The 72,089-nt window shown below is 41.0% G+C and overlaps 3 protein-coding genes across 3 annotated transcripts; 1 reads left to right on the forward strand and 2 right to left on the reverse strand.

Annotated features, from left to right (window-relative positions):
- Positions 1–2,016: 2,016 nt before the first annotated feature.
- On the reverse strand, positions 2,017–15,093 carry fah (fumarylacetoacetate hydrolase (fumarylacetoacetase)). The gene is made up of 14 exons (XM_041044151.1): positions 14,946–15,093; positions 14,220–14,330; positions 13,580–13,701; positions 13,133–13,182; positions 12,487–12,577; positions 11,145–11,242; positions 10,963–11,015; positions 10,683–10,782; positions 5,573–5,703; positions 5,132–5,207; positions 4,220–4,266; positions 3,641–3,742; positions 3,174–3,291; positions 2,017–2,385 (listed from the first exon to the last, which is right to left on the reverse strand). The coding sequence occupies exons 1-14, from the start codon at positions 15,024–15,026 to the stop codon at positions 2,312–2,314; spliced, it is 1,254 nt and encodes a 417-aa protein (XP_040900085.1). The 5' UTR covers positions 15,027–15,093; the 3' UTR covers positions 2,017–2,311.
- Positions 15,094–17,178: 2,085 nt separating this feature from the next.
- zfand6 (zinc finger, AN1-type domain 6) lies at positions 17,179–22,665 on the reverse strand. The gene is made up of 6 exons (XM_041035935.1): positions 22,565–22,665; positions 20,535–20,694; positions 20,054–20,186; positions 19,686–19,768; positions 18,569–18,673; positions 17,179–17,966 (listed from the first exon to the last, which is right to left on the reverse strand). The coding sequence occupies exons 2-6, from the start codon at positions 20,683–20,685 to the stop codon at positions 17,818–17,820; spliced, it is 621 nt and encodes a 206-aa protein (XP_040891869.1). The 5' UTR covers positions 20,686–20,694; positions 22,565–22,665; the 3' UTR covers positions 17,179–17,817.
- A 1,369-nt stretch (positions 22,666–24,034) lies between these two features.
- Positions 24,035–31,948, forward strand: mthfs (5,10-methenyltetrahydrofolate synthetase (5-formyltetrahydrofolate cyclo-ligase)). Its single transcript, XM_041039223.1, has 3 exons — positions 24,035–24,333; positions 25,969–26,233; positions 30,634–31,948. The coding sequence occupies exons 1-3, from the start codon at positions 24,223–24,225 to the stop codon at positions 30,858–30,860; spliced, it is 603 nt and encodes a 200-aa protein (XP_040895157.1). The 5' UTR covers positions 24,035–24,222; the 3' UTR covers positions 30,861–31,948.
- Positions 31,949–72,089: the final 40,141 nt, after the last annotated feature.

Here is a 72,089-nt window from a genome sequence, read left to right on the forward strand (position 1 = left end):
AGATCATCTGCTCAGTCAGGGATTTTGGGTCTAAAGCGTTGAGATGAGATGAGACTGTCTGAGTGTGACTGCGCTCTGTCAAGCTGTGGAAGGAACGGTAAAACTCTTCTGCAGTACATGTCATTCTATTAAACACAGCGCACTGGGTGAGTGTGTGCCTATAGAGAAATCAAAATGTCATAGTAAGTGAAAATTCTCATCTTCTGCCCCTTAAAGGGACGAGGACATATTTAACTGTAGTTTAGGGCGAGACAATCTTAAACAGCGTTACAAACTCACCTGTGTGATAAAATGTAGCTTACTTAAATGTCAGTAAGTGACAGAGCATACAGAAGGAGGAGACTACTTGAGCCTAAAGTTAGAGGGCCATGCACCTTCTCATTCAAGTGGAGTTACATTCAGTAACTACCTAGACCTCTGAAGGCCAGCAACTCACTGTGTGAGAAAAAAAACAAAAAACTATCCTAGTACCACATACCAACCCCCAAGAACACATACCAGCCACCGACTCCTCTGCAGTGTTAGTCTCCCTCAGACCCTTCGTCTCCCTCAGTGCCTTAGGGCTCCAAACACAGAATGAGACAAGAAACCAGTCTGAATGTACAAAGGTGATAGTGACCTGGATGACCAAAGACCAGGATGTAGCCAAGCAGATATTGTTCACTGACACATCCCTGAACAGGTAAGTTCTGAATGCAGCCAAGAATAAAGACCACTGGCATCTAATGGGCACGGTGAGTCGACAGGAAAACAAAAAACACAAACACAGTGATATTAAAAATGAAAGACTTCATTATAAATCAGGAGCCAACACACATAAAACATCAATAACACTGATGTGGTACAGCAGTAACACAGTGACGTGGTGTAGGAGGATCCCTCTGCTGGATGAATATTGCAGAGGATTTCAATAACAAGGTCACTACAACTCTACAGAGCTCTGAGACGACGCAGGCTGAATCTGAGAAAAGCACATCAATTATTAACTAAAGCTGGAAACACATGCTTTTAAGAGGAAGATGTGTGTGTGTGTGTGTGTGTATGTACTTATCTTTCTCTCATTGTGAGGACCAGTTTGAGTTATAGACCTTACAGAGTGAGACCATTTTGGCTGATCCTCATTTTCTGACACACCATCAAATGGCTGTTTGAGGGTTAAAGACTTGGTTTTAGGGTTGAGGTTAGAATAAGGTTTAGGTTAGGGTTAAGGTTAGGAGCTAGGGAAGGCATCATATCAAAGAGCATCCTCTTAAAGATAGCAGTACAAGTTTCTGTGTGTGTGTGTGTGTGTGTGTGTGTCACAGAGAGAGACAGAGGATTAGTTGAAGTCATCAGGGCTTGATATCAGCACTGATCTCCCATTTTGATTTAATTCTTGATGATCCTGTGATTGGATAAATACCAATGCACCTCTATGAATTTATCCTGGGAACTTAAACCTCTCTTACATTTAACAGGTGAGCAACACTGTTGTTTCCTTGAGTATAAAATTGTCTAAAGTGTATGTTGTTAGGATAATTTGTAAACACGTTTCCCACTGAAAAAACTGTTGATCAAGGATTTGTGGGATTATATATATATATATACCATATACCATATATACCATCCCTGTTGTCGCTGTTGTGTGCATATATATATATATGCACACAGCTAGTGTTAGCGACAACAGGGACAGGCTGAATGAAGCAGAATCCACACTGTTAAGCCAAGTTCTTTGGTTTCAGATCTCATAGCCAGAGATGATGTCTCTTCAACAAACACAAACTGAGAGCTCAGATCACAGCGTCTATTTAAGTCTGTCCCTCTCATAGGTCTACAGTTTGCTACGAGTCTGCCAGAGTCAGCTAATCATCCTGTGTCATGACAGTCCTGTAAACTGTGGCATTTCCACAGACTTTAACTATTCACATCACAGTTTACAAGGTTTTTGTGAGGTCAACTCTTATTTGATGTCCACAGAGTAACCTAACTGTAATCAAAGAAACCGAATCGAACCACTGTGTGTGTGTGTATATATATATATATATATATATATATACCAGTATAGTAACCACTGTATATATTTTGCAGATGTACATGTTTACTGAGAAATGATGCAAATGCAAATATCTCAGGATTTTAAAAATGGATTTTGGACCAATCATTTAAAAATTGTGATTAAATGGATTTTTTTTTTTTTTTTTTTTTTTTTCCAGCCCAGGTTATTTTCGTTCATGGATCAAAGCAGGGTGAGATCCTGTAGGTGTGTGGGTTTGTGCCTTCCAGTATTTATGCTCCACAAAACGATGACCACAGTAACAATATGTGTGTCTCAGTGTACAGCTGGTAGGATGGTTCCCATGCAGGGTCCAAAGCCCACCCTGTATCCATCTCCTTGACAGTAACCTAGACAGGGGAAGGGATGGGACATTATTATCATTGTAAACATATCATGGACATTATTGTAAGTACAGTCAAATAAGGTGAGACAATCGGAAATCACATAAGTCATGAGAAACAGTGTCTGATTTTCAGCCAAGAAGGGAGGAACATGGAGAACTGCAGCTTCCAAAAGACAGACAGTGTTTTGGAAGGAGTGGTGGTGTTTTGGGGCATTATAGGTCTTTGTTAATGAGTTCACAGAAAACTAGATGACAAGAAATGAGGGGATGGATAAAATGGACTAAGGTTCCCACTCAGAATGAAACCAGGGATTTGTCTATAATCTGCTTTTCATGGTAAATATTGGATAGTTTTATCTCCTCAGGGCTTGAAAAATGAATGATTTATTAAAATGAAATACTCAGAGGGGTTTTTTGGCAACATGGTGGTGGACGTCTGCAAGTGGCCACAAATGGTCATGAATAGGCACGACTTAATTTTAAAGTAGTAGTAAAGAATTTCACTTTTTTTTATGCACAAAGCTGAGGTTACTCATCATGAGGGGAACTGCACAGCCAGTGAAAACAGCTTTATAAGGTTTTCTGTGGCTCACCAGAGAAAATAATCCCAGATAATGTCATAGTGGTGTCTTGGTTTTGCTACATAATAGTGTAGACTTTACACCAAAAATATCAACAGTGACATAAAAACTTGCTGCACAACCTGCTTTTTAAAAAATTCCTGTTTTAAAACTACGACTCTGTATGTTTCCAGTGAATCATCCAGCTGCTGTGCAGAAGGTTCAGTCTAACCTGTGATGGTGACTTCATCTCCGTCCTTCAGGAAGGTTCTGGTTTCTCCTCCTCCCAGATCGATGCTCTTAGATCCCCTCCATGACAGCTCCAGCATGGAGCCAAAACTCTCTGGGTCCTGTTGGGACACAGTACATACAGTATGAGCATTGTGCATTAAAATATTTATACTGCACGTGTGTACAGTATATGTGACAGAGATTTAGAAAACATTGAGCAGAAACTGGTTCAGTTGTTGCAGAGAAATTTAAAAACTCTGTGCAAATAATATACTTGATTACTGCATCTTAGAAAGTTGAAGCTACAAAGTGATGTACAAACTCTTGAGCATACCTTTATAAAATCATGATGCCTTAGGTCTGTCTACACCACATCCAACAGAATAGATCTTCATATTCACAGTTACACAAAAATCTCTTAATTTGTATTCATCAAGCACTGAGCATGTGGTACATGCAGACACTCACAGGCCCACTGATGGTACCAGAAGCCAGCAGGTCTCCTGGTCTCATGTTGCAGCCATTGACTGCATGATGGGTGAGCTGCTGCTTCATGGTCCAGTACATGTACTAGAGACAGGGAGATAAAATTTATGAGTCAATAGAGACGGGCTACGTGACTTGATACAGGTTCATCATTTAGATAAAGGTAGGCACTGGGTCAGTGGATTATTTTGGACAAACTTCTGTCCATAGAAGAGAGTTGCCAGTGTTGTCCTGCAAGTGTCAGATTGGCCTGTCCCTCCACAGGGACACCTTCACTATGTGTCTCATTCAACTGACCAGCTGACATGGACCTGAATCTTCTCATCATGTTACCACTAATCACACCAGCGGCCAACGGGTGTGTGAAGATGAAGATGACATTTAGTACCACAAACAACTCTGTGCAGCAGAAATGTACAGGCTGTTCTTTGTCTCAGGCCTCCAACACACTCTTTTCCTCACAGACACCAAAAAGAAAACAATCCCCTGAACGCTGTATTATTCACTATACACATGATGTGGCCCAGAGAGGGGATCTGGATCTGCACAGAAGATTCTTACCTTAAAGTTTGACTTGCAGATGGTTGCTGGCTCTGCCATGTTCTGTCCTGAAAGAGCAAACAGACAATGACCGCATAACATATTACACTGCTCCTGGCATAAAGCAGTGAGTTATAGTCAAAGCTGAATTAAGGCTTTGTACACTATGACATGAACAGCATCATTCAGCTGTGGTGGAAAGTAACTAGGTATATTTACTCAACTGCTGTAACGTCAGTACAGTCATGAATTTGTACCTTACTGAGTATTTCCATTTGCGGGTTCTTCTACTCCAAAACATGTCAGAGGGAAATATTGTACTTTTTATTCCACTACATTTACAGTAACAGTGACAGGGACACTGCTGCTCCATAGTGATCTTTTTGAATTTCCTAATGACACCTAAGTATCATGTTGAGTGCAGGACTTTTAATTTAAGTGTTTACATGTTTGTGTTGCTACTTTACTTCAGAAAAAGAATAGGTCTCATTAATTAAGTTAATTCTTAATTAACTCTGAATAATCCTCCAACAGTTGATTCTAACAGTGATCACTATGAGACCAGCTGTGAATATTATAAGCCATGAATGTTTGTTCTTTACAGTAGGAGCCCACCCTAAAATACTGCATCTTAAAACTACAGAGTTATAAAGTTTGCGTGTAGGGAACATGGAAAACCCTCAGAGGCTCTGGTGGAAAGAACAGGTGGTAAAATATTAAGCAACATGGAAGAGAGAGGGATGGAGAAAGTGATGCAGAGAGAGAATGGGGTGAGAGGGAGACATAAAAAGAATTTAATGGCTACTCATTACCATGGATCACCTCAGGGCTTCCACTGCTAAGCAGTGTGTGTGTGTGGGAATGTGTGTTTAACTGCATAAGTACACAGGGAAACCATTACAGTTGATTTGATGAGCACTTTGTGTGCATTACCTTTTAGTGACACAAACAGGTTAATGTTGAAAGTGTAAGCATCTCGGTGCTGGAGGTAGGGGAGGGGCTCTGGATCCTGCACAAACAGGAGAGACAGAAACAAAATGAACACCAACAAAACCAGGGGCCACAGGAGGCTCTAATGTTCGCTACACACACCAACCCAGACTGAGAGAGACACAACAGCTTGTCGATCATTAAATCCACAACACCACTGTTTGTCCTAAAGGTGTCGTCAGAGGAAACGTGTTATTTATGTCACAGCCAATGCAAAGATCAAAAGTAAGCTGCATCAGTAGATGGGGTGAGCAGCTGCTCAAAGTGGTCCTACATCCTGGTCTGGTGACTCAGCACAGAGTTTAATTTGGTGACTTGGATTTCAGTATCACTACCAGACACCTCTCTTTATTGGTGTAAGCAGGGGCCCGCCCTTGTACTAACCTGGACTGCGTTGGGCTCTACAAACGGCAACAGTGCCTCCATGGAGACGACCCAGGGAGAGATGGTTGTCCCAAAGTTCTTCCCCAAGAAAGGACCCAGAGGAACATACTCCCACGCCTGAATGTCCCTGGCTGAGATCAAACACAGGAATTACAGCATAAGTAGGCAGGTTATAGTAACCGACCACTGTCAGACAGCAGCAGCAGTGAATCCAGTATGGTATCACAGAAATAACACAAAGGAGACCAGGAATAGAGGGGACCTGAACCTTTCTGCTATGAAAGGTAAACATGATAGTGTTGGATATTTTCATGTTCCTCCATTCTTCTGATTCATTGTGGAAACCAGCTCCTTCATCCTGAATAATCTGCTGTTACTGTCGCTCAGCTTCATTCAGAAACTGCCATCTTTTCCTTTCAGTCTCATGACATTACTTTCTTTGTTTTTACTACATTAAGCTCTTGTGTAATTTCTGTTCATTCTCTTGTATAAACTCATTTCATTCATCAGAATTATATAATTCTGCTCTGTGGACAATAATAACTCCTACATATCACACTGTGGTTGATCCAAGTCAGTGAATGGGAAAAATAGCTTTATTCTTCTTTTCTAGCTGATGCGTAAAAACTCCTGAATAGGATGCAAAGTCATTAACTGAAACAAGGTCTGATGCAGACTTGTGGTTCTTGGCTGGACCACATCTTGGCAGTGTTCACTGCATCAGAGCATCTGAGTGACAACAAATGCACATTAAGCCAACTGAGTATGTGAGCTCTGGGCTCAGAGCAGCTTCAGGTGCCAGGACCACTATATACCTGCTGTCAGGTCTAGTTTGAATTAAAATCAATTAATAAAGAAAGGCCGGGTCACTGTATGTATGGCCAGAGGAAAAAAAAAAAACAGCTGAAGATGTGATGAGATGAGACTTGTGGGTAGCTGGACTGTGACTTGTAATAATCAGCAGAACAGTTGCAGATCAAAGTGCAGAGTTTGGAGGTGAACTGATGCTCTGCTCCTCTCTCCTCTCCTCACCTCACCTCACCTCACCTCACCTCACCTCACTGTTGCAACTGTAGCACAAAGACAGATAATTTCTCAAAACAAAGAGCAGTTCATCAATCACAGTCTTTCTGCTCAATGAGCCATGCAAGCACCATCTGTGCTGCCACAAACAGGCCGGCACTGAAAACCCACTCCCAGGAACACACATGTAAAAGTAACACTTACATTTACATATTTATGTATGTTTAATGAGTAAAAATATGTATAAATCATATGTTTCTTTAGAAAATTAACTTAAGCCATTTAATAAATGATGTGGTGTTAAAAAAAAAAGTGGAGCATGAAATAGAAAATTGAAACACTAGAGTACAAGTACCTAAAAATTCAGTACTTGAGTAAATGTACTTAGCTACACTCCACCATTCTGAGATTTCTCAGCTCAGGAGTTAAATGAAATTCTTGGATACCAGTATCTTCCTACACCTCTGAGCTCCCATAGGTCTCCTCCACTGTTAAGCTAATGAAGCAACAGTGAGATAATCTTCAGCTGTAGCAGATTTAATGCTAAGTCTTCTCACTATCTTCGTCTTTGCTCACACACGGTTCACTGGCCGAGCCTTCCCCTCACCCACTGTGAGTCTTTAAGAAATGACTCCTCACTTAAACCCCTGAGCACCACTGAGAACAGAGGGGAAGAGGAAGAAAGCAGGAGGGGGGGGGGGGGGGGGGGGGGGGGGGGGGCATTTAGCATGTAGTTGTACAGTAGAAATTTTGGATGGCAAATATTCCGAGAGAGTCTGTGGTGAGCTCTGCACAGATCTCCTGAGGGTTTAAGCAGGAGAGTACAAAAAGTTAACTTTCAAGCTGCACATTCAGCACAAATGTCACAGACTGAAAAATCTCTAACACTGTACTGCAGTGAGAAACAAAGCAATGCAAACTGGGACCTACTGTACAGACATACCTGTGCACTAGCATGATGGACTGTCTTTGAAATATTCAGTGTGGACACTGTGTCACAAAGTGAGCAGACACATTTCAAAGGTTTTTCTGAAGTTGTTGTACTACCTGTGCTTTTCTAATCTATGTCTCCTTCATTTCTTTGCAGCTAATGGATTTGTAATATGTATGTAAAGAATTATAGTAGCCTAACACAACTCAAAATATTGTGTCTTTAAAATCATGAGTGACACAAAGTTGCTCTTGTTGGAGAAGGGAAGAGATGAACACAATGTTCCAGTCACAGATCTGAAGACACTCCTTGATGACTTTGAGAAATTAATGAATTTACACTCTGAATTTACATGTACATAAAAGTAATAAAGTGAGACTACATTAACAACAGTGACTGTGGCCACAAATTGTAATGATATGATAATGGCAAATTTAATTTCCCTTTGTTTCCTCAAATTCTCTGGAGTCAGTTTCTCTGGCAACGTCATCGTTAGACAACCTGACCGAGATCACGTGGCACAAAAGCAAAACCCCAAGAGCAGCAGTGGATTGTGAGGGGTTCTTGGTGCAGTGTCCACAGCTTGAACAGTAAATCACATGACTAACACTGTCCTGAAAAGACCTGTTTCCATACACAGACATAAGAAAAGAAGCAGCTATATAAAACAATGAAAACATTTTATGAGCGCCACAAACTTCCTGACATCAACCTCTGTATTATCAGACTTTAATCCAATAGGTCCAATAAAATTTTAAAAGTTTCCACGGGTTGTGTTGGGTGTTGTGTTTCATTGCAGAGGTGTTCAGTGCACGTCTGCCTACATCTCCATCAATGAACCTTTAAACTGAACTGACTGTAGTGAATCAGCAGCTGTGGAGCTCCTCACTGGAGACTGAGTGCACGGCTGTCAGCTCAGCTGTGATACACAGCAGGTTACCTCCTTGTCAAAGAGATATTAAAGGATGTGAAAGCCACAGAAACAATTATAACCTGATCACACTGTCATAAATAATAAACTGCTGAGCTATCAGTCTCATCAGTATCTGTATTATTATTATCTGCAGTGCTTGTGTAGGCTAATTTCATACTGAACTTAATGTAACAGACTGGCAACAGACTGATCGTACCAGTGAAGCAGCAGTCTGAATCAGTCATGGTCACAAGAACGGCAGTGCCTTCCCTTACTAAGCTTGTCCCTTACTGCTTGCCTTAGAAAAATAATGTGACTGAACTACAGCAGGACTACAAATCTTTGAACTGAACTGATTTCAAACAGAAAAGTGATTCAGCATTTCATCTTCTATTTTATTGTCCTTGAATTCAGGTTTTCCCCTGTAAGTGAGTAAATGTACACAGTCTTTGTAAACACTGGAAAAACAAATCATGTATGTGAGTGGAGCTGAAAGTGTAGACTCAGTCTTTAATGAGAATGCCACTGTTGTATTCCTCCTCACACTTCACTCTGTCGCGGGCCATAAAGCAGCAATAGCTGCTGCGCTTTATACACGCAGGGCTAATGTGGTCTCTGCCAAAGGACTAATAAAAGAAAATAAAAAACTAGTTGTATTGAAATGCCGCTCACTGTACTCTGTAAACGACCTCCTAAATCATCATGCGGCCAGGCTGTGGCCGGACACAGAAGTTTCAGACAGATATCACAGTACACAGAGCGGCAACATTCAGCTCAGCAACAGGAAGGATGAGCTGACAGTTAACAGTGAAGACAGTAAATTGAAAAAAAATAATTCACATGAGCCATATTTTTTGTATTTGGGTATTTTGAAGTGGACATTTGTTTTTTTTTTTTTGGTCTAGCTTGCACTGTGAGACTTTATTAATTTTATTTTTAATTCAACCTCGACCAAACGTCTGAGTATCAGTCCTCCGGGTATTTGAGATGTGTCTGCCCTCTCACTGTGCCTTGTGCCTTGACGTCTTCCTGCCCTCAGATGGACAGGAAGACGTCTCTCTAACGTCACACTTCACACACACACACACCCTGTTCCTCACAGACTGTTGATGAATTATGCAGGTGGATTGAGAGTGATGTTTTCTGAGAGGCCCCAAGGCAAAATGAGAAACTGTTTAATTCCACTAGAATTTTTTCACCGATTGGATAGAAATGATTCCAATTACAGAATGTTTAACGACGGCTATTGTAACGACATGTTTCATCCAGTATCTCCCCACACACAATTCTGACAGTTTTAAATCAATAATTATGTCCTACATTATGGGTCCTGGGGCTGTATCTAATTAAGTGGGGATCCGTGAGGTTGACTGTGTGTCTGCTTAAGGGCCATAACATTAAAACCCATGAGAACCTCTGACATGTGCAGTGAGAGAGCTCTTTAGTTATCTCCATCCTCTCATACATAAACAATCTAATAACATTACCTAACACTGCAAAATGCATGCACCACATATATGTACGATATCTATAAGATCCTTTTTTTTTTAATCAGACATACATGTTTATGCTGCACATGCCCAACATTTTGGATTTGCTTATTCTAATGTGCAATAATTAATATGTTGTTGTAATGCTGGTTTTTATTTACTGTTAGAGACTTAGGAAACTGTTTGGCAGGTTACAGTATCACTGAGCCTGGAGTAATGGAGGGATATTAGAGGGAATGGCAGTCAGAGAGCAGCAGCAGCAGCAGCACCATGCACATCCTCTCCAGGGATTTCCAGCTGAATCAATAATACATATTCCCACTCATGTTTTGACGAGGACTGCTTCTGCCATTTAATCTGAAACCATTTCCATCTGCCTAAATCTGAGGTGACTGCACCAACATGTTTAATGCAGAGTTAAATTAAGGAACACGTGTGCTTCTAAGCGAAACGTCACTGCTGATTAGTGATTTGGCAGCAGAGCATCAGCTTCATCACAGCACACAGAGCCAGTGCAGCACTTTTACTTTCCATGGAAGTCTTTCTAAAGAAATAAATAAAGTGCTGATGTTTAGAAACAAATTAATTTAGGGGCCCATGACAGCCATGATTATATGAACTGTCATGGGCCCCTAAATTAATTTGTTTTTATTACATTTTACAGGAATTATAAATGAGTAGAAAACCCTAAAACTATCCACATGCACATACAGTAAAGATGATGTGTGTGACGTGCCGTGCAGAGGCTCTTACCACTCCAGTCATTCATGAGTACCATGCCAAAGATGTGTTCATGGGCTTTCTCGATGGGAATGGGCTCCCCCAACTTATTCCCTCCTCCAACAAAGAAGGCCTGATCAGGGAGAAGAAGCAGTTTTACATAACAGCAATGAAATACTGATGTATGCCATGTGTGTGCTTTATTGTATATCATGCAGACTGACGGAAGGCAACAGAGAAGGCCAACTCAGTTCTTTCTCCCAGACGAGCTATTTCAATATCTATTCAAACATGAAATAAACAGTGTAATCACCATCTCCAGCTCAATGTCCAACTGCTTAGACGAGCCAAACACAGGAGGTTTTGCTAACAAGGAAAAAGCAAACATGGTTATAATCAGCTGTAGGCTTTGTGTAACTTAAAGCACGTTGTGGATCAACATCTGTTCAAATAGTCACATCTTGGGATTTCACTTCACATTTGTAAGGATCTTACTCTGGTCAGGTCTCATCTGGCCTGAGGGGCGGCGGATAGGGGTCCCAGAAACAACCACTGATGAAGCTCTGCCGTGGTATCCCACTGGAAGCCTCAGCCTGCATAACAGGAATGGGAAACAGTCATGTCATTATATGTCTCAGTACTGCCCAGGTGATCTCTGGGAAATGAAGTACAGAGACGATACAGCAATGAGAGTTGCTAGATGGGAACTTAATGAAGGAAGTAAACAATTACATCTCTGTCAGTTTTTTTTTAATCACTCTCTACCCGATGCTCCCGGCAGTTACATTAATACTTCTCATCAACCACCACTGAGTTTATGTGAATCTCTAGTGGTGATCATGCAATTACATATATAAATAGATATCGGTAGCCCTGAGGCTAGAGATGCAAGCCTGACAATGAAAGACTTAATCATCTGATGGCTGGTAGGAAAAATGATTTTCTCCTCCAGAAATACTACTGTGAGTGTATTTTTGGCCACTTGGAAGCAGAAACAAGTTGTGAACAGAACAGTGACATTTCATCATCTTTTGAGCTGATATAGCAAATGTGTTTGCTAAATTAATCTCATTTCATTTGGAACTGGATCTCTGTCCATCTGAGTCTTTCTCTTTTAGCTCTGTATTTGGTCTCTACCGAGTCCTGTGGGAAACATCCGGCTCTTAAGCAGATGCCCTCTAATGGTGTCTGCCTGCTGTTTGGTGAGGAGCAGGTAGTGTGCAGCGAGTTTACCATTTCAATCAATAATATCAGTTTCCTCTTAATATCTGCCAAAATGTGCACAGTTTAAAATGTTGGACTTTTGCATTACCAGTGACAGTTTCACAAAAGATATTATAAAGATATATTATTATTTGGGTCTTTTTGGTAACTCAATATACAGTGCTTATCTGTGATGCACAGATTGGTGTGGTCCAACTGAAACTTGACATGAATCTGACAGCCAGGAAGAACAGCCTGCCAATCACCTGCTTAACCAAAGTGCATCGTGTCAGACTCAGGGGGAGACAGACAGAGATGACCCAGCCGCCTTAGCATTCCTCCCACGAGGGGTCCTGGAATAAATGAAGGCTGTCTGTGCTGAGTGACTGAGGCGTGCTGCAGGATGCTCCCAGGGCCCTGCTGCAGTGTTTAAATGCACACTGACGCTCTGAGGCCCAAATCAATTAGAGAAACCTTGCAATGTCCCTCTGTGTATCACTGTTTGCAGGAAGCCTTGTACAATTTGTTTCAGGCTGTTTCTCGGTACTGGGATTGTATCAAGGATTCTCAGTAAGCTTTTCGTTATTCCATCAGCAGCTGTTAGTGTCTGTTGCTTGTCTGATTGATAGTTTACCAGTTTGGCATCAGAGCGTTCTCCTTTCCCCGGAACATAATGCCAACGTTGGTGGCGTGATCTCTGGAGGAGTAGAAGTCGGTGTAATCACCTGTGAAAAACACAGAGGAGAGTTTATATGAGGAACCACTGCCTGCTCTGTTTTTTGTTTTTTTTTTAAGTGAAGTCTATCAGCACTAACCTGACTGAATCAAAGTAAGTGAAATGTGAAATGTGGTTAAACAGTGCCCCCTTGTGCCTCAAATCCACTTCACTATGAGAATGCTATTTACTTCCTTAGCTACTTAGCAGAAGAACCGATAAACTATCACAGTGAGGAGAACAAAACCAGGATTTAGAAAAAATGTGGGGTATTGTTCCCCTGTCTAAATTGACATTAACGCAGTGTAACGCAGAAACAATCTCTGTCAAAAGGTGAGACAAGTCTTGAACTGAAAGACTGGTGACACTGACTCAAACAAATGCATTATTCAAGAAAGAGTGATGGGACATCAGTTTTAGAGATGATGCCAAGGGGGGGGGGGGGGGGGGGGATCCTGTTTCTGGGTCAGTGTAGCCCTGTGCTCTCCTGAGGGGACAGCCTTTGATGCAACAAACAGCTCTGATAACAGGGGTTTTAAACCCTCAGAAGACAGGAGAGGCTCACCGATGTCTGCGGGAAGGTGCATGGTAGCTGCACTCTGATGGACAAATGCTCTGCAGAGACAAAGGCAAAGAGACATCTGATGAAATGAAACTGTCCCATGAAAGGCCTAGCATCAGCCAGCAAGTAAAGAAGGCTAAAAACCTTTAGGAAATTTGAAATATACAGCTCAGCTTTCACTCTACAAGAAATTATTTTCCAGAACATTTCACGGACATTTCCACTGACTTTATGTCTAGAATATTTATTTTGTGTGGCTCACAGGGCATCATGCATTGCTTGAAACTTTCAAGTTTATACGTGGTCCTTGTGACCACCCTCTAATCTGTCCTTAGCAGCTGATGAAAATGACCTGCTGTCATCCCACTGATTAGGGCGTGACCAGACCATAAACACACAAAGCAGCACACAGCTTGATGAAGACTACTTAGACTGCATCCACAGACAGACCTGCTTCGTAGGCTGATGTCATCTCTCAGTGTGCTCTCATTGGCTGACAGCAACACCTGTAAGGTCCTCCTGGCTTCTCTCCAGGCCTCATAACCAAGAGCCATGAAAGCATTCAGTGTGGGCTTGTAAGGAGACACAGACATCAGTTTAACATCAAACAGCCCTTCCTACGATAAGCTTTTGGTAAACACAACATGGGTAGTGGGCTAGACCTCAAACCATATCCTAACAATATACACATTGTCTTTTGCAGGTGTCTAGAGGTTACTATTGTTTTGAGACACATGGATACATGTGCACACTACTTCAGTAAAATAACAGAACCCACAGAGCACCTTTAATCCTTTCACCATGAACATATTAAACACTGGATAAGGTGTCGAACATGGCAGCCCATTCATTCAAATGAATGCTGCTCACCCAGCGCATGTTGAATGTCTCTCTTGCCTTGTAAATTCAGTACATATGAAAGGGGAGGGTTTGTAATCTGGTTCAACTTATCTGACCTGCACACAGGTTTAAGACCAAGACAACATTACGTATCTCTGTTGCAACAATGTTGCACAGGGCCTCAGACTCATGTCACACTGAAAAGGTAACTGTTATTGTGTCTCTTCTCTGATTTCTCTTAGTAACTTACCTGGTCAAAGACATCCTGATGTTTGGACATCACAGGTCCTTGAAACAAAGACTTTATCACACCGAGGTCCAGTATCTGGTCTCCAATGGCAACACCAATACGATGTTTAAGCTGGGGAAATAAAATACACGCAGACATAAAGATCCACACTAACATTTTTGTTTCAATGCATCTATCAACTTGTTATTAATATGTTCTTTCAAGTTTTCAGTGTTTACTCCAGAAGGCCACACTCTGAAAGGTTTGTAACAGAGCAGGTTTCCCTTCAATAATAGCAAATATTTGTTGTTTTCGAAAGAGTATTTTTTCATTTGCAGTAACACAATGTCCTCTCTTTAATAATCTTCATTTTGTTGTATTCTGTAAATACTGTCCGATTGCATGTGAGATTTGTACTGGCTTTAGTATTTTCAGGGTTTCAGGATGAGAGTGAAAAGATTCAGGATCCATAGCACACTTATAGCTGCCATACACACTTCAGCACTCTTCACACATGTCCCTCAGTACACTTCAGTACACTTCATGACTGTGACCATGAAGAGAAAGTTCCTTAAAAAGATCAACTTTTTCCTTTTTGGTTCAAAAATATCTAAAGGTTTTATTTTGAAAATCATGACCAGAAGTCCTCAGTGTGTCTGTCTTGACAAAACTCCACTGACTGTGTCAATGAGAAGTTGTGTTTCATCTGTTTGCACACCCAGCAGAACAAAAGCAAGCTGCACTTACATTATCAGGAGTGGAGAATATTCCATATGGGAGGTTGTGGAAGGAGAAATCAGAAGTTGCATCTACTTTTATAAAAGACATCTTCTCTCTTTCAGTATATTCCACTCAATCTGACTGAGTTACTGAGCGACTGAACAGCAGCAGTAAGAGCTTCCAGATGTTTAACTTTGGACAGGCCCGCCTCCCACTGCAGGACCAATCACATGCTGCCTGGAGTATCCACCCTAATCCAGACCTCTGGTAGTTAATGCAATCCAGCCTGGATAATGACTAAGCAAAATCATAGTCCAGGCACTGCTCAGTCCCATCAGGTAAAAGTTAAAAGAAAAGGGTAGATTCTAAAATACTTAATGTAGCTTTCAGTGGGGGATATATATATATATATATTAATATATATAAGGCATTCCAGCATGAAGGGAAGAAGTTTAAAAATAGGAGAGAAGTATAATCTGGTATAATATGAGAGAAAAATCAATATTTTAAAAAAGAGCAGCAGAGAGACTTTAACAGACTGAGTCAATATCAGATATGGACAAAACACTGACAGAATCTGGGACTGAAAATAAATGTGCATCTAATGTAGCTTAACCAATGTAAATGATGGCACTCAGTTTAAAAGGTGTGAGGAATGACATAAGAAATGATGAAACAAAACATTTTTACTTTTTGGAAATATCACAGCATTGTTATCACTGGCAGCAACTTTTATTTTCTATATTATATTACACCAGGAGTTAGTCTGATACCTGTCCATGACTGTGACTTTAGACTGAACATCGTGTAGGAGTCCAAATATCTTAGAACGGTTTCAGGCCAAATATTTCAAACCAAATATTTCCATAAAATGGTTTGAAAGAGCTGACCTCAACCTCACAGAAACGTGTTGCTCCATGATTCCTGACAGGAGTCAATCTACAGGCACACAAAGGATCTAGCAGTTCTACTGTATTGTACTGTATTGTATTGTACTGGAGTACTTTCAAATTAAAAGTCCCACATTTCTACCTGAAAGTAGCTTCTGTTATTAAATTTGAGGTCATGTAAAAACACATTAGTCCATAATTCCTGGAGGGGACTGATGCATTTCAAGGACTGCTCTGACTTATATTAGGGGAAACTGAATTTTGTTTCTATTGTTTATCAGGAGCTTTTAGCAAAAATGTGTAGGTTGTTATAATAACATCACAAAGATGTCAATGTCATTTTTCTTCTTTTATCAGTGGGAGAGTTTTAGAACCCATTTGTTAAGCTTGTTTCCCTCCATTGACAGATTATAGCTGAGTAGGACACCAAACAAAAACATGTTCAAGGCTCCCCACCCCTCTTACATATGAGCCAGATTCTCAGATTGCATGTGGTTGTGTTATTTGTGGTTATTTTGTGTTTCTTTCAGTGGTGTTTTCAGGTAAACCACAACTCCGAAGGTGCAGTTTTCATATTTCTGAAACTGCTGATCTCCTGGAATTTTCACACACAAAAGTCTCTAGAATTTAAAAAAATCATTGAGTGAAGCAGCAGCTCTGAGGGCTGAAACACCTTGATGATGTGAAAGGTCAGAGAAGAATGGTCAGACTGGTTGGAGCTGACAGAAAGACTACGCTAACTCAGACAACCACTCTGTACAACTGTGGTGAACAGAGAAGCTGGTGCATCCCAGTCAAGAGCTGGTCTTACATGTGCTTGCATCTAAAAGGAAATGACCTATTGTTAATTAAGCTTATTCATACGCTGATTCATATTTATACTTATATTTTTAGAATGGCTAAAGTTTCGCCTGTGGGGGATTTTGCAGTGATGTATTACACATGTCTAAACAGATACGCTCCTATTTAAATCAGCCTATACAGGCTGTGTAATGACTCATGTTATAATCACACAATATGCCCGTAAACACAACCTGAAGCATAATTTTAGCTTCAGCTCTATTTCCCTGTGTGTATGTTTGTAACCACAGTGACTGTATATTGAGTCCAGAGCTCTTCCAAAACACAGGTGACCTTCAGCTGAACACTGATGCACACGGAGCACTGTAGCTGCTTGAATTTGCCAAATCAAAGGAAGATATTTCAAAACCATCAAGTAGAAATATTGTTGTTTCTCTAATCCAGACATCCTCTCCTGAAGGACCATGTGCCAAACAATAAGTTCCCTTTACCTACAGATTTTAGCTGCAGTCTCCACATTGCACCTTGTACATTCATTTTCTTCTCTGGGTCCAGAAATTTCCACAACAGTTTATATACACAACTGACAGATTTTTTTTTTAATTAAAAATTAACAGTGTACAAACAAACACAAATACACCACAACAATAACTCTTGGCCCTTTCTTTTGTGCTCCCATAAATGAACTATATTCTCACACAGTAAACTCGTACATGCTTTTTGTTATTGCTCATCATTTACACACACACACACACACACACACACACACACACACACACACACACACACATAATCCTCTGTGGAAGGTCACACACACACAAAAAAAATCTGTTTTCTTATTGATGATGTGACGGTTTGGTGTTTTTCCAATACATTCGGTTATGAGATGGCACCACATACAAAGAAAGGAGGAAACTAAAGATCAGTGGTGAGTTTACATGCATTCTTATAGATGATGCATAAAAAACACAGCCCTTTGAAAAGCCCCACCATTTTTTTTGTTCCTTTAACATTTTTAATCACACACAGGGCTTGATTTATTTATTTATGAACGACTGAAGAATTCAAATACCAAAACATTCAGTTTTAAAAAAAACACCCATACAAGAATCAAGCTACAATTAAACAAAGTAGTCAACAGGTTTCTGAGGCATGCTGTTTTAATTATCAGAGGATTAATGTGGGTTGGGTTGTTGCTCTGTTTGGATTCAGATCTTCTGGATCTTCTCTCCAACAATGATGGGGTTTTCCTTCCTGATCTTCTCTGCAGCATCAGCTTTGTAGTCGAAGGTGCAGTTGTGTGTGTCTGAATATCGGTGAATGCTGCAGAATACATTTCCACATCGGCAGTCAAAGCCTGCAACAGGAACGTAATTCACATTAAGGACAGAAACAATCGCAGCTTTTAACTCTAACCTCAAAGCATTTTTCAGTTATTATCCTCACACGTGTCTGACAGAACAGATAAGCTTCTGCTTTAACTTTTACTGTTTGGGTTTGAATCAACCTGCTGGCCTGACTGTGTTGAGTTAGCATTTTCTTCCAGTGTCTCGCCATAGATGTGGATGTGTTTATCTGACTGCTGAGCTGTCCTGCCTTTCACTCAAATGTCTGCTGGGATAGGCACTAGCTAAAACTTTAGGAGCTACTCAGAACCCCCTGTAAATCCTGTTACTGTTGATCTCCAGGGGTTTAACTTGTCATTTTGTGTGTGTCAGCACACTCTGTTACTGTTGGGTGTGGTTAGAGATGCACTTCTGACCACACCCATCAGTGATGCTGTGATTATAAGAGATGGAACAGACTGAACCTTTCATCCAGAGGGGTCACTGAAATGCTGCTTTTTCAGCCTATTCTTTAACAGCCCTAGAGAAATGTGGACCCAGAAACCAGACCAGTCGGGACCCAGTGTTCCAAATGTTTGATGTAGTTGTGTCCTCTCTGTAGACCGCGTCGTACCTGTCAGACCAACTTTCTTGCGGCAGGCGAAGCAGCGGTTCTTCTTGGCTTTAGGCTTCTCTTCTGTCTCTGCAGGTGAGTCCACTGAAACTTCAGACACTGATGCTGAGGGAGAAACACAACAGTCACATAATTAGACTGTCACTATAGAAAGGCAGCCATTTTTAATTCTGTGTTAAATCCGAGCCTTTCTTGTCTTCTTGAATTACGACAGGAAAACACGGTGACTTTTCATTTCCAGAGCAGGCACTTAGCTGGACCCTGGGTTTCTCCCTCAGCCCTGATCACCACTCACCTCTCCTCACATCTACATTTCCATCAGGATCCTCCAGCTTCCTCTTTTTGCCTTTAAGGTGGCACTTTTTCACAGAGGTAAATTTCCCCAGCACCAGCCTCTGGGTTGAGGAGACTGTCCCTGAACTACCTGCTGAACACTGATCTTCCTGTATAATGCCTGCTGCTGCAGCTGTGTCTGACATGCATGAACCTAAAGAGATGGGTTAATAACACAGACACACACACACACACTGTCATCCAGCAGCAACTTCCTGCTTCTGGACATAAATTTTCATAATCTGAGACTTGGTATTTGGTTTACACTCAGGTCCTATCCCATGCTGCCTTTAACCAGCTGATATTTCTTCCAGGGTTTTACATTTCAAACACACTATTTAATGTGGATGTCTTATATGTCATTTAGGCTAAGACATTAGATTAGAATATGAGAATGATTAAGACTAAAATAGTAAAAACACAGAAGGATGAAGGTATGTTTGCACTGGGGCGTTAAAATACAACCATTTAAATGTCACACAATGGCTCTTGTTAAGTAATTAGAAAGTTGTCGGGGTAAAAAAGTGTTAAACACTATCTTGTCTGTGTTTTATCGTTTCACACCGGCTGACTGAGCAGGGAAACCCCTGGAGTCGCTCTGTGGTTGAGAACACCTAACTCACAAGAAGGATTTTCACCACCACAGCAAAACTGAAAATATGGAATATTTGATGATAAAAAAGTTTTCAGGAAAATTTTAAATTGATAAGAGAAAATATTGATGTGATGTTCAGTTTTTAAAAACCTCTCCTGACTGATCCTCTACCTTCCCCATAAAACTTACTTTGGAAACAGTCGGCTGTCAGACTGGTCTTTGCTCCTGAGCTACTCTCCTCTGTTGAGGTTGTTGAGGCTGTTGTTGGTCCACTGAAAACACAGAAAATGAATAAATTATTTGTAAGAATAGATTAGAATGTTTAAAGCTTATAAAGTAACAGGTCATTGGTGTTCAGTAGAGGACATTTCATCAGAATACATAGTTTGTATAACTCCACCCCCAACATGAGCTCTGGTTCCTTCCCCATCAGACAGCTGCATTATTCAGACGAGAAATCAGACATATCTTTATAACAAATGTTATTCTGCCAGTAAAGACTGTCAGTGACAGGAAACACTATTAAGCAATCTTTTTTTTTTTAAAAAAAAAGGTACCTGCAGTGTCCGGAGTCTGTGTGTGAAGGGGATATGGCTACCGGGGAAGTGACTGTGGTACTGTTAGAGCTCTGTGTGGAGTGAAGAGACTCCCCAATGCTGCTGCTGCTGCTGCTGTCAGCAGAAGATGAACCTGAAAGGAAAAAACACATTTCACATTAAATGCACATTAAATCAGATCTGCATACTCTGTTCTCCCGCTGCCTACATCTGTACATGTACATGTCTCCAAAATGCTATACAACATATTGTTCAGCATTGTTCCAAAACAAACTGAAGTGGATCTTTTAGCATGGAGAATAATCACACAAACTAGTTTGTCAAACTTCCAACAACAGGAGGACTTATGCTGGTGGAAAAGAGCACCATACTATACACGTGTCTTCATTACATGTAGTGTAATACAGATGTGATCCTGAGTGTGTGCCGGTGAACAGGCAGGCTCTGTAAAATGTTTACAGGTATTTATTTTGAGTCGGACCTGGAGAGTTAACACATCCATTGCTGTTCTGTCTCTGGAGGAAGTCCTTGTAGCAGACCGAACACATGCCGTTACTCCTGGGGCTGCCATAGAAACCACAGCCTGTGGAGCAGAGCAGAGGAGCCTGGCTCTGGTTGGTCTCCTGGGCCATGTCCCACCTCTGCGGAGAGACAGGTTGAGGTGTGCAGGTCAGTACTGCCACAAGAAAAGTTAACTTCACACTTTTCAGTACTCGAGTACCTGTATTTTAAAAGTAGTTACAGTCATCTTTTGCTTGTTCTACCAATGTTTTCTTCTCCTTTTAAAAGTCTGTAAACTTCATGGAAAGTCAGAACAATGCATTCATATGAAGTCGATTAAGAAGAACCTTTATCTCAGTGATAGATATAAAATGTTTTCAGTGAAGTCATATGAAGTCAGGAACCTTCAGCGGCTGAGGGGATTAGTTTTCCATTAACTAGAATGCTGAGGTTTACAGGACATCCCACATCAGCCACTGAGCTTCTGCTGCTCCCAAACACTCAGTGTGTTGGACTGATCTTCCCTCTGTTCTTATGTTGAAAGGTTAATTGATGTTTTAAAAGCTGATGATAACAGTGTTTCCCAGAGGTCTGTGGTGTTGTTCCTCATGAAGGGAACCTCCAACATCCAGCACCACGCAGCTGTGAGCAAAACACCACTGCATATAAACTATGAGTTTTCATTAAAGGGAGCCACTTTCAGTCTCGGTGACTGCACTTGAATGCACCATCCTGAGAACACAACTTCCACACAGACTTGGAAAAGAAAGAAATAATTGCTTAATATTTTTAAATGGGTTTGATGAACTCTTGTGTTGATGATTACCTTTTTTTTTATATGAAGTTAATTCTTAAAACTATTCATGGCATTATTTTTTAAAAGCATCCTCACTTTGCAGTATATGTTCACAAGTTCCTAAAGTTCCTACACAGTACTGTACATTCATTAGATTGTTTTTTCTTTTTTTTTTTGACATAATACCATTGTACTATTCTGTCTTCACTGCTCTGTGGATAATCTCACCCTTTCTCTGTCTCTGGAACACATCCTGACAACAGCACCCACAAGCTGTGTATCAGGCGAGTACTCATTAACTACCACAGCACACTGCAGCGCCCCACTAGTCCTCTAATAAGGAAAACCCTCCCTACCCCTACCCTCGACCACCTTACAGGAAGCATTACTCCTTCCTGTGTGGAACTGTAACTGTTATAGAGGACACAGACAGAACCTTTCTGGATATATATTTCCATTGTTAGATGACTGAACTTTGAATGTCACCTGACTAAAGCTGACCGTGGTCCACTGACCTTTCAGTTTTCCTGATCTACTTGTTTTCAAAACAGGATGAGCCCCTACTCTCACACTAACTCCAAAGAAGTCCACTTAACTAGAAACGAGTCCCACTGCTGTCACCTCACAGACAGTCAGGGTGCATCAGAACATGAGGTCAGTCACTATTTAACCTTACACCCTGTCCCACGGTGTCCTTAATGTCCAATTAATAATTAAATTAGTTTAACCACAGCCATCAAACCTTTAGAGAACACTAATGCATCCTTCTATAGCTCTGTTACTAGGTAACTGTTACATCGTCGAAACACAGCTAAGCTAAAGACTAAGCTAAAGACTAAGCTAAAGGGTTTGTTATTCTCGACCTAAACTGTTGAACACGCGCAAGTTATCAAGCCAAATGTTGAAATACTTAACAATCCTGAACAACAACAACAGTAATTATGTGTCAGTCACCATAACTTTTCATAAATATACAGATACATGAGAAAAATGCAGGCACAGGTAGGTGTGAAGCTGTCCTACAGTTAAATATCCTGCCAGAAAAATCAGTGAATAACAGTAAATCTCTCATTTTCTGCTTCAACCGCCCCCCTTTTGTTCTAATAAAAACATCTAAATATGAAACCGATTGAGCACAGAAGCGACGGATCTTTCAGGCGGGAAAATATTTTAAAAGGTTTTAAGTTATGATTAAAACTTGGTGTCTGACTGACCTCAGTAATTGTCCCAAATCCCCTCTCTGCGCCTCTTTTTCTTCGCTTCTACACAGACAACACCGACACCGACATCATATGCATCGATCCTCCGTGCAACAACACACAGCCTGCCGCGATTGGCTGCCTGTTGCCAAAGCCACGCCTACGTCCCTGGAGTCATTGGCTAGATGGCACGTCAATCATTTCTACAGCACACAGCTGGCTGGGAGAAGTCAGGAAGTTCTAAGTGACAGAAGAAAACAAGGCATACAGCTAAACACATCGGATACTGGTGAACTAGGATCATTATATTCTTATAAAGTCTGTCAGTCGAAGGGTAAAACATTTAAACTGGATTCCCTACTTTTAAATAATGAGACAAGGCCTGCACAAAGACAACATTTGCTCTCTATACAAACTGCTGCCAAGCTATAAAATATAGCTTTTTCTCCTTTGTAACATGAAGGAAAGTCAAGCCAAACTTCATTTAACATTTAGGAAATTCAAAGTCAGTCAGACACACAACGTAACATCAGCTTTGTGCTCTAATCAGCACATGAAACAGCACAACTGTTGCTCTGTCACAGAAAAGTGGACTTTGAAACAGTTTGGTTTTGGAGCAAAAGCAAACTTTAGCATCCAGAATTAGTTAGTGAATTATTGTGCTCTAGATCTAATATTTGTCTAGTCATTTGGGAAAAAAAATTGCATTTACTAAACTGGTGGTTTTGTTTATTTGTTTATATTTTGATGATTTTTTTTTTTTCTGTATAATTGACCAAAACACACCATCAGCCACTGTAACAGCATCTACCCCTCTGTATGCTTGGTTGAATATTGTTGCTTTGACTGACTGATGCAGTTTCCAGTTGCAACTAAAGCCATGCAAATTAAAAATGGACAATGAAAAATTAAATTAGCAGCAGGTACTTTTACAGCAGTACAAGTTACAGTAAACAACCCAATACAAGGCTGAATCAACCTGCTGAAACCCCATTCCTGATATCCTGTAGCAACCATCATAGTATCCACGAGGTCAGCATCGAAACCCCTGATTTGAGATTAGTTTCTGTATAAGTTACTGTGTAAACCAGTATACAAGGATTCGTTAGTCTAATTACTTACAGATATTCACTGATGGATCCAAATTATCACGTAGGAACAGGAGCTTAAAGTCTGATCACACTGGTTTCTATTTGGAAAAAACATGAGCAGATGTAATAATATTGTGGGAATCACAGAGAGGGGTAATAGAATTATTTAATAAAATAAAGTAGGTTTAAATTTTTATTTTTATTTATTTATTTGTTTTGTTTGTTTTTTTTTATTTTGGATTTCTTCATCGGATCGTGTCCTACACATAGACTGTATAAGACCCTACATGCTCCACCTACGTACGGTAGGTGGCGGTATAAAACTCAAAGTTGATGTTACAATCCGTCAAAAACGTAAAGAAGAAGAATTTCCTTTTTATTTTTAGTCAATCTGAATGAATGCATGTGATGTTCTACATGTTAATGTTTAACTTCTGGAAAGCTGCATAAAGCAAAACGCTATGTCGAAATCGCCGCTTCCACAGCATTAACAAACAGCACGTACACAGAGTACACTTCACACAGCTGTTTGTTAGATGGTCTTTCTTTTGCTTAGCTCAGTTTGAAGTTAGCAAAGCCAGAATGGCTGCCCTGCGAGCAGCAAAGCAAGCTCTGAGGAAAGAGATAAAGCGACGGGTTGCAGCGCTAAGTGACGAGGAGAAACAACGACAGTCTCTGGTTGTTTCACAGAAGGTAAGAGGAGACTGAGAAATGAATTCATGGTGTAGAGTTGGCTGTTAGCTTAGCTAGCAGTGACCATGGAACACCACAGACACAGTTTTTTCCCTCTGTTGACACTTCACTACAGGGGGAAAACATCAGAACAACCTCCAATAAAATGTTTCCCATTCGCTGCTTTACATATGGTTAAAATGTCTGAAAGTGACCAGTTACTCTTTAAGAATTCATAGATTCCGTTTTTCAATTCATCGTACATGCAATGTAACATGAAACTCTTATTTTGAAAAACAAAAAGAAAAAAACGATGCTTTCCTTCGGTCTTCGTCCAATTAAACACACGTGTCAGTCAGCGTTAGTATTACAAAAATGAAATAATAATAATAATGATAATAATGAAATAAAGCGCGTCTGCTGTTTAGAAACCATGCCGAATTGATGAGCAAAGGTAGCTGGACTAACCTTTACCAAAGTTTGACATTAAGTCGAAGCAGTTGTGTAACTGCTGATCATTAAATTAACTGTGAAGTTGTCCTAGTTTTGAATGCAGTCTGGCTTGGTAATTGTAGACTTTAACACGCTCAGTAATCGGCAGATTTGCTGTTCACAACCTTATGACTCCTCTCAGCAGGGAAGGCGCTGCTTATTACTAATTAGCACTGATAATGACTCACTTTCATTAACAGTGAGTGTGTCATTAAACCATGTCAGTGAGCCACTGCCATACCAGGGTCCTGGCACTGAAACACCCATATGCAAGTTAATAACATAATTAAATTTAAAATAATTAAAATATCTTGCTGTCACAGGTACACACAGTCCTTGTTTAGAGTATTTCCAAAGGAAAGGAGAATGCCTCATGCCTCAGTAACATCAGACTCACACAGTCATTGATGTTGTTTGGTGTGATACGCAGGATGACAGGAAGATGACTGGATGGGCATTGATTCTCCATAGGTGTTGAAGAAAAGCTCCACATTAAGCTCTTATTTCTGTCGTTTGGGTCGTCGTTTATATCATCAACTTTTACACATTGAAGTGGTTGCTGAGATGTGAGAATGCAGTAACATCAGAAGTCAGAAGTGTTAAGTAAAATGCAGTCGTGTGATACAAAGACAAACTTTGAGTGTTGTTAGAGAAGGATAATTTCAGAAACTGTCCGTTGTGAACGTCCATCACAGTTTACAGTTTCTGCTTCAGCTTTGACCCACCACACTTACCATAGTTTTGTTCACACATGTTTTTCCTGTGTAATGAGGGATTGTTAATGGTCCACGTTCATGTTTCTTGCCCCATCAAACTTGACATTTGTGGTAATTCTTACATTGTCTCTTTAACCTCTTTATACTTTGGTAGGCCTATAACTGTCTGCCACAGCACAGCTGAGATTATTGTCAAGATTAATGTTTCTTAGTCAGATGTATGTTCAGTTTGGACAAACCTGAGAACACTGGATGTATTCTCTCTGTTTATTTTTTTAACTGAGTAAAAATCAAACAATGGAGCAAATCAGACATTTGCATGGAGGCAAGTCGGAGTGGAAATCTTTAGGAGTTTTATGATGTGAAAACAGTTTATTTATTCTGACCCCTGCTCCCGTGTTCTTATAATGTCCCTGGTTCTAAATTTCTCCTATGTATTTTCTTTCAGCTGTTCAAACACCCCAAGTATGTGTCCTGTAAGCGGATTGCAGTGTTTCTCAGCATGGATGATGAAGTACGCACTGAGGAAATCATCAAAGACGTGTTTAAGTGGGGTAAAAGCTGCTTCATCCCCAGATATAAGAGCAACAGCAGCCATATGGACATGTTGCAGCTCAGCAGTCTTCAGGACATGGACAGGCTGCCTCTGACATCCTGGAACATCCGACAGCCCGCTGAAGACGACGACAGCAGAGAGGAAGCACTGGCTGCAGGTAAAGCCTGGTTTATACTTCTGTGTAGGGTGGAGTTGGAGCTAATAAATGTTGAACAAGAGTTACTTTTACTGAAATTTACTGCAACTCAGAAAAGAGACGCCGGAGAATATAGAATAATTAGCTATGAATTCAGCTGTCTGTGTGACTGCTTTTTTAAAATCTCCTTGTTAAAATTATAATTCTAAAACAAAAGGTAGCCCATTGTAATAGACAGATTCAGAATTGGCATGTTCAGTCAAAAAAAAAACTATGTCAAAAACTAAAGGACCAGCCTCATCAGCTGAGGGTTATATAGTATAAGCTCCACTCCCACTACACATGCCAAGAAACCAGCATGAATAACTATTAGAAATACTACCAGGTAATATTCCCACCTGCACAGTCACACCACACACACTCACCACAGCTTCCTGGCTGTGATGAGTTAGGAAAATGATTTTTTTTTTTTTTTTTTTTTTTTTTTTTTAACCCTTAAACGCATGTCAATTGACAAACATACAAGTGCGGTGTAAGTTTGAACTTACCCAGCAGTGTAACCCAGTTGCCTGGGATTTTCTACATTTAATTGACTCTTTTCAGTCTTACCCAGTTAGTCATGGGTCCTGGGTAATGGGTATTTTAACATTTGGTATTCTGGTCCCCAGAGTCCTGATAAACAATGTCAGTGTATCCAGCCCATTATGTTTCCCACCTCAGTCCCCTCCCAGACTCTCAGACTCAGTCTGCCACAGAGCTATTCCAGGTCTATTACTCCTCTCACTGCCAGCCACTGCTCTCATTAAATCTCCCTCCGCTGGTCTGGGCACAGAAGAGCTGGTCACAGTATTCAATTGCATGTGCACCTTATTCTCAGCTCAGTTGCTCCTAAACAAAGTTAAAGTTCAGCCCTGATGTCCTACCAGCATCTGAGATACTGAGACACAGTCCTCAACCCTGCAGCCACAAGTTATCATGAAGCAAAGGCAGATACTTGTAATAATTTCCTAAGATTCTTTTTTAGTACAACTGACTCTATACTCTCTCAGATATCATCACCTTCCTTCAGGTTAACTCGTCAGTTCTCAACAACTTTGAACTGATCTCTCTCTCCTCTGTGTCACGTGTTATTTCTCATATGAAACCTACCACATGACCCATAGACATTATTCCATCACAGCTATTCAAGGGAATGCTGGACTCTGTTGGGCCTGGTATTTTATCTATAATTAAAAGACCAGAATCAAAGCTCTTTTTTATCCAGAGTTCTTCTTTTCTCTCAACTCATCTCCTTCTTGGACGGATTCAGCAACCTGGACAAATTTCATTTTTGTCTTAAGTGGTTACCAGTGAAGAACGGAACTGATGTTAAGATTCTTTGATTTAATATTTAAAGCATCAGGAAGACTGGCACAGGTTAGATCTCTAAACTGCTCAGCCCCTGTAGACCCCTCAGATGATTTTATCCAAATATTATACATTTCTAAACATACTAATATCCTCTTATTTAAGTTTTTATTTGATCCTTCCTGTGTTTATATTCTAATCCTAATTCCTGTGTTATTGTTTGATTGGAATGATTTAATTTCTCTGTGAAGCTCTTTGGTAGATGTTTGTTATTTTTTAAATGTGCTCTATGAATGAACTTGAATTGACTTGTTGTGCAGCCAAATGAAATGACACTGACGGACCAGCAGATAGAGCTGTCGCTGCTCTAAAGAGGTTCATCCACTGTCACCATGGGAATAACACTGTGCATGGTTACTCACCCAGACAAGTGTGTCCATCTGACCTCGGCATTTACCACAACATCAGGCAGGGAGGATCAAGTTGAGTATGTGCCAATTTCTCAATATCAGCCTACAGTGTCACAGTACTGACAATACTGAACCTCTGCCTTTTGACCTTATGTATTTCCTTTGACTGAATCCAGATGTTTCCTACAGCCCAAAATATTGTCAACCATCAACAGTCCAAAGCCCAAAGAAACTTCATTTACTGAAATGTCAAGACAAAGAAAAAGCAGCAAATACTCACATTTGAAAAGCTGGGAAATGAGAGTGTTTGGAATTTACTGCTTGTGAATGACTAATCAGTTAAATGCTGCAGCTCTGACTGTTGAAGCAGTTGATGTTTGTTTTCCAAAACTAATAGAGAGCTCTCAAAAAAATCAGCTGGTCCCCAATGGATGCTCAGTTTTCTGCTCTCAGAACTTTCTGTAAGGGCCCACTGTTTGAATTTATAGGCTAAATAGTGTAACTCAGCCATATGTTCCTGCACATCTTTTTACAAAGCCTAAATTAGCGTCACATCTTACTTGTGTAGCGTCACATCTTGCATGCAGATGCAGCAGTGATGTTACAAACACAGCTGTGTGCGCATCTTATTTGAAAACATGGAATTTATCTTCTCTTATTATTACTACTTATGTATTCACAAAGAATAGTGCTTTATCTGAGGAGCTGTATGAGTGATCCAGGTCGGGTTAAGGACCTTGGTTTATGTGGAGAAATCGTGGACTTTTAATTTCATTCTGCACAAGTTCCATCATAAAATTAATCAATTTTTGTTAAAACATTATCTTTTAATAAGCTCATAGTGATTAATGAACATCTCTTCTCCCACAGATAGTTTGCCTCAGCAACATTTCCTACTACCTCCTAACAGGACTCCTCTGGAGACTTCTTACATTTTGGCTGAGATAGGAGCGACGTCCTAAGTTGAGAAAGTTGGTAAAAGTAAAAAAGTAGGACCACGTTTGTGTCACACAGATTTGTGTGACACAAATCTACTACTGTAGCACTGCCTACGATAAAATCACCAGCAGGAAAATTTAACATTACAGCAGTTTAATGTACATTTCCACAGCAATAATTCTGTCAGTACAACATCAGAGTCATGTCACAGTTCCACCTCTGCTGCTGCCTGAAATACTGTTCTCATTCATTCATTATTTCCAGTTGCTTCTACTTTGCCATTTTTTTGAATACTGTAAAGCTACAGCAGCAAAGTAGAAATAACTGCAGTTAATTATTTCTGTTGAAAGTCATAGCAGCAAGTTGGTTACCTGACTAGTTACCATGTTGATGGAATTTGTGCTGTGAAAGTAAAGATTATGATCAATTAATCAACACAAGTAAACGTGGAGGAAGCGTTGAATTTTACATCAGCAGCAAATTAAAAGATGAGCAGATTAGAAAGTAGGTTTTATTAAAATATGATCATATATTTTTGTTACAATAGTTACACACTTACTGACTTTAGTGAATCCAACAGAATACACATCCTCCAAAAAGAAGCATAAAACAAAAATTGGTAACTACAAGCATCTACCCACACTCATTAACTACCCTACACAGAACTGGGACAATATACATAAATAAATTTCATGAATAAAATATTATGTTATACTTTGTGTTGTTTCCAGATTACCATGGAAACAAGGATTAGGTTGCTGTATCTGATGATTTAGACAAATACAAGAGATATTTTTGTTAAAATTAGTCAGTGTAGTGGTGCTTGATTTATTCGGATATTCTGTTAGAAAAAGCTAACAGCATCAGCAACATACAGTTACTCATTTGCACTGCTCTGTGTTTCTTTTTGGATTACTAATTGTAGCTGTGTGAGCCCTGAGAGTAATTTTCTTCTCTTACTAATCTCAACCTGTAATTCCAACCCTTTATGGGTCACTCTTTGTGATGCATTAGTCACTGGTAGAGCAGACAACAGTGCCCTCTACTGTTTCTGGCCAAGCACTGACCTGCTAATATTCCCAAACCCCTGTCAGTCAGAATAAAAGCATGATTCATTATCTGGGGTCAAAGTCGGTACAAAATGTGCCCATTGTGGCCAGTGCATTAAATGGATATTCATTTATTTCACTGGATAAGTGAAAACTTTGTCCCGCTGGTGGCACTAGATAAAAATCAGGGTATCACCAAATTGATAGGGATTTCTTCTCGAGAGACTGTGCAGGTCTGACCCGAGCTGAATGGGAATCCATTAAAACATTTTTTGTTGACATATTTCTGTGTGGATACAGGTGGTGAACTGACGGACAGATGCAACTTCCATGCTGCTGGTGCAGCTAAAAAAGTGTTTGACTGTCTGTTTCATCCTTGTTTCATCATGTGTAAAGTAATAGTCTGAAAATAATAGCATCACAGCAGCTGAAATGCTGTCCTCTGGATGACTCCACAGTCCCATTCAATCTGATAACACAATTTGTATTTTCAGAAGCTGAGAGAGTTTAATGTCTTGTGCTTTTTGGCCTTCAAAATGTCTTACAAATGCCACTCTGAGATATCTGCAGACATCAAATATATACTCAGTATCATGGTTTGGCTGACAGCTGTGTATCATTACAGGCTTTTTCCAGAGCTTCATCTCTGATTACTTTGTCTGTTCTCATTATCCAGGAGGTGTGGACCTGATCTTGATGCCAGGCCTGGGTTTTGACCAGCTGGGGAGGCGTCTGGGACGAGGAAAAGGATTCTATGACACCTACTTGGAGCGCTGCATCAGACACCCTAAAGGAAAGCCCTACACCATCGCCTTGGCCTTCAAAGAGCAGCTGTGTCAGGAAATCCCTGTCGATGACAACGATGTCCTCATCGATGAAGTCCTGTATGAGGATGAGCAGTAGTGATCGTGGTCCGTGAACTCAGAACGTCCTATATTTGCATGCCAAAGTCAGCTAATGGTTTATAACCTGGCACTTCCATTTAATACCAATACACACTTTTTCCACTGCAGACATTTTGATTTGTCACAGCAGGAATATCCCAGGTGGAACTAATGAGACCAGGGATGGTCCTTAATTAATTCCACCTGTGGTTTACCTACAGTGACCTGTCAGAATATCATCTGCTATGGACTAATACAGGCTGAGCTCCTGATTCAGTGTCTGTATTGATACGTGTGTTTAAGGTACTGAAATCTGATATTGTGTGTCAGTATTCATGAAAAGCTTTTAAAAAGCAGGTTTTTTTAAACAACTAAATACTTATTAATTATTATATTAGCTACAAGCATTAATGGACAATGAAATGAAGCACAAATAAAGTTGCACTGGGATATGTACCGTGTTTAATCTATATCTTAACAGCTGATGGACTGCGATTGCCTTTATATAAATAATCTGATCTACTGCTCTCACACTGTTGAACATGTTTCCTCCACACGTTAACACAGTGCTGATTCCATTTGCCTCGTTTGTGCAAGAAGATGTTGGTGACCCCAAAGGAGATCGACAGTGTTATTACTAGTCGGCAAATTGGATCCGGCCACCTGTTATTACATGACTGAAGCTCCATAAATCACCTGATGAAAACTGAGCCACTGAAATAAGATTTGTTCCTTTAGTGAAATACTTAAGTCTCCCTACACTCAAAAATGTGTTTTGTTACATCAGTGGGAAGCTTGTCCTTCTCTGTGCTGACTGATGAGTTTGACACTCGAAGGCTGTTTTCACACTTTCTAACATGTTCGTGCAAGATTATTTCGTAACATAGCATCCAGTTGGGATGTGAAAAACTGAAGCTGCCAGTGCACTAACACTGAGAATCAACTATTTAGTCAAGTAAGAAACATCATGGTCCAACAGTTAAACATTTGAGGTTAATAATATTTGCATATTCATAGACTGGATTTAGAGTAGATGCAGTTTTAAGAATTTTCAGCAATGTAATTGAACTGTTGTGTGGAAAATTACAAATCAGACACAAATTATTATTCCAAACAGTCCATGTCATTTAACTGGAGTCTCCTCTAGCTTGTTAAGGAGGAATTAACCAAGCTCAGTGCTGTAGCTTGCTACATGAACTAGCTCTCAGAAACTGTGTTTGACTTTTGGCTCTACATCATGTGATTCATCAAAACGAAACATGCGGATTTTAAATGTTAATTTGCAGAGAAAAAGTTTGTAACATGATACAGTAGCTCAGGTCACCCTATACTAGGTCTCTGAAACAAACTGCTGCTTGGCATAATGTATTTAAATAAGTCAACCTGACCAACCAGTGCCCACAGACACTGCTATCCATAATATCATGGGAGATTGTTATAAAATGTACAGCACACATGTCCTGCAGGATGAGTCCTTTCTGTTTTGGACAGTTTATGAATAATACATTTTGCTGAGACTTTCTTTGACTCTCATAGGTAGTAGAATAATAATTTAAAAAGCAAATGACTTCTCATTACATTATCTGTTGTTTGCCTTGAAACTGTATTTTTTTTGTGTCTACCAACCTTAATCACCTTGACCTCGACACAGAAACTTGTGATGTCTTGTATATTGATCCAGCCCAAGGGGGTGTAGGAGTTGTAGGTTTCAGCAGTGAGGATCACTTCCGCGTTCAAAAAGCTGCAGTTCCTCGGCTGCCGCTGGGGGCTGACTCCAGAAGTGAGCAATTCTCCATTGACCCCCATGTTAAAATAGCCAACTTTAGCCTACAGCCTAAAAAAAACGTATTTACAGCCTGGTACATTTTTTGTTTTTGGTCTCTATTGATAATTTCCACCTCCGTGAACACTGAGGGGGGTTACGTTGAGTGACAGCCCATAGACAGGCACAGGCAGTTAGCTCTTTGGTAAAGCATCGGCTGGGCTAGGCGGCTACATCCAGAGGCCTCCGGCTACCTCCAACGGTTGACAGGGGCTGCAGTGCCCGTGTTTGTTTGCCAATGTTCGGATAGGTTTTTGTGACAGTATGGCTTGTTGTAGTGTAGACTGTACTAACGGACCGTCGAAGGAGTCTGTGTTGCAGTTTTTTTCGGTAAGTAAATTTCTCACTATTTTACCTGGATGTTTGCAGTAATTAGCATGTACCGGCATATTTTGCTGCTGGCTTATGACTTAATTGGCGATTTATGGTCGCTGCTGATACAGATAGAGGACCGGAGCAGCTAATGTTAGGAGCGCTGCTGCGGTGTGTTCCGTGCTCTCAGAGTCCGTTTATTGTGGGAATACTAGGCTACAATTTTATTTCGTCTCATTTTTCTGTTTAAAAAGCCCGACATTACATGGACAGAGCAGCTCCGTCAGTAAGCAGCTGCTGTAACTGTAAGTGGATAGTGGAGGCAGCGGTGAAAGCCGGTAAATATTAAATATTAAACATTTTAATCGTTATCATTAATAATAATAATAATGTTTTTAACTTTTTAATATATTTTATCAATATGAAATAATGACGTGTGGTGGATGTAGCTGCGTGTAGCTGCGTGTAGCTGCCGCTTAGCTTGTTAGCCTAGCTGAATAGCTGAATAGCTGATTAGCCTTAGGCTAGCTCTGTTGCTCCGAGCTAAGTGGCCGAGTTCTCGGCCGGCTGACCCGTAGAGTAACCGCCTCTTCGCCAAATATGGAAAGTACACTCCCACTAAAAACCAAGATGGCGCAGCTCAAATGGCCAAAACCAGTGGGTGACGTCACGGGTGCTACGTCCATGTCTTATACAGTCTATGATCCAGCCATGTTTCTCTGGAGCTGCTGAGGGGGATGTGTGTCCTTTACAGGGGACTGGAACTCCCAGGCCTTGTTTCAGGACCAAGACCATTACATGATGAGTGACAGCAGCAAGAGGGGCAACAGCTTGTCTAAAAGGTGTAGTGTGGAGGGGAGGGGTGGGGGGGGGGGGGGGCGGTTGGGTGACATGAACCATGTGATTGTATGTTACGTGCTGCGCAGCTTGTTTTCATGTTGTTATACTTGTCACTGGTGTGTGTTTGCTACGAAACTTGCATCTGTACCTGACAGGGAACCTGAGGTCAAACTCAAATCAGTTCAGGTACCTTCTACTGATGACTGGCTTTCAGAAAGAGATTAGAGCAGCGTCTGTTTCTCCCACACAGAGACAAGCACCTGGAAAACTGCTCAGTGTTTAATGTATGACTCACGGTGGTTCTGGGATGCTTTGGTTTGATCATCTGGCTTCATCTGCACAGAAAACCATTGTCTCAGTACTCTTAAGCCACATGCACATGTTATACACACACACACACACACACACACACCCAGCTGAAACAAATGCAGTCTGCTTTTGTCCTGCTATAGATCTTCCTTCGTGAAGGTTAGAATGGTCAGTCTGAGCTGAAACAGTTCTACAGAGGTGTTGATTAAACTTTATGGTCATTTTGGATGCTGAGGTTTGTGCTGCTGTTGAATTGAATTGTGTTTTGCTGACAGGTGTTTCTGTTATTTAGCCAAGACTTTGGGTTAGTTAAATGAAAAGCTGGGTTAGGTCTCCAGCCAAATGCCAGAAGTAACACAGACTTTAATTAAAACTGGTTCATTACATCAGGTCTTTAGATAGAATTAGATCCAGTCTATTGGGTGTTAGTCAGGCACTGATGATTTCTTTCTGTATTCTGGTTATATGGAATGGAAAACGCTTCCCCCTATAACTGAGGAGTCAAACTCACCTGTTTTTAGAGTGAGGCTGCTTAATAACACAAAGGTCCAATAAAATAAGATTAACAATAACATTAAATGAAATATGCAAACTATAAATAAGGTACATTTATCTGTCAGACCATCACACCCAAAGGGTCTACAGGGAACAACACTCAGCTGAGTGAAATAACAAGATATTTCCACTGTGTGTCTCCCTTGTATTTCCATTTAGCTGCCATCTTGTTAAACGTGCAGGCAGAGCTGGTATTAACAGGACATGGTTCCATCTTCTGTGTAAAGGGAGGAATGGAATAGAAGGATGGAGAAGAGCTTCAGGGTTTTTAAGGCAGTTCAACTCACACAAAATGACAGCACAGAGTGAGGAAATACTACTGTAAGGTCTCAGGAAATATGTATTCTACATGTATTATATCCTTCATATGTAGTACATATGCAGGTACAGAGGAAAAGAACAGATGGTGAGAGTTTATCTGTGACCTTGGATACTGTAAACAATGACAAACAAAGAACTAGATGGTGAAATGATGGTTCTTAGCTGTACTGTATGATTTCACTGTCACTCTTTGTCTTTCAGCTGTCTTCACAGACTGAAGCTTTGCACACTGGTCCAGCAGCAGCCGTCACTGTGTGGTCACTGTGCGATCATTAGAGAGGCAGCAACTTTCAACAGCCTCAGGTTAGTGATCCACTCCAGCATTAGCCAGGACACCCTGTCCTAAATATCTCCCTGCAGCACTAATTAACATCTACACTGCTCATAAAGGAGTGTCATGTGACTGCCTCTGTATCATATTAAGAGTAATAAGTTTGGAGCATTAAAGGACCAGTGTGTAGGATTTAGTGCTATCTACAGGAGAGGTTGCAGATTGCAACAAACTAAATACCCCTCCCCTCACTCCTCCCTCTTCAAGTGTATAGGAGAAGCTACAGTGGCTTTCAGGTAATGTAAAAAGGCAGAAAGCCCTCTCTGTAGCCAGTGTTTGGTTTGTCCATTCTGGGCTACTGTAGAAACATATAGCGGAACAACATGGCAGGTGCTGTGGAGGAGAATCTTAACCCTATGTAGATATGAAGGGCTCATTCTAAGCTAATGAAAGCACAATTAATTTGCTCATTTGAGCATTCAGCCTATTTTGACCTTTGAACCCTGAAACTACATGACCTGCATGTTCATGTTGTGTTTTTCTAATTAGTCTTGCAGTTACTCATGTTGCTGCCCTCATGTTTACATGTTGTGATAATAAACCTTCCAAACAAGGTGTAGATTGCACAACTACTTTTTCTTTTTATTAGAAACATTTTGATTCACAGAACACAGAACAAAGTAAAAATAGTCTATAACAAGAAAATGTCCTGCATTCAAAATGTTTGTTAAAAAAATAAAAAATAAAAATAAAAATAATTTTCTTGCTTTTCTTGTCTTCTACTGTTACCTGCTCCAGCATCTCACTTTATCTGAATTTAGCTTTTCACAGCAGACCATTAAGTCTGTAATTTCCTCACTGGAGAAGGGTCATCAGCTTTTAGAGGAAGATGCAGCTGAGTATCATCACCCCAACAATGGAAATTAATTCCATGATTGTGTATTATTTGGCCAAGCGGTGCAATAATAGAGAGGAAGGCAGAGGACCAAGCACAGTGTCAAAGGTCTAACTGAGCTCCAGTAAGAGAAGCACAGAGGTGGAATCTGAATCTGGAGTGAGCAGAAGATCATGAGTGAGAGTGACAAGATGATTGAATGGTGTATTTTTGGTATGATTCACATGATAGGTCCCAAAACTGGCCAGAGATCTTTGGAAAGTTCAGCTGGTGGAAGGTTGAGGAGACAGTAGGTTTTGAATCCAACACCAATTTAGACAATGATGCAGGTAGAGGACTCCCGCTGGGTATCCCAGTGAGTTAGTACTGCCTCATTAGTCTAACCACCATGCTGAACAGATTCTCTGCGCAGGTGACGATGCTGATGAGAACCTGTCTGTACTTGTTACCCACACTGGTAACTCAGACAGCTGTGTCGGAGGCGGTACCTGCAAGCTTCTTTGCCATCTGGACAGAGAGAGAGAGAGATTTAAAATGTTGATGTGTGTGTGAGCCAGTGTGAGTGTGTGCATACAGCTGTGGTCTAAAAGCAGCTGTAAGAAAATGTTAAATTGTGACAAACTATTCTCGCCTTCTTGGTCAGCGGTTGACATGGTCCTGCAGATCTACACCATCAACTGCCAGATGGGCAACAGCAGAGGGGGCATATGGGGCAGTGCTTAAGGATGGGAGCTGCTCCCACTCCTGCACCATTAGGCATCCCAATATTGAAGAATTAAGTCTTGCTCGTGCTGATATCAACATGGTTTCTGTTGCTATTTACTACCTGCTCATTTTGTCATCATTTTTATAAAATTTACAAAAATGTTAAGGCCAGAAATGTCTTCTGTCTGAAAAGGGGGCAGTTCCCAGTTTGTCATTCAGGCTGGAGGCTAATCCACATTCACACTGTCGACTATTCTAGATCTGAGATCCCAGAGAGATGCTCTAAATTCATCTCAGAGCAAATTGTGTGTCATCCGCCAAAGGATGACATTGCTTAGGCAAAGGATGTATGTTCTTAATAAGTGGATGGAATTTCAGGAGTTCCTTGATATATTACAAAACCATAACCATTAAATACTGAGTGACAATGGTGGTGAGTCAGCATCTTGTCCAGAAGATGTAGTGCCAGGAATGTGAAACAGAAACCTATTCAGCTGAAGAGTCACTGACATGTGCCATGTGATTCAAAGGTTCCAGTACTGTGACCTAAGTTAATGATGGATACAAAGTCAATGAGCATTACAAAGACAAGATTGCCAAAGGATGTTACATTATCCTAGAGCTGAGCTCCCAGAGAGGTGGTCTGAGTTTGTTTGAGAAGCTTACAGGTGTCCTTGGATGTTTGATGGGAAGATATGCTTGGCCAGGCCAGAGGCTATTCTTGATGTCCAAGAAAGGGACAAAGTATAGCCAATGTCAACAAAACGCAGAGTTAACTTTGTGGTATCATGCTTTAAGCCAGATGTAGTATCTGTAGACTGCAGTTGATCACAACTGAGAATCACTTTGGGAAAATTTCACCATTTGTTTAGACATGTTCACCTGGAATTAAGATGCAATCTGTATCTGGATATCTTACCTTGTTAAGGATAAACACAGGTTAATGCAGTGTAAATGCATCCAGCCCACAGATACTGTTGGGTGTGTATCTGTCATATCAGTCTTTCCTTGTACGTCACAGCTGTCCCAAGACAGAATCCTGCATCGCTTCCCTTGGATAATACTTTGCATACTGAAATCCAAATACGATCAAGTTAACAAGAACACCATACCAGGGCCCTCATTTATGAACAGTGCTTAAACCATGCAGTTGCTCATTTCAGACAATTTCATTTGTTCATTCATCTTCTATACCGCTTGATCCGTCAGGGTCGCGGGGGAACTGGAACCTATACCAGCTGACTACGGGTGAGAGTCCAGGGTGCACCCTGGACTGGTCGCCAGTCAATCACAGGGCCAGCACACAAAGACAGACAACCACTCACGCACACACTCACACCTAGGGGCAATGTAGAGTAGCCAATTAACCTAATGTGCATGTATTTGGGATTGTGGGAGGAAGCTGGAGTACCTGGAGAACATGCAAACTCCACACAGAAGAGCCCAGATCGGGCCTCTTGCTGCGAGTCGACAGTTCTAACCACTGCACCACCATGCCGCCCAGGCAATTTGATTTAGCAATTTATTCTTGTGCTTGATTGAGCAGCTGAAGCAGAGGAGCAAGGCTGGAACGTGAGAGTGCATCCAATTGAGGTGGGTTGCACAAGCTTTGCAGCCAGCTCCACTGCGATGCTTCAGAAAGAGGACAGAGTCAGAGGGCAGGCCCATAGGAGAGCAATCAAAACACTTGTCTATACCACTGAAAGGAGCTGGCTGTGGCTGACAGGAGGAGATACTGTCTGAGCCACCAGGATCCATGAGACACACACTCAGGTCTGATCAGTCTGTAGTGGGCCTGCCTTTGGTGTCTATGTTATCATTAAAGACTGAAACACCCAACGACATCAACGTACACAACTGGAGATGCTACTAATGGTAGCAACATCATCTAGTCTAGCTGGGCTGTGCCTCACCCGAAAATCAGGGAGCAAAAAATTTGCAGAATAACCATAAAATTAAGGCTGAGGCCTTTATAGGTTATGGTGAGCATCACTGTGCCATGGCACTGGTAAGAAAAAAAGTTTTAAATACTCACGCATCTACACATGTGCCACCCAGTAAACAGGCTAAGTGATCAACAGGTGCATTCTGGGTCTAATTAAAAAGCTAATATTGGAGTGACTTCTGCATTCACTGAGGAACTTTTACCTTCAGTGAGGTGTGGATGGTCTTTTTCTGTTTTTGACAGTAATCAATGTCACAGCTGTGAATGTATGATCAAATGCCATCTGTTAAATGTATGTGTATCGCTGTCTCCATGTTTCAAGCTGCTGTTACAGGTTACTGTTCCTCTCTTCTTCTGATCCAGTTTGTTTATGCCGTCTTGATATTTGGGACTTTTGACACATTAAATAGTTTTGTGGTTTCAGTGACTGCATCTGCAGTCGCACAGAGCACAGACGGCTTTGCCTCTTTGGGTGTCTGTTGGTTGTGGCATGTTGCTGTGGAAACTCACATGGAATTGCTGATTGCCAGACCTCTTTCACAGCTGACAAAAGCTGCTAATTTGCAATCAGCCTGATCTGTATCACCTCCACAGCTGTGTGTGTAGTTGTGATTTTGCTACTTCAAAGTTCAGGGTATATTAAGAAGGATTTCTCAACATATTTTGTTTGTTTGTTTATTTGGTTTTTTTTTTCTTTGGAGCTCTAATGGTGTTTAATAGGTGAGTGTTTTAAAGAGGCAGCAGTTGCAGTGTTAGAATTAAACAAAGTCAAAGCTCAGCTCAGCTCCTCTAAACATAAAACAAATTCAACATAATATTCTGAGAAAACCAGAGGTTCAGTCACTCTGGTAAGAAGCATTTATATGTGGTCAGTGTTTTCTTGCACTGAATGAATTTTCCATGTCCCTGGCCTAGTAAGACTCTGCCATCTAAAGGGAGCTCAGACATTTCTTTTCAGAAGAAATCATCTCCATGGCGCAGGTGTATGAACTGCTTGATCATCTAGGAATTTTATGAGCTCAGCAGGGAGAGAAACTTTAAATCTTGTTGATTCTTCAAAAAAGAGTGATTTTGCTGTTGAATGGTTCATAATCTAATCCACAGGGAATCTGATGATTAAAAAAAAAAAAAAAGCCAGTATTTAGCCAATAATATGATCATTGATCACTGGCATCCAGGAACGTGTCTGTGAGAGGGCTGTAGATCTGTTCTGTGGTTTTAAATGTGTGGCTGACGTTATCCTCTGTCAATAACACACACAATAGAAATGATCCAGTCATGTGGCTGGCTGTGGTTTTATGTGTTGTGGCTGTGTGCTGCTTACAGATGATATTGTTTTGCATGTGTCATTATTGTCGGTGGATTTGGTGTCAGATTAATTTACTTTCCAAAAGCGGGGCCGTGACCTGACTTGTGCAGGGTTGAATGCAACAGCCCCACAGGCCAACACAAGCACGAGGCCAAATTAGTTGATATGAGGAGCAATGGTGCACCTAAATGTATATTCAGTCCATTGGTCTCTAATCCCTCTGTGGAAAAAATAAAAGACTTACTGTAACCATTTCAGTCAATGCAGCTGTCCACACAGGCTGCATAACAGCTTGTGTTTTACTTCCTCTTTGCAGGAGTAGCTGTGACCCGAAGCGTCTTTTTAGGATACTAGTCTATTTTCTTCTGTTTTACACATGTAAGCACACAGCAGTGTGGCGGCTGAAAGCATCCTGTGCAAACACTAAGAGAGGACTGAAGTTCCTGCTGCTGCTTTGCTTTCACGACGCCGCCTGTGCAGACAGGGTGTAAGAAAATCCTTCCGTCTGTCACCAACATCAGTCATCCCACACTGTGACAGATTAGTTGTAAAGACACTAACCTAAATTTAAGTTTAATTTTTTTGTGTCTGTTTCTTTTCTTCTAATATATTCCAAATAATACAATTTGGTATAAGCAAAAGGAATGTAAAAAATAAAATCCTTGTTTTTTTTTTTTCTCAATGACAGAACAATGATAAAGTGTGAGAATCTCTCCAGCAACTGACAAGTCTGAACACGTCACAAACAGGGAACTACTGAGTGAACCAAGGGAACAATGGTGGACAGTAAGTAAATACATTCAGTGGTTTTTTGAGATACATGTAGCTTGTAACTTTAACAAGTAATGTTTAGGGCATTTCAAATGCAGAACATGTGTTTACAGTGTTATCATCTGCACACTTTGAGTTTTGTCATATTTAGAACTTCATTCATGTTGTTTATTCATGATGGAGTAGTGTGCAATCAGTAGCATGTTGTTAAAAAATATCCCGGAAATGTTGTGACTTATACACAGTCAGTGATCTGAGAATTCACCAAAAACTCAATGCATTTTGCACAACTGACTTGTAAAACTTGGAAACCAGTAGAGGAACAAACTGTATAACAACACAAACTGTATACATGACAGTACATGACATTTCCATTGTTGAATAATTCATTCAGGGTAATTTCAGCGTGAACATTAGCCCCTATGATCAATATTAGTGTATCTAAGTCGGCCGGCAGAGTTAGCTCATGGCTGCGGGGGCCAGCGTTGTGTTATGAATATTTATGATACATCACAGATTGTGTTAATGTCTCATTTTATACCAGCTGGGACCAAAACCTGCTGCACGAGTCAGACCTGAGACCATGATCACGTCTCCAGTCCCTGTCCAACGCCACAGGGTTTTCTGTCAGAACATCACGTCTTTCACGTGTCTGAAGGAACGCCAGAGGTGGGTTATGTCACAGCACTTTTGTACTGCATACTTGCTTCTTTTAAACCTACAGAAACACACCCCTGTTTGGTTGTAGTTTGGTTGTAATTGGTGTTGGAGCTGCTAACTTAATTGAAAAGTAGCAGTAAAAAAAAAAGGATGTGATAGTCTAGTGAAGTCATGGCAACCTGGGAAGAGAACAGACTGCCCAAACGCACAAGAGGCAAACTCAACCACACAATTCACACATCTAGGAGAAGGCACAAGCACACAGAAGGAGAAGAAGGCAAGGACAAACATGCACATAAGGGAGAGACCAAGACGAGAGACGAGGCTGAACATCGTGGAATGAGGCACCGACAGCAAGGAGAGGGAGGTTCCAGGACAGACAATGGTCCACCACTGAGTGAGAAAACAGGGAGAGAGAGAGACACACACACACCCTGGATGCTTTAAAAAATAACAACTAACAGAATATCAAGGCAAAAAAGATGAGTTTTAAGTTTGGATTTAACAACCTCAGCCAAGTCAGACTGTCAGACAGCAGACATGAATTCTGAGAGCGGAGACCCTGGGATGGAATATCCAGAATGTGTTTAGGTCCATTCACTTAGTTGTAATATAGATTTAATTTTAAATGATAAATGAAATTGCCATTTGCCCAGCAATATACACTCAATAATCCACAGTGACAAAATGAAGACACGTTCTTAGAAACAAGGACTCTTCCCAGAGTTGTCCATCCGGCAAAAATGAATAACTGGACAAGAAGGTCTGTGGTCAGTGAGGTAACCAAGGACCCAGCAGTCAGTCTAACAGAGCTTCAGAAGTCCTCTGCAGAGAGGGAAGAACCTGCTGGAAGGACGACCATCTCAGCATCACTCCATCAGTCAGAACTTTATGGTACAGTGACTAGGAAGAAGCCACTGTGAATGAAAGGCAGATGACAGCCCTCCTCTGCAGCAGGGACAGGGAGACTGGTCAGGATTGAGGAATAGGTGAATGCACAAGACATGAGTTTGGAGCAACAGTTCACCTTTCAGTATGACATTGACCACACAAATAACCCACAGACCATCTGTGGGGAGACCTGAAGATGGAAGACACTCCCCTGTCAATCTGACTGAGCTTCACAGAGTCTGACTCCTTGTGACTTGAAGAGTCACTGTCCAGTCAGTTAAGGGAGTTGCATTGTGATGCTTCTGGTGGTCCCAGCTGATTTAGCAGTGTCCATCACTGGCACCATCTTGGAGCTCAAACTGAATTCCTGGTAGAGTCTGTAGCAGGGCTCAAGAAGGGTGATCTAGTCAGTGATTTGAATGGGAAACACTGTTTCTGTGAGTGTGTGTGTTTGTATCCTGACCATGGCTACATCTGATGCAGACCTGTCCTTTATGCTAGGTTTATTTTACCACTATTAGTTTTAAGTATTTCAATTTTGTTTCCAAGCATTTTTTTCTGGCAGTTTGGTTGGTGATTTGGATGGTAGATACTACAATACCCATGAGCTTCAACTACTGGTGGTGAAGAAGCATGAATCAGTGCTGTTAGCAAAATCCGAACGCTTCATTGTTCCAACTGACCAATCCTAATGTCTCAATTCTACTTTCTCTGAATGCGTCAACAGCAGCTAAACATGAAATTCTTCTCTCCACTGCAAAGCCTTTGCTGCTGGCTTCCCACATTAAACTTTTATTATGGTATAAACTACAAAGACAGTTTGTAGATTTTCTGACTGTGTTGTTGAGAGTGGATTCAGCAGTGCAGCCAGTTCAACATCAGAATCCCCAGCTGCTAAATGGTAACATTATAATCAAGAAGTGTTTTCTGCTTGAGTCAGCTAACGTATAGGCTATCTAAGTACAAGTAAATGGAATAACATCCTCATATTGTAAAAATATGCATAATTTGTCCTTAATTGACCTGGAAGTAAGTGGACTGATTTAAACTTGATTATTTTCAACACAGTGTAACATTTAGCTTAGGTTTTGACTGGATGGTGTTTTTAGAAAATCTCCTTATGAGTTTTAGTTCATTTCTGTCCTACATTTTTATGTTGGTGAGACTGTACTTCTGCTTTCCATGTACGTTCTCACGTAGTAGCATTTTTGTGCTAATGATTCGATTAGGAGAGTTTTAAGTCCACCTAAACCTTTAAGTACTCCAACTGTCAGACATCTAACATGCAGAAGACGGACTGAAATCCTGGATACCTCAAATCACTCTTCTGTATTCTCACAGAAATGCAGTCTTATATACCTTAAATAGATTCCTTCACTGTTTGAAGTTAAAAGCAAGGACATGAAAACACAGTCAGCATCCGGCCATTGTTGTTTCAGCTACTGGAAAGGGAGAGTTTGAAGAGAGAGGGAAAGGAGGGAGTAATCTCTGTTAGATGCTGTGATTTCATTAACACTTCCTCTTCCATACCCCATCATCCCTCTCCACCCCTGAGGAGTGGCATCACACCCACCAGGTTACCTTCAGCCATCGCTTCCTTTCTACCCAGCTCATCTAACTGTTTATTACACGAATATTCGTGCTTTTCAGTCTTCTCATCATTGATCACGAATAACATACTGTTCCAAAATTGAGATTAGATAGCTAAGCAACTCATTTAAAAGCTTGTAAGCAGACACTGTATCGCACAGACACACACACACATACGCAGTAACTTTGTGTGTGTGTGTGGTATTTTGTGGGTTTGTAGGTGATAGTTACATTTCTCTCTCTCCTAATGAAAGGAAGAATTCCTGCTGATTGGCAATTTAAGCTCACCAGTACTTCCTGTCAACCACTCCCTCCCTCTTTGATACCCATCCTGTCCTCTATCTGCACCTCTCTCCATCCACATATCTCCACCCTCACTTTTTTTTCTTTGTTTTTTATATCCCCATTTCCCTCCCTCATATTTTCTGCCTGTTAGTTTGCAGGAGATGGTTTTATATGTTTCCTTTTGTTGCCATTCTGGTGGTGTGGCTCTATGACAGAATCAGTCACACTAAAATGGACTTCCTGTCCATCCAATCAATAGTTACAGATATTTAAGAATAGCTAAGATTGTAAAGATTGCCAGAGGATGACATCCACTGACCTTTCATTTAGTGCCACCAGCAGGTCAAAGTTTTTACCAATCTTTCTCTATAACTACACATGAATTGGCATAACCTTTAGTGCAGCCATGCAATGGGCGGTGTTGTTCAGCCTGCTCCTGAAAGGATTTTCAGAAGAAAATCTTGCCTGAAACAAAACAAAAGAAAAAAACAGCTGTGGCTAATTTACTTTATAAATAATGTTCATGTCTCAGTGACCCACATGCAGTAAGAACTCAGCTCCTGATCCACTCATGTAAAGAGGGAGGGAGGCTTTAAATAGCTAATTTCAAAGAGGACACATGTTTGGACTGATTACAGAACTTTCTTTTGGAGACATTTAGCCAACACTTGACCAATGAAATTCAAGTATAATATCAAGTCATGTTCATTGTGTCCAGTGACAACAATTTTGTGACATTTGAAACCTTTAAACTATAAATAATATAAATACAATTCTAATACAGTCAGTATTAGGATCACCACCACACATCACCAGCTTCACTATTACTGCTACTGGGCTGGAGCTGCTCAGCAATGCATAATGCAGTTTGAAGCTAAGGGTTGCCAGATCGTAGTCAAGTATCCCCCATATCCTAGTCTTTCACTCTCTATCATATGAACCTTTGCTTTGCAGAAAACACACAAATCAGGCAACTCATAGCTGCTGTATAGATCTTACCAGTAACACAGAGGGGAGCTGAAATGTTCAGATCATTTGAGATGGGTAAAAGTATAGATAGGAACAATTCAGCATCGTCTTGACGTTGGTAGAGACATGTCCATACTGTCCTTACCCAAATCTACGTCCATGGTTTAGAGTGAAATGTTCTGACAACTATTGGATGAATTGCAGTGAAATCTAGTAAATACATTCATGTTCCTATGATAATAATAATAATTATTATTAATAGTAATAGTAGTAGTAGTAGTAGTAGTAGTATGGGTCTTTTATTGGTCTACGTTTGTCTCACTTCCCCTCCCTCTCCCTCCTCCTTCGTCTTGCCGGTGTGTGGTGGCCATGTTGTCAGGGCTGATAGCTGGTGCAGCAGTTCGTTTGGAGCCAGTTTGAAGTCACAGGATGAACACAGCAGTGCAGATAATGTTTCATGAATACATGCCATACTTATCACATGATTGGTCATACATTATTCCACTTACAGTCTTAATTAGGTTACACTTAACGTGAGCCTCTTTGACATGTTACTTTTAGCCTCATAAGAGACTGAAAGAACATGTGAAAATTGTGACTTTGATGATTAGATTAGATTTTTTGACATCAGTGCAGAAAACTAGACCATTCCAATGGGGTCAGTCACATACAGAGCTTTTTCCTGCCTCTGTGTCAGTCCATTACATTATATTACCTTTACTCATTTGGCAGACAGTTTTAAACTTCGGTCCAGTAGGAGGCCTTGAAGTAAGCACTAAGCACTAAATCTGTTCAATGAGAAAAAGTGCTAGGAGATCAAGTAAAGAAATTCCCTGAATGTGCACATTAAGTGCTAAGCTCCATCCATTCAACATTTTGGTCCATGTCACAAACATTTCATATGAGGCCATGTTTCCTTGATTGTCCTCTGTTGCTTTTGACCATGGTTTGTGCAGCGTTGTGGTACTAAACGATCTCAGTAGTGAGCATATACAGCTACAGCTACAGAGGAAAACTCTGTCAGTCACCAACAACCTAAACTTTGTCCCTCTGTACTTCCATTCTCCTCCATTTGTTGATTTTGAAATGGAGGCTGGCAGTTCATTCATACCACATCAAAGAATAGCAAGTGGAAAAAGGCAAGAGTCATGACTCTTGCAAGCATTTGGCAAATTTCTGGAGGCACTACATACAAAACTCAATTTGTGTCGAACTCACAAAATTATCAGTAAATTTGGCCAGCAGTAACACACATATAGACACACACACATACTCACACCCTGAGCCATGAGCAAACTAAGTGGATAAAAGCCCCTAGCAAATGAAATGAAGAAAGAAAATGAAATAAACTGAAGTCATTTTGAAAACACTTATAAACACTTTGTACATTCCTACAGTGCTTTTCATTATTATTATTCAGAATTTGTTTCAGTGTTGCAATAGTAGCCAAGGTCTCCAGGACATAGACTATATATCAACTCCTCCATGATTTTGAAAGCTTGATTTCTGTGCCCATTAAACCTATTCAAAGCCATTTCAAAGTTTAAAGTCAGGTCATTTAAATCTGTGCCTCTGCTCTGCTCTGTGGTGGCTGGTGGCAGTGTTTAATAATGCTATGAAACAGAAAAGCACACATACCCACAACAGTCTGAGGTAAGGGCAAAGAAAATATATGAACTCAGAGTCCAATGTGATGGCTCCACATGAGTCCTCTCCCAGCTCCTTACAGATAAACAACATACTATGTTCAAAATTACATTGTGGTTGCTTTAGTTTCTAGTGGGAGGTTCACTGAAGTTCACTGAACTCACTGCCATGTTCATGAAACCAGTTTGACTTTAGCTTTATGACATGGAGCATTATCCTGCTGGAAGTAGCTATTAGAAGATGGTGAACTGTGGCCATAAAGGGAAGAACATGATCAGCAACAATACTCAGACACACTGTGACATTCAGACCATGACTGATTGGTATTAAGGCCCAAAGTGAACCAAGAAAACATCTCCCACACCATCACGCCACCACCACCAGCCTGGACTGTTGACAAGGCAGGTTGGGTCCATGGATTCATGCTGTTGATGCCTAATTCTGACCCTACCATCTGCAGCCTCAGCAGAAATCCAGTTCCATCAGACCAGACTGCGTTTTTCCAGTCTTCATGTGTCCAGTTTTGGTGATTCTTTGTCCACTGCAGCCTCAGATCTCTGTTCTTGGCTGACAGGACTGGAACCTGACGTGGTCTCTGCTGTTGTTGTCCATCCACCTCAAGGTTGGACATTCCCATTCTGAGAAGCTTCTCTGTTCACCACAGTTGTACAGAGTGGTTATCTGAGTTACTGTAGTCTTTCTGTCAGCTCCAACCAGTCTGACCGTTCTCCTCTGACCTCTCTCATCATCAAGGTGTTTCTGTCCTCAGAGCTGCTGCTTCACTGGATGGTTTTTGTTTTTCACCATTCTGAGTTAAACTCTAGAGACTGTTGTGTGAGAAAATCTCAGGATATGAGCAGTTTCAGAAACACTCAGACCAGTCTGTCTGACACCAGTCATGCTACGGTCAGAGTCACTGAGATCACATTTCTCCCCATTCTGATATTTGATGGGAACATTAACTGAATCTCCTGAGCTGTCTCTGCAGGATTTTATCCATTGTACTGCTGCCACCTTATTGACATGCGTGCACACACACACACACACACACACACACACACACACACACACACACACACACACACGCGTACACATTTGCAGCTTGAAGAGAAAAGGCAGCTCAGCACTTCTGAGACAGCTGCAGAATGGCTGAGTGTGTGTGTTGGAAAAAGGTGCTGTTCAGGGTGTGTGAGCATCCCCCTAGAGAAAGGCCTCTTGTGACTGGATGATAGAAAATATGAAAAATGCTGTAGTTATATGTGTGAGTGGGGTAGATAAACAGTTCCATGCTCCTCTGCCTCACTGGACACTTGACTTGAGGCAGGTTGGGAGACCAAGATAATTAATCTAAAGGTGTCTTCACATTGTCTTCACAGTCTATGGGATCAGCAGCAGGTTCATTTTCTCCAGTGCTGAAGTTGATACTCATTATGATAAAGACAGAGGCGTCTAGTTCCACAGAAGGTGCATCAAGTCATTGTTGAGTAGCTGCAAGCAATAATACTGATAACAGACCAATATCATAAACATTTTTAAAATCTTACATTGATGTTAGCTGATATCTCAGTCCTAACATGGATGTTATAGAAATATCATTTAGGGCTTTAAATGATCATGAATGATAAAATTACTCAGGCTGCTACAGTGTAAATTTAGTGTACTTCTACAGCTCAGGCCTGGTGGAACGTTGTGACATATACAGTATATAACCATACTGTATGTGGATACCGCTATGTGATTATTGAGCATGTCATTCCAAACACAAGGGCATCACTAAACTGCCATAGCAGCCTGCCTGACTGCAGGAATTTTCTCTCATTCAGCCATAAGAACATTAGTGAGGTCTGGGACTGCTGATGGGGGATAAGACCTCGCTCACAGTCCACTTTCTAATTCATCCCATGGGATGAAGGGGGAAAGAAAGGCCAACTCCAAAGCACTGCATTCCATTACATTCTGCAAACACGGGTCGACTGTTTTTCACCCACATGGTTGGTAACTTTGGGGTCCAGTGTCTTGCTCAAGGACATACACTGTGACATTGAGGGAGCTGAGGATCAAACCACCAGTCTTACAATAATAGAACAATCCACTCTACCACATGAGATACCTCCCCCCACAGTGTATCACACTGAATTTTCTATACATTTAATATTGTCTGCAGTATATTGATCAGTCATCTGTGTTTAAATTTAATTTTGCACCTTTATGTTTCACTCTTCTTCCAACAGTACCCATGTCTGAGGAAACCCTTGAGTAAAACCCTGGGATCACCAAAGTTAGTGGGTTTCATCCTCTGAGAACACGAATATCTAACAATGGAGGTCTATATTGTTGCACCTCAGTGATATAACAGAGATAACCCACCTATAGTACAATGTAAACTTTGATAATATAATTTGATCCGTTGTTTTTGTGAGAAAACCATACAATAGCGGAGTCATGCTTGCTGTTGTGGTTGGTTGAGTGATTTCCTCAGTCTGCAGGCTGCACTGGTGCAGAGGGAGTTCAGGCTGGTCTCATAGCCTATTCCCCCACAAGATAACACCTCATTAATAATGCTGAATAAATCATGTGTTGTTAACAGTGCCATTAAACACTCATTTAAACTCTAATTGCTTTGCAATCAATCTCACACCCAAAACTATCACATTTCCTGCTCTCCATAAATGTGTAGGTGTTTAGTGAGCGTTTGAGTCTGTGTACATGTTTAGTATTGGATAAACTGCATACACATTAATACTGTAGGCACATACAGAGGTACAGAGGCAAATTTTTAGACACATGAACTAGGCAGTGCCACCACCAGGAGGAGGATGTTCTTCCCTGAAAACCAAGTGACAGAGACACCAAGTTTGCCTCCAAAATCAAGTCAGTGTCAGTGTCAGCAAACCTATTTACCATCATTTCCTCTTTTGCTGTGTCTTGTGTGTGTTTACTCCGGCCTTGTGTTAAAATGATGTCTCTGACGTGTATTACAGCTGTAATAATGAATGTCAGGATAGCTTCCATCTTAGCTGTTCTTGACATGTCCTGTTTGATTCCATCTAATGGCATGAATAATGATGGTTTTGGGAAAACTGCTCTCAGATTGGTGAGACACACATAAAATGTTCAAATTTGAGTATAGGAGCAATTGTGAATCGACATGTGACGTTTGGGTTTTCACCAAGGCTAGTCACAATTTAATATTGCAAAGAAATTAGCACACCTGAGAGAAGTTGTCACGGCTCTTTGAGGTGTCTAAATGTTGGGTTCTCAAGAACTAGATAAGTGACCTAATGTCCCAAAGTATATCTAATATATTCTTATATTTACCCCCCTCCCCCCATTGTTCTATTATGTCCACAGTTGTTTTGCAGTAGCTGATATGAAAATTGTCTCCAGGAAGGATGTCCTCCCCACCGAGAGAAAGGAAGGAATATTTCAAGTGGCAGAGTAGGGCAGGCTGAAACAGAAATAGCTTTTTAATAAGGCGTGTCTGAATGATTTAATTTGTGCAGACAGCAAGAAAATGGAGAAAGCAGCTGCAAATAAGGTGGAATTTCTGTCAAATGAAGGAAATGACCTCTGAGCCCCCCCCCGGATCTCGATCTGATGCTTGATGATGTATAACTCCAGCGCAGGCTTAATAATTTACATGAAAATGCTGCAGAATTTAGGGGTCAGCACAGACAGGACCAAAATGCTAAATGATCCACCCAAATGATTCAAACTACTTCTGTCTCCCTAGTCTTATTTTCGTTACTATCAGTTATAATAATATTGTACTCACTTAACTGCTGCGATGTGGGAGAACAGTTCCACGACTATTTCAAGGTCCAGGAGGTCATCAACACATCAGGGGGTAAAGTACAGAAGGTCAGTGAGTAAACTGAAGCAGGAAGTGAGTCTGCAAACTGAGGTCAGAGGTGTTCTCTGTGGCCACACCCACAGACATCGGTGGCATCACACTGATTTATTTGTAATGTTTTGTTGATGCACCATTTTCACCAAGTGTAAAATCTTTTTGGGGATATTTTGAGCCTTTTTCAAATAGGTGAACAGAAATCCAGATATTTTTGCTCTCACTGGCGCAGTCTCTCCAACTCCAAAGGTTATGTATGTGTCACTGTCGTGAGTTGTCATTTATCATTTTCAGTTGGTTGCTGAGCTCCAACAGGGTGAATCTTGCATATTTTGAGCTGGCCCAAGGACAAATACCAGGGGAGAGAGAGGGGGGGGGCGTTTGTGATGGTCTTTCATTAGCTGCTCCTACCATAAGGCTTAGAGGTAATTAAAACCCCTGGACCAAAGAAAAACCTAACTACTTTACCAGTACTACCTGTGCGTGTGTAATCACAGTTCTGGCATTATATTCTACCTGGAGTTCCACCACCCATGGCTGTCCACACCACAGAGAGGTGATTTCTCTTGTCCTGTGTCTTGATAGGGGTTCCTGAGTGAACATGACACTACCTTCAACTTCTTGCCCTGATAGTGTATCACATTCTTTGCAGTTCTGAGATCTCAGCAATAAACATGGTGAGTAATATTATTACTACTTTCTTTGATGGCTATAAATAAGACTCAAGTTGCAACAATTGAGAAGGTCCAGAAGTATCTCTTACTTCCCTACATACCCAAAACACACTTGTATAAACTAACCACTTCACTTTGTTGAGTTAAGCATCAATGATGGTGGATGGATGATGAACCTAAGCGCGCCTCTAAGTCATCAGCTGTTCATCTATATTCATGTTTACTGTATTACTGTGTGCTGCTGTAGTTTCCCAATTTCCCTTGGCAGTCATCAATTTTGCATCATCTTATGATTACATGCATGTAAGTCAATGTGGTAATTTCCTAACATGAACCCACTGAATGTCATTCTGATAACTAATAGTACATAGCACAATGCGTAGCTGTCTTAGGTCAGCCAGCAAAGATCATCAATTTAAGGATGAAGACAGTATAATCACTATGTGAATGTAATAAAATATCTGCAACATCAGCAGGAGAAACATTTCTCCAGGGTCCAATCTGGGAAACACACTGTCAGAATAAAGCAGGGCACCTTCACCTGAGCCCCCAAGAAACCGTACCTCTATTAATTCTAATGTATTCAACTAATATCCTGTTCGGAGGTACACTGAATAATTAAAAAAAAGAGGTGTGTTTAGTCAAGGCTCACCATGTCCTCAGGTGGACAGCTTTCTGTTGCATTTCATCTCTCTGAAAGGATCTTCTTTTTCTCTCTGCAAGGATTTCTGCATACAGGAGAAATCCTTTGCATCCTAAAGTCACGAGTGACCCGGTTATTTTCTTTGTTCGTCACTCATGAGCAGGGAAGTTGGTGGAATATTAAAATCAGACCTGAATGACTGAACGGATGTGGGTGGTCCATGAAAACACCAAAACCAACAATAAGTTGATTCTGTGAACAAGTATTGTCTTTATATCCAAAGACTGTTATGTCTTATTTCTATGGGGTGTAGAGGTCCATTACCGGTACATGCAATATTTCCTCCTGTCTGTCTAAATTTTCCTGTAAAATAGGGGATTAAATGTTTTAGGAAATTATTGAACCTTTTTTAAAAAATTAAACTATATGTTTGTGCTCCATTTTTAAAGATTGATGTCTTTTGTAGGAAGCAATGGGCATGAGACTTCTTTAATAAAAAGGTTAAAGAAGTCCAAAAGTCTGGGGAGACAGACGAAACAGGGATTCGGACTGAAAACATTAGTGTTGGTGGGGGGGATATTGTTAAGGTACTTGTCACAATGAAATACAATGACTTCCATCTGGACTAACAAATGAATGTGCAGTCAGTAGTACTCAGAGACAAGATTTTCCAAAATTTATAAAGGCAGCAACTTAAAAAAAAAAAAAATCTTTTGTAGAAATATTTCATGAAGCATAATAATGGCATAAAAAGTTGAACTGGCTCAACTTTTGCAGAAACAAAGCAATATATCATCCAGCAAGGTGTTGTGTTATCCAGTCATGCAAGAGCACATGGGTTACTTTGTAAGTTAATGTGTCAAATTTCCAGAGGCAAGCTCTGGGTTCACGAATCAGCTGCAATTATGTAGTTGTGAAGTGTTTGAGGAACCCGATGCACAACTGAACTTTTTTAGCTGTTACATGTCTTTCTCTGTGGAAACTCCTTAGATTCATTTTATAATACAAGGCTTCCTAATTTATGAATCTACTTGAAACTGAGTTATTTATACAGTACTCATTTCCATATCCAAAGCATCACAGAGCAGCACATTCAGCAGAGAGCAGTGAGCACTGAATCAGTAGCTGGATGAGGTGACAAAGAACTGTCAAGTTACTGTTAAGCAGCAAACTGCCGCTCTGCACTCTGACAAAGCCCGAGACTTAATGTTCAAAGCGACTGTGCTTTGTGCTTGTCCACAACGCAGCGACTCATCTTCACCTCTTGAAGCAAACAAACTCTGATTCTTTCCTCTGCTAAACATGATTTCCTCTCGCTCTTTCTGCTGTGTCAGCAGCTGTCAGTGGCGTCTCCATTTTCATGCACGGATGAGGACATTCTTTCACGTGTGCCGGTCCATAAAGCATCTGTTATGAGGTGGTCCGGCTGGCCTCGGTGGTCACACGGCCATCACTCATACTTTCAGTGGCAGAAAAGCATGCTGCTGCACACCTACACACCTACAGCAGATGTGTTTGAAATGAGAATACAGACAGTTATGCAGAAAATCCCTCAATGTAACACCTCTGCTGCTAAGCTTGGCTGGCTCCCAGCTGAAATAGGCCTCAAAGGCACATAGTGTTTCATTATGGAGGAGTCCCAGTTCGCAGAAGGTTGTCTGCTGTCTTTCCTCAATGACACTTCTCTGCAAGACTGCCTCGATTTTCACTCAAACCTTACTTGCTGACCTTGAAACTGATAACTCAAACAGCTTCTTTTTTTTTTTTTTCCAGCTCAGATTCCCTCTGACTTTGCTCTGGCTCTGTGTAATTACTCTTGCTGGTGGGTGGGCAGGGAGGCACAGGGTGGAGTGCTTTCTGGAAACATATGTGTCTGTCTTGCTTTGTTTTGTTTATTTTTTACTTGTGTGGACAAAATGTCATGACAAGGGATAGAAAAAAAATCGTCTAAAGTGAGGACATTCAGACCAAAAGGGCAGCAGATAAAACACATCTTAGATTTCATCACATTATACAAAGTGAAGCCTCATCACTTTGTTACCACAGGTGCAGATCTCAGGTTTAACATTACTAACACATGCAGCTGTCTCATTTCTTCCCCTTTGGCTTCTGGTCATGGTCAGGATTTATTTTGAAATCCCTCTCATCACATGGCAGAGTCATGTATTAATAATGATCTCTTAGATCCTCAGCCTCAGGTCACCTGGCTGCTTCAAGCTCAGAGTGTAAAGGGAAAGTCGGAATTTTTACAGACTGGCTTTTATTTTGGACATTTTTCCTTTCTGTTACAGCAATATTTTACTCAAATGTTACTGATCAAAGGTCCCTTCATTTACAATGTTAATGTGGGAAATATGTTTTGATTTTAATGTTGCCCTTTTATTTTCCCTTTGATTCTAATCTAAACTGTCTAGTTTGTCAAGTGAAGTAGAAAACAGGTTGTAAACAAAAAAATTCAAGCCAGTGATGTAAAGCACGACACCTTTCCAGCAATGTTACCAAAATCCTGGATCTCCTCAGTTAACTCATGAATTCATCAGTAATTCAACTCATTCATTTAGCCAATTCCTGAATCACATTGTAATTTAAGACCAACAAGTCTCCAGTCAAGCCCAAGTCCTGAACTTTGACGGGTAGTTTAGTAACCTAAGAAATATAGTTTTTTTTTTTTTTTTACTTTCAAATAAAGCAGGTGTGTGGTGCTGTGTCAGTCCAAAGACAGGATCTGTCTGCCAGATTGATTCAAAGTCCACAGAAAATGTGAAGTTGATAAGATGAATACTTCCATCCTGGGCAAGATGTAAAGTCATTTCAAATCCAAGTCAAAAGACTGAAGTCCATATGAAGGTGCTAGTCCTCTGTGTTCAAGTTGATGTTGATGTTGGACATCTGTCTTGATTCTGTCAGAGCATCAGTTTCTGTGTGACCCCACGCCTTGAGTTTAGTTAGTTGTATAAAGATGAAAAGAATTTGTTGCATTTCAGAGGAAAATAAAACGGCTAAAATCTTAATACAGTAAGATTACAAAAGTGACAGTATTTTAGCCTAATTAATATTCACTTGTTAGAAAGGTTTTCCTCTACATGTCAAATGCATTCGAGTATGTTTAGCTGATCTGTACACATGATCAAAATACTCTCTAGGTTACACTAGCTATTAATTGGCATTAGTTATTTAGAAGAGGACCAAATGAACAATTGTCTCAATTTTCACTAATTAAGGCCAAGTTACATAGACCTCTTCCAGAGTCCAAGTTCAGTACCATTTCCTGACTGGGATTTTTTTTTTTTTTTTTTAGGAAACTATGGGATCCATAAAATTAAAAAAAAAGTCTTTCATGTTTCTGTTGTCATAGCTGTAAACTCTATTACATGTTTTAAACATCGCCCTGAAACCTCTTTTATTATCAGACCTTTCCCTGCGTTTAGTCACAACAGCTAAGGTCTCAGGTTGTGTTAGTGAGAGTGTGATGTGGACCAACCAGAGTCCAGTGTCTGTCACCAGAATGACACAGCTGCATGATTTATGAGGGAGGGATTTACAATCCTGGCTCTAAACTACTGTCCAGGCCTCCTCTGATTCATTTATTCATTACACACACATGCACACACACCTACACACCCACACACACACACACACACACATACCCCTTCACTCTTGCCTCAGTTCCTTAGTGTGTAACCAAATCCATCGATGGGTCCTGGAGAACCAGGCTAAATTGGTTTGATTTATTTCAATTAGTAGCAGGCTCAGGTCCAACACCTACAGAAATGTGAACAACAGCAATAAAAAATAGACGGGTGATGGGAAAAACATTGTCTGCACTGGCCATATGCTGTACATCCAGCACTCTGAATAATTTAGTAAGGACACATGGAGCGTCTCTGGGGGAAGCACTGAGCGCAGTTTAATGAACGTTCGGTAGGATGGAGAGGCTGGATCAGCTAACTACAGAAGATGTTACTGTACTGAGGAGGTTGAATGCAGGAAAGAGAGAAGATCATCAGATTTAATTCTACTTTAACTTTAAAGCGTGACTGTGTAACTTCTACTGACCAGTGGCAACTGCGCCCCCTGAGGTGATGAAGAGTAATCACAAGACATGAAATTCTGTTGGGAGTCTGAGCTGTGAAGGCCACTGGAAGGGAAAATGTCTTTAAGTGAGACAAAAGACAGAAAACACATGAACACACAGCAGCTGTGTGCTAAAATGTGGTGGCTAGGCGAGTGACAGGCAAGACCGAAGGGTGACAATCAAGGTTAACACCAGATGTTGTTAGATCTTTGAATAAACTTAATTTGGAATAATGCATTAAAGTTTCACACTTTGCTGTGGAGCTTGAAGTGTTGTTGGCCTCACTGAGCTGAACATCACTTATTTTTGAGCAAAAACATTTATGGATTATTTTGATTGGATTATTCTGACTGACATCATTTTATAGGGCCAAACTGTTCACATATGAAAACTTCTGAACACGCAACATACACAGCAACTGTAACAATAAGTGTCAGTATAAAAACAAAAGAAAAAAAAAGAATCAGGGAACACAATCTGTCAATCAACCATCACACAGTGATTACATGATGTGTGTGTGCTCATGCAGATGATTGACAATGTGTGATGGTTTTGGCGTGTGCCTTGCAAATATGCGTGTTGCGTTTTTGGCACATGATGTCGTTTTCTTGGTGCACACACTGTGCACCTCTTCCTTCTGTCTCTTTTGTCTGTGAGGCTTGTAGAGCCTGGTCCTGGCTCTGGTCTGTCTCTCATCAGTCCTGCAGACGCTGGTGTTCGAGGACAGTGTTGGCACCTTTAAATGAGAGGCGTCACCGTGGCTTTCCTCAGCTCCTCTTGAATGTCTCCATCTATACCACAAAAACATTTCTGGCTGATGCATCTGTGTTGTTGAAAAACATCAGTTAGGACCATTGTGCTTCTCTGACAGGAGAATGTGCAGGAGTATGTAGAAAATACTGAATACATACAAGTTATACAACATGTGAGATATTACATGTTAAAGGTTTCAGCATTCACATCTAAAAATACATTTTCATATTCAGGTGAACAGAATGAACAGCACATCAGCATCATGCCTTAGTGAGCATTCAAACGTCCTCTGGTCCTCACTGGTCCTCACAGTGTCCTCTCTGTGCAGGACGCTCATCAGAGGGACACTTGTCTTTCTCTTAGGACAGTGTGACACTGTGGGTTTCTCCAACAAGGCAAAGTTAACTGAAAATCGAGTCCTGTCCTTTGTGGACAGCAGTGCAGGAGGAAGTTCAGGCTTCTTCTCTGTGACTGTTCCCATCATCGTCACACATCAGTGAAAAGTCTGCAGTGACATGGTGACATGATGAAAATGTCCAACCAGACTGAATGCTATAAACTGGAGGAGGATTTATCTCTGGATCTGTATACACCAGACAGAATCAGCAGACCCATGTGGGCTTGGATGTCTGTCCAGTTTAGTACCTGCCTACCCTGTCTATGATACACAAGCACAGCTTCCTACTAAAGACAGAAATCTCTCACAAATGTCTCATAAATATAAACAGTGGCTTCGGAAAGTATTTAGACCCCTTGACTTTTTGCACACTTTATTGTTTTGTAGATTTAATTGTAAATAGATAACATTTCCATTTTGCCCACCAATGTACTCTCAGCAGTCCATAATGAGAAAGTGAAAACATGTTTTTAGAAATTAAAAAAGGAAAATGTCAGCCAGTGCGTTGTGGCTCAGTGATGTGTTTTAAACAAACGAGAGAGAGAAAGAGAGAAATGCAGAAAAATGTAATGCCACCTGAAGTTCAATCAACATAATCAGAAAACGTTAATGAACATGAACATGTAATTTTTCATGCAGAATGAAACTGCAAAATGTTCTCTGACAACTTATTTTATCCTCTTTTCAGGGATATCCTGGCTAAAGGCAGAAAAAAATGGTGGTGGTGGTGGTGGTTGAAGTGTGTTTTTTTTATTGCCTAAAGCTAAACACATGCAGGATATGAAAACTGGTCTCCAGTATCACAGTCCTATACCTCGTACACCCACCGTGGTCCCTGACCTTTTCTTGATGACGTGAGCAGTAAAGAAAATGTTTCCAGTGAACATCATTCAGGCAGCAATTACTTTCCCCAGCGAAATGTAATTGGCAAAACAAATTAGCCGCATACAGGAGAAACATCATTTCTGGGAGACGGGGCTGGTTTTAGGCACACGGACAATAACAGCATCGGTTCAGTGTTGGTTTGGGTCTTTCCTCACATCAACACGTTGATCCTTTAAAACCAAAAGCTAACATGTTGCCGTCTATAGGGGTTGTGTGATATGTCTTCACTGCCAGTTTAGGATGTACTTGTATTTGGCATGAGTGGATTGGATGAGATGTACTTATTTATTATTTTGTAGTGTAATGTAATGGAAACATACATTACAACAATATTTGTCAGCATGGCTTTTTTCAGCTATGGATGATCTACAGCACAATGAAGTCAAAGACAAGGTTATTTATGATGACAGTAAAATGCATGAGTACCAGAATCAGAATAGAACAGTGAGTTAATTAGTGAAATAAATAAATAGCAAAAACACTTAGTTATTCCACATATAATGATGATTTAATGAACACAAATGAAGCCTGAAAGGGTTAATGAAGTAACCCTGACACTTTTATCACCAACATACTCCATTAATTAACTCTGGAAGGAAAATGTCTTTGAGGAATTGCATCTGAAGAGCAAAAAAAAAAAAAAAACAAACATTTTGGCATCATTCATCGGGGCTGCTCACAGACGAATCTCTAGAAGCTGGGAGACTTAACCATTCTATCAAGTGCGGTGAGAGGGAAAGTGATCTCTGTATTGCGGCATCTGATGAGCCATAAAAACAGGCTCACAGGAAGTCGTAATGATTTGGAAAGGTCACAACCTTTCGATTCAGACACATAACAGGCGGGGGCAGGAGAAGTGAGAGGAGAGAGTGGGTAGCAGCGCAGTAGGAGGGCCAAATTGGTGGCAAGACACATGAATAAAGATGGAGCACCATCATCCTCTGGCTGGTGTAGCATTGAGAAAAGCTGAATGGAAATGCCAGCAGAGCACAGATATTACACAGCATGTTGCATTTAAATTGAATACTACCTCATACAGGGTAGACACGGTGGAGGAGATTAAGAAGGCATAAGACACACACTGCTCTTTCACATGTGCCGGGGGTACTGTAGCGATTTAACTATCCGGGGTGAGGTATTGCTTCTGAGGGGTACAGCTGAGATTTTTTTTTTTTTTTTTTTTTTTTTTTTTTAAGTTGAGGAGTTTTAAAGCATCACTGATTTCCCCGGAGTTAAGAAATTCATGATATTCCACACAAGTCTCTCCAAGACAACGTGACACAGTCGGCTGTACTGGTTTCAATTAAAGAAGTACATCTGGAGCAGCTCTCGGGGGTGTTCTCTCCTCACTGTCCGGGGGTGGGCAAAGGAAAGATATGTAAGATTCTTAAGCAGCGTTTCCCAGACTCACTGACCATGTCAGACCAGGCCAAAGGATGATCTCCTGCAAGAAAGCACAAACTGGAAGTGGCCACATGAGATTAAACACTCCTTTCACAGGGTAGGGTTAGCTTTGTAGTGGGCTTGAGATGATGTTTTGCCCTTGTTATGACAGATCTGAGTGCATGCGACGCATGTTGTACATCTTATTTTGGTTAACAGCTTTCAATAAAATGTTAATGTAATGCTCCACAAGACTCCACAAAGGTGTGAGACATTTGAATCTTATCCCTGTTGAATAAAAATAGTACCCCTGCTTCCCTGCAATGATTTCCTGGGCTTCCTGCCACCAGAGGATGGGGCTGGAAGCTTTACTGGGAACAGGGCTTTCATGCTTCACTGTATGGATGGTATTCATCAGTTGATGAGCAGGGCCTGGTGTTCGCCATAGTGTTTGGAGTTCTGCCCAGAGGGTTAAAACAAAGAGTCTTTTTCCTTATTCACTGTCTTTAGTTTTTGTTTTTACTTTTTGGCTTTTACTGTGTTATGTTTTCTCCTTAGTTCCTTGGACTTCGTGACTTGGTTTTTGTCCTGACAAGCAGTGTGAATTGTGGGACCTTATATAAACAGGAGTGGGCTTTTCTAAACTCTGTCCAGTCGATTCAGATGGACTCCACCCATGCTGTAGAGACATCTCAAGGATAATTAAAGCAAAGATGATTCACATAACCACAGTGAAATGATGTGAATGCAGGTGCTGCAGTGAACAAGTTACTCTAAACTTACAGAACACTAAACTGACATATATGTATGTATGAGAAGACAGATCCAGACTCATGCTATACTGAGAAAAGCTGATGTTTTCCGCAAGGAAGCAGGATCAGCAGAGAGAGGCATTAAACAGGCTGTGAAATAACATGGATGAAACACAGTATAATGGAATACTGCAAACTATACCCAGTCATCTGCAGTCCCTGTTGGCTCTTTCTATGTTTTTTTAATTGGTAAGTGGACCACTTAGCTGTCTGCCATTATGAACAATAACTACTTATTGCCACTAGCACTGTTAGAGCAGTGATAGTGGGACTGTTCTAACAAGAAGAAGAATAAGAATAAAGCCATGGTGATGTGTTACCCTCACCTCTGTCTTCTATTGCTAGTGTCAGAGCCTCACAGTTTGAAGGCTGGAAGTTTGAGAGGGCTGCTGCTGAGTTGCTCTAAGAGTTTGTAAGATGCAAGTCACATCACACTCGTCTCTGACAAGCCTCTGTCTGATTTAGCAAAACAGCACCTGGGCAGGCAGGGAACATGGATCAGTGAGCAAGGCAGGGGCATTATACAAGCTGCATAATTGGGGAAACTGAGAAAGAGGGTCCCGTCAGAGAACTGCACAGGTCGGTAGATATATCACACCAAAATAAACATAGGAGTGTGTAGACACAGCAGCCAGAAGAAAGAGAGGGAGCTTTGTCACAGATTTAAGGCTGCTATCAATGGACTGTGAGAATGCTGCTTTCAAATGAGTGCAGGAGAGGTCACTACACATGGGTGGAGACGATCCCCATCAATATGAGACACAGTTGTATACTTAATCAATCTCACTATAAGCCTCTAAATGACAAAGTGTAAGTTTAAGAGTGCAGCTCTGCAGAGAGGCTGCCTCTGTCATGAAAAAGGATAAAACAATGAGGTCTGGAAAGATCCAGACTGTGGCAGAAAGCTGTTTTTATTCTGTTCATTTGGTAGACTGTGGTGGTTCTAAAGAAAAGGTTTGGAACCTGTTTGCATACAGGACAAGTGGCAGACAGCTGGCTATTGCCAAGCAGACTTTATTCAAGCCCAAAACCAAACCTCTGCATAACGTGCTGTGCATTTTAATAACAAGCAGATGCTTCAAATAATCTACATTTAGCTGCATATACCCATTCAAAATGAATAAGACCTGACCTGACACTTCAAAATAAACAAACATGTCTTTAGCCAATTTAGCTAGGTTCTGGGTTACTGCCTTTTCAGAGAGGCTAAACCTCCATCTGCAAGAAATGTAGCAATGTTGTAAGATACATAATGTTCACCTCTGCCTTCAGTGACTGGCTTCATATGGCTGTAACATCTTAACATTAGGTTACTTCAGTTCCTCTGTGGTTCTCCTTGAGGTCCTTCAGGTTTGTTGTTTTCTTTGTAGCTGTAGTAATTTGCTGTAGAAGAGAGTTCATCACAGATATTATTTAGTGACATGAGATTCATCTCTTGCGTGCAGACATGTTACGTCTCATCTCCATCATGGGAGGAAAAAGGTTGTAGACAAATACATTTAGTCCCAATTTTCATTAATGAAATTAATACTGGTCTTTAAGTTTTAAGTTGTGGTGGGATTCTCATCATCTCCTCCTCCCTCTCACAAACAAGCTGAAGATGCTCTGCTCTGAGTAGAAGGGACCTTACCACTGATGACCGTCACTGCTGTTTATGACCATGAAATGTGGATGAAGGCACCAGGGAAAGAAAGTGAACGTCGAGTTACTATTTACAAGGTAAGGAATAAAATTTACACTCAAACTATAATGGATTTATTTTGGATGAAAACCGAATGTATTTAGTTCCTATGGCAGCACAGCATGGGGGAGGGTCTAAACTGGGTGTGCTTTGTTGTGGGGACTGACGATGTCAGAACCTAGATGCTACATATGAACTCTACATATAATTACCCACTGTATGAGAGCTGTCATACTGAAATGTGTTATAACCTTGTGTTGTGATTGCTATCTTTAGACACCTGTTGTGTCGTGAAGGTCCAGATGTGATGTGGCGATCTGCAGGTACAGTATGTTTCTATTCTGTAAACTCTGCAATGTTTCGGTTTCTGCAGGTACAGGAGCTGTAAAAGAAAGAAAAATATATTTTCCAGGTTGATTGATCACCTGCACTCAACATGTCTACAGACCGTGTCCTGTATAAATTTAACTACAAAGAATGACACTACAGAATGCTCCACACTACAGAAAGTACCAAGTCAAGAGGAAAATATTTTTCACTGAGTGCGAGCAATAACATTTATCAAGTGACTCACTTCTGCTTACAGCAAAGTCCAACTTTTAAGAGCAACTCTCAAGTGATTGATCACAGGTATGCTCAGAAAAAGGAATAACCGGTCAGCATTACAGACAGACCCTACATCTGTAGGACCATTTACAATTATATATTTTTTTTATTGATGTGGAATCTGTAACTATATGGGAATAATTAACATGGAATATGAACAGTAGTCTGTCTTGAGACTCTTCTCTACAGCAGCATTTGCTCCTTTGGTTTGGATGCACTGTGGTTCTCTATGCAGCTTAGAGGGTTGACTGATAGTTTTAATGTTGTAGGCCAGATTCTCACTTGACTGCCAGCACGCTCCCTGGGTTGTTTGTGACTGATGATAAAGAGGTGATCAGCTGTTCTGTGCTCTGAGTGAGAGCTGATTTAACCCATTTGTAACTGTTAAGATAAAACCTATGAAACCCTCCTTACATACAGAGACACAGTCAGTGTCTCTGTATTATGTTTTTTTATATATTTATATACTTGATGTACAAGTCTTTTTTCGAGGGTTTTTTTCTCAATAGTAGTGAAGGTGTCTTTGCCTTCTATGCTGTCCTCACTGAAGGCTGTTGCAGGCAATGTTTCTTGCAACTATACAGCTAGCTTAGCATAATGTCTTCCAACATTGCATCCTCCAAGGAACAGGCTGTATCTTGTATTAGGCAGGTTTTAATGTGGAAAAGGTGTAATTTCTTGTAAAACTACAAATAAGAACACAAAAATACAAACAGATTAATAAGTTGGCAAATAATGGGGGGGGGGGGGGGGGGGGGGGGGCTAATTCCTAATGATGTCAAGACTTGACACTGAATGCAAAGAAATCTTTAACCAGAGGAGAAGAGAGGAATTAATCTCCTCTAGTGTTCAGGACTTTTCTATTTTCCATCCCTCAGATAATGCAGTGCTTCACTTCATAATTTGACACCAGCTCTGTGAGTAACTCATGATTTCAAGGGTTAGAGCCAGACAGAGTTTGCTTTCCAACATTTGGACTCATGGAGTTTATCTCTATTTGGGCGATTAAGTGAGGCCATCGAGGGCTTTCAGTATTAATAAAACCTCTTAACTTTCTCAGACAAAATTGCCTTGTGGACTCTTCATTGTAATTTTGGTCCTACAGATTTGTCATAGGGTGGTGTAGTGGTTAGCACCTCACAGCAAGAACGTCCGGGGTTTGAATCTACCAGCCAGAACTTTTCTGTGTGGGATCTGCATGTCCTACCCGTGCCTGTGTGGGTTCCCTCCAAATACTTTGGCTTCCTCCCACAGTCCAGTGAGATAAAGGTCAGGTTAACTGGCAACTCTAAATTGTCCACAGATGTGAGTGTGAGCATCTACCACGCATCTGTAAGCCAGAAGGGTTCATATACCACTGCATAAGACGACACAAAAGAGCACGTATGTCCATGAATCAAACTGAGATTTAAGATGAGTGGGACACTCATAAGAACAAGACATTTTACTTCTGGAACCAGTTTGATACATATTCCATTGACCTTTAAACTTAGGTCTGACCCCTGAATGAGAAGCTGCTATAGAAAGTGTTGCGATCACTGGGCAAAGAAATCAGTACAGTACAGTAAAATCCATCTATTTCTGAACAGGGTCAAAGGAGCCAGGGGCCTGTCCCATCAATCTCAGGTTGTATCCAACCAGTCATGTTGGGTTATTACCTGTTTCTCAGTGACTGTGTGTTTGCCTTTACACATCCACACTTCTTTCATATGGTTCATAGTCTCCTTCTCACTGAGGTTGCTCTTGTAGTTCCGTCAGTTCCAAGATTTATGCTCATGAATGGTTTGTATCTGTTCTTGTCATCAGATTTTCCTGCACCTTTAATGTCACATGTTCATCCATCTACACATTGGACATCACTTATCCAGTCTCCTCCCATCTGGATGTGTTTGGAAAACCTCTACAGGTAGGCATCGTTATTCTGATCCGATGCTGGAACCACTTCAACTGGCCCCTTTCCATGTAAAACAGCTCAGAGTGTTTCTACTCTGAGATCCCTCTAAATGAGGCTTGGACCCTCTGATCAGCTGAGGGCTTCAGCTTTAGGACCTGCTCCTTCTTCACCACTGTCCATTAGAGCACCGTATTAGAGCTAGTATGAGCCAGTACAACCTCTCAGTCCTTGTCACTCTTATATATAGGAGTACAGAATGAGGAACAACCTCACTGGAGCAGTGGACCAGCCTGTATTTAAACCGTAGTTGCTCAGTTGTGATGTTACCATCAGTGTATCTCTGTAGATGATCTTTCTGAGCTAGCAGCTCACTCCATTATATAAACACACTGAAACATAGTCAATTTACAGGATTTTCTTCTGAGATGCTGCACACAAGTTTCAGCATGTTATTCAATCATCACTTTTATAAACTTGCGTTCAGATGGACTGTGTGTTGTGCCTTGTAAATTACTGCTTAGGATATTATTCAGCATTAGCCTGTTATGTGATTAGTGGATCATAAACAAAGGGATTGAATTTCTCATTAAGCCAAAGGTCCAAAGGTTTGACAACATAATAACAGGGAAGTGGCTCCGTTCATTTCTGCTGCCATCGCCGGTTTGGAGGTGGGTGGGTGAGCCACTCATACCACTGGCCTCCTGTTTGTTGCTTACTTTTTTGTTTTCCCTCAACATATGTGGAGATTTTTCAATCAGGAGCTAACATCAAATCTGCCCCCGGGATTCTAACAGAGAGCTTGAACATTGTATGGAACAAATGCAAAAACAAAACCTTCTGACAGTTTGGAAATGAAACTAGTCACTTCAGTATGATTTGCATGAGTCAGTAAGGCCAAATGTCTATGCATGACTAAAGTTGTGAACAGTGGCGTGTGCGTGCACAGCTTGCTTCCAAAAGTTTTAAGCCTTTTCTGCCAGCTTCTGCAAATGTGACAGGAGCTGATCTTTTAAAGGAGACACATTATGCTCATTTTCAGGTTTGTATTTTTATTTCAGGGGTCGACGAATGACGATCAACCTACAACTTTGCAAGGGAGCAATAAACTTTGGGGAAGCAACAAATAACAGCAATGATGATGCAAATGACTGAGCTACATCTGAGTGGTTTTAGCAGTGGCTGCCTGTTAGGATACCTGTTACCAGGTGGGAATGAGTTTAAAGGCCTAACAGGAGTTTTCAGGGACCCGGCTGATTAAATCTCCACTCAGGTTAAAGCTGTGCTTGGAACTACATAATGTCACAAAACCCACTGGACCAGTAAGACCAGTAAATCAATAATTGTTCAAATCTGTTGTTTGTTGGTGTCATTGTGTCCATTTAACAGAGAGCATTAGTGGTTGAGGGAAAAACATACAGATTCAGTTCATTTAACAAAGCTTCCAAATCACTTTAAAGATCTCGAGACATCTTCTATCAGTGGGCTGGAGTCACTGCTTGATGTACAATTACTTCTTAAGCTGCTGCGAGCAGCGAGTGGCTCCTGCTGCCTCCTCCATTGTTTTCAGTACAAACACGGCACCAGCTGCCCTCTCTCTCGGTGAATGCTCACAGCTGTTTGCTGCTGCATTCAGAGCCCGTGATGGTTCAACTTTTTCGACTTGCTGCCACATCTCGCCCGTGTGACCATGGCAACGATAGACATCACACAGAGGGAAAGGAGACAGGGGCTGATTTTACTGGTATCCGAGTTCCCTGTATTAGTCACGCCTTCACCAGCATGGAAGCAAAATCACCTTCAAAGTCATGTTCATCCGGTCTGGGACATGCTGTATTTAATCTTACCATCTTTCAAAGCATTTCCTCTATTTAAGCCACAACCTGCTGTATTTCTCTGCATGATGAGACTGTACTTGGTGAATAGCAGCAGCTTGTTGTGTTCGGGCAGGTAGAATCAGAGGTAGCTGGGAACTGCAGTGGCAGAGTTACCCCCTGCTGCTGTCAATCCAAAATACAGCACATCATTGCTGCAGCGGTGACTGTTCACTGCCTGAAATCACCTTAAGAGCATCTCAGCTTGTCTTCCTTCTTGCAAACGCCTAGAAGCTTCCTAATAGACTTAATATGCTTTTGAAAGCGGGGACCTGGAATATTCCTGGAACTTTGTTTTGAAGGCAATGGAACATGTTCCCAAGTAGAACACAGGGAGAACATTAGAGGATCATTACATGTTTGCTTGGGAGCAAAGTGTGACATGGAGCATGTTCGTGTTCAGATATAGTCAGTATCAACAAATCGTTGTCTATCGACAGCAGCAGAGTCAGAAACATCAGTATCAGCCCTCGTGTGGCACATCATTGTGACGGATGATCAGGATCCTTCACACAGAAAATCTCTCAGACAAACAAAGGAGAGACGGTTTGCTGAACATGTTGGGTTAATCTCTCTGGCCTGGTGTGTCAGCGTGTTTTGGCAGGTCTGTAGGTGTGATGGGAGCTGGGCTTGATTTCATCCGGACAGCATGGGACACCCTCTCTCTCTCTCTCTCTCTCTCAGCTGAACATGTAACTCTTATTTAAAACACAACGGCATCCACCCACACACACACACACACCCAACCCTCACACACATTTCCATGGTTAGATAAGCTATTATGTCCCCTTCACAGTCTACCAATTGGTTTGAAAGGTCACACGACTGTGGCAGACAAACTAATATTAATTCGATACACGAGGAAGGACCAGGGATGATTCAGCAGCACATTCAATTTGGTATTTAAATATTTTGATTGAGCTGCACATTATTCAGCGTTTAAGCTCACCGTGCCGGAAACCCTGCCGAAGTGTCACAGTGGCATTTTTAACATAACAGGGACTTGAGATAAGGAAGAGGAAGTCTAGCAAGGATTTCAAACACATAATGTGTAAGATAATGGGATTCATGTAAACACATTATTTCTGGGTATATTTTTGGAACCATATTAAGGAGGCAGCAGGTTAACATCCTGAAATCCTTGGTGTGCTGTTTACGTGTTCAGCGGGTGCATGTGGGTGGCTTTTGTTAAAATGTAAAATATTGTGGAAATATTATGTGTTCAAGGAATCATGTGAAGTGGACCCAGTTGAGTGACATCCCAGTATGAGGGCTGATCTGGAAAAGTGACTTTGCATCAGTATCAGCTGATAACTGTTCTTTTGTGTACTCTGTTGTGTTTTATTCACCTCAGCCTGCTTGCCATGAAGTTCTACTCTTTGTTTACAGTGTTTTACTACAAATGTGAGTGAAAATTGATTCAACTCTGATGGTAACAAACCTTTTATTGCTCCTCTCTCCTACTTACTAGCAATGAGCAATGAACAAAACATTCAGATGGCAGAGGTCAGGGCAGGAGGTCATATCAGCTGTCACTAATTAACCTTCATTTAAAAAGGTTAATTCAGTGAGGAACTTGATAACAAGGCAAAATTAAATTTTGCTGTCATCTAATGTCCATACAGGATCAGCTGCCACATCCCAAAATGGCTGCTGGTGCACACACTACATCTCCCAGAATGCCTCCCCACTCAGACAGGTGTAGGAGCTCCAGCCACCTAATTGCAGCAGGCCTGGGGAAGCTGAGGGGAGAACAAAGGAGGACCAGAGAGCGTGGGCTGGAAGGAGCTGGGAAATAAAGACTTTAAAGAGACAACGTGAACTCAGGAAAGTACTTTTTACATCTAAGAACTGCTGGAGAGGGAAAACACATCTTTCTTGCTGCTTTATGTTGAGGAATGTTTGGGGATTTTGTCACATGAAGCTTTCTCCTCCTCCAGGGTGTTTTTACTTTGATACTGAACTTTGATTTTGATTGAGGGAATGACCTGAGTTACTTGTTGATACCCTGATTACAGGAGAATTTTCTTCTTTGTAAACTTCTGTTTTTGCCTGTTCTTTCTTTTTTTTTCCAGCCATATCTTGCCTGCCGTGTTGACCTCTTATGACTTTACACTAATTAAAGTTTTCTCTGCAAGCTGATGTCTGCACCTGGCCAAAGGTCCTTTGTGAGGCATCGAACCTCAGCTCTGTACAGCCCAGTCTCACTGCAGTTTGTGCAACAGTCACTGAATTTAAGGTATTGATTTGTGTATATGGACATGGATTTTCAGCTCATCTTTCAAATGAATGTATATCAATGTAAATATATTTCATGGCTGTGCTACTTTTTTCTTCTGTCAGTCGGGACTTAATAAATAAACTTTTCTGTCCTCCCTGCAGCTCCTGTCCAGCCAATCAGATTCTGTTACTCCTGATTTATAAAACTCAAAGATGCTGTGAAGAGCCAGCCTCTTCCAATCTCTCTTTTAATCTGTATCTATCTCTGTCTACCTCGGTATCCATCTCTCAGTTTTACCATCTCGCTATCTATCTCTGTCTGTTTTATACACAGCATCTGTATCTGTCTGTAACATACTGACCCCCCAGCATGTATCTCTAAGAGGGGAGATGCATGGCTCTTAAACTCAAACATGACCATGCTCCAGCTGAAGCCAGGGTTAGGGTTGAACATACAGACAGGTAACTAATCAAAGGAAAAATCTGGATCAGCGACTGGAGAAACTTGAGTATTGAATGATGCAATTAAGCGGTTAACATCCAGTCATGCTCTGTGGTCTGTATAGAAATACTGAGCAGGCCCAGTGTGTCTCAACTTTGGATCAATATGGCAACAGGAAAAGATCTAAGTGACTGTGAAAGAGGGCTCGTTATTTGAGCATGGGAGGCAGGAGCTTCAGTCACAGAGACTGTTCAGCTGAACAACAGTGACTGAAGTCTGTATTTAGATCTATGGGACACACGTCAGTAAATAGATTCAGAAATTGCAGCAGAAGTCACACATTCAGTGACTTGGAAAATTTATGCCAAGGATCATTTAAGCTGTTGAACACATCACTTCAACACACAGAAAGCAGGTGAGGAGAGAAAACAACCACACTCCTCAGCTCCTCAACGCTCCACAGAGCTGTGCAAGGGACTGTGTGGGGCGAGGAGGGCAATGCAAAGCCTCAGCTTTCTGAATTATTTGACATTTGTATGAGTTTGCTAATTAAATGTTGGATCAACTAAAATCCTAAAATATTCCAGTATCTAAAAAAACATATAGAAAAGCAGATAAAACTTTTTCACTATAGTAGAAGACAAAGTAATTAACAGGAATTATAATGTCTGCTTTCATAACCTGCCTACCTGTCAGCCTGTGTGAAGATTTCACTGCACCCTCAGCACAACGAAGCAAGGCCACAGAACCTAAAATGCCTTAATGAAAAAGAGGCTGTTGGTCGTCCCTCGTGTTGCCTCTGTGCCTCTGCCACGAGCCTGCTGTTATTAGGTTGGGTCTTAGTAATATTAAATTTTATTTACCCAGGGTCAGCTTTGGGGGAGGGGATGAATGTGAAAAGTAAATCTAGGACCTTCTTACTGTGGGGTGGCAGTACTTAAACACTGAGCCACCATGCAGTCCTATGACAATAAGATCAAACCTAGTATCTAACTTGATTGAGAAAAAGTTTAAGTTGAGTGTATAGTATTTTTCTATGAGTTATTCACCTGAAATAATTGATTATAAGTTAGAATAATTCCGTATTTCCTCCCCAGGTGCCGAGCGTCTTCCTGAGGAGTGGCTCTGTGGGGACTGTGATGTACTGCATCACAAACAACAGCCACTCCACAACAGGGGATGTGTGACTCATGCATTTTTAAAACCATGACTCAGCCGCATGCGTCATTAGAGGGGAGGGTGGATATTGCCCTCATCAGAAAGGTACGTTCTCCCAAAACCCCTCATTTTGCTGCTCACATGTCTGCAGACGTTTACTGATCATGTAGATGAGCGGTTTTCTTTTTTCCGCCACCTTTTTTTGCCAAAACCGCTGCTGTGAAAGCCCAAACTTTATGTGTCACCAGGCAAACTAGACCTTAGAAACTTAGATCTTTTATGACAGTAGTGTGCTGTGTCATTGTGTTTATAGTTGCAGGAGTGCAGCTTTACGTCCAATAAACACAGCTGTTTAGAACTTGGTGAACAGGACAAATATAAACAATGCAGGTGTGATACTACTCAAGAGGTTAGGTATGAGTGCTGTAATGTGTTTATAGGAACGCCTGCAGTGCCTCTCAACACGATGGAACAGCAGTGTGAATTAAGTATGTGGTAAATGTGTATTAATTATGACTGTTTATTTTTTGTCCCAAGGGCGTTCTGACTTACATCAGCCACTATATGTAGGTCAAACGTGTCAGCAGCAGTGGATCGTAGACTTAAAGGACCTCCTCAGGAGTGGATATTCCTCTGTCTACAAGTCTACGCTTTAAACATTGGACCTGCTGAGCTTCTTTCAGGAACTGAAGGTCATCTCTTGGGGATTCTCCAGACAGGCCTTCGCAAAGCTGCTGGAGCAGTGTCATGGAGTGGAAGAGTGTGGAGGAAGAGTAGGGTGAGTATTAGTAAACTGTGGAAATATGTTTTCTGTAATAATTTAACATATCCTTCCTAATGTTTTAACCCTGAGCATTTTACCACTCTAAATAGTGTTAGACCAATTCTATACAGCACAAAAAAAATAAAAATTATATATATATATATATATATATATATATATATAAAAAACACAAGATGGATGGCACCTCTTCAAACATAATGTGTCCAAAGACCATTTCTTTGAAGCTGATATGGGCATAACATAGACACAGACAGTTATTGCAAAGCTTAACTGTCCCAGTTTACCAGGGGTATCAATTTACCAATATTCACCCCAAATGTAACTGTTTCCCAACCTTGCAGCTTCCTAGTGTTTTCATATTCTTCATCTGAAGAAGCCCAGCTCTGCTGTGGTGATCTTTTCACCTGCCCAGCCCTGCTCACCAGAAATGTTGCCTGTTTCAGCAGATGGAAACGAAAAGCTAAATTGCTTTCGCCAAAATAGAAGTGTTCTTTGTTCCAGTGTTTTATTCCCAATTTTCCTTTCGTCCTCAGCTCTGATGACATTGCGTTTTTGAGGGGCTCTTTCTGGCTGAAGACAGCGTTGTGTCTCGAGTTGTTGACACCATATAGAAAGCAGCATTTAAGCGTAAGCGGGTTAAAGTGGGCTGAAACTATCTGGCACAGTATTCCTGCACCTTCAGTTAATAAGTAAATAAATCTGATCGGCAGTTTCATACATAATGATGTGAGCCAGTGGACAGTCCATTAAATTAGTGATTTTTGCAGAAGGCTAAATTCCATTTGGCCCGGTCTTGTTAATTTTTAACCAGCACTGGGACAAGGTGTCTCTGATAACGGGACTCAGAAGTTTCCTCCCGTAACTGGATGCCGGCCCCCAGCATCCAGGGAACTTTATCTATGAAAGTAATGTGCATGGATGTTTACATGCACAGGCTCTGCATTCACAGTAATCACTTCACTATGTGTGCTGGTGAAGGGATTCGCTTGATCACTTTATCAAACAGCCCAAAAAGGCAGTGCTCAT

This window comes from Toxotes jaculatrix, chromosome 1 (assembly GCF_017976425.1).
Source record: "Toxotes jaculatrix isolate fToxJac2 chromosome 1, fToxJac2.pri, whole genome shotgun sequence".
NCBI classification, from domain to species: domain Eukaryota; kingdom Metazoa; phylum Chordata; class Actinopteri; family Toxotidae; genus Toxotes; species Toxotes jaculatrix.

Excerpts from the sequence above, each read along its gene's own strand:
- fah (XM_041044151.1), bottom strand. The coding sequence starts at position 15,026 with ATGTCTTTTATAAAAGTAGATGCAACTTCTGATTTCTCCTTCCACAAC. Across the intron at positions 14,331-14,945 it reads TATTCTCCACTCCTGATAAT|CTTAAACATCGTATTGGTGT; the intron begins GTAAGTGCAGCT and ends TTATTTCCCCAG. Across the intron at positions 5,208-5,572 it reads TAGAGCCCAACGCAGTCCAG|GATCCAGAGCCCCTCCCCTA; the intron begins GTTAGTACAAGG and ends CTGTTTGTGCAG.
- zfand6 (XM_041035935.1), bottom strand. The coding sequence starts at position 20,685 with ATGGCCCAGGAGACCAACCAGAGCCAGGCTCCTCTGCTCTGCTCCACA. Across the intron at positions 19,769-20,053 it reads ACAGACTCCGGACACTGCAG|TGGACCAACAACAGCCTCAA; the intron begins GTACCTTTTTTT and ends CTGTGTTTTCAG. Across the intron at positions 18,674-19,685 it reads GACAGCCGACTGTTTCCAAA|CATCAGTGTCTGAAGTTTCA; the intron begins GTAAGTTTTATG and ends TTTCTCCCTCAG.
- mthfs (XM_041039223.1), top strand. The coding sequence starts at position 24,223 with ATGGCTGCCCTGCGAGCAGCAAAGCAAGCTCTGAGGAAAGAGATAAAG. Across the intron at positions 24,334-25,968 it reads CTCTGGTTGTTTCACAGAAG|CTGTTCAAACACCCCAAGTA; the intron begins GTAAGAGGAGAC and ends ATTTTCTTTCAG. Across the intron at positions 26,234-30,633 it reads AGAGGAAGCACTGGCTGCAG|GAGGTGTGGACCTGATCTTG; the intron begins GTAAAGCCTGGT and ends CTCATTATCCAG.